Source organism: Podarcis raffonei, chromosome 8 (genome assembly GCF_027172205.1).
Source record: "Podarcis raffonei isolate rPodRaf1 chromosome 8, rPodRaf1.pri, whole genome shotgun sequence".
NCBI classification, from domain to species: domain Eukaryota; kingdom Metazoa; phylum Chordata; class Lepidosauria; order Squamata; family Lacertidae; genus Podarcis; species Podarcis raffonei.
This window is the reverse complement of record NC_070609.1, coordinates 92,361,151-92,432,800: the sequence shown is the minus strand read 5'-3', so window position 1 is coordinate 92,432,800 and position 71,650 is coordinate 92,361,151. Positions and strand designations below refer to the sequence as shown.

At 48.4% G+C, this 71,650-nt stretch overlaps 1 protein-coding gene across 1 annotated transcript; it reads right to left on the bottom strand.

Moving 5' to 3' along the window:
• Nucleotides 1–17,246: 17,246 nt before the first annotated feature.
• On the bottom strand, nucleotides 17,247–59,733 carry SFRP1 (secreted frizzled related protein 1). Its single transcript, XM_053401619.1, has 3 exons — nucleotides 58,884–59,733; nucleotides 48,821–48,898; nucleotides 17,247–19,916 (listed from the first exon to the last, which is right to left on the bottom strand). Exons 1-3 carry the CDS (start codon nucleotides 59,572–59,574, stop codon nucleotides 19,594–19,596), a joined length of 1,092 nt encoding a protein of 363 aa, XP_053257594.1. The 5' UTR covers nucleotides 59,575–59,733; the 3' UTR covers nucleotides 17,247–19,593.
• Nucleotides 59,734–71,650: the final 11,917 nt, after the last annotated feature.

Here is a 71,650-nt window from a genome sequence, read left to right as displayed (position 1 = left end):
TCTCTATTTGCTTTCTTTCTCTCTCTCTCTTTTAAAAAATAAAAATTTGTGTACCATACTCCAGGTATAATTCAGGCAGATCCAATAAATAAACGCTTCCTGGAGAGCAAAGTTAAATGGAAGTTGTCCACTTCAGCTAAATTTTCTAAATGCTCTGGACTTCCGGGTCAGCGCCATCGACGAATGGCGGAGTTCCTCCGACCGGAGGAACGGGCTCCGTGGAAATTGGGTCTTCCCGCCGCAGCGAAGGCAGGGACCCGCTAGAAATCCCAGGCGGAGGAGCCTGGGAACGTGGGGTTCGGCAGAGCACCAAGAGCGCCTCCCCTACTCGCAGGGAAACTCCCTCTTTGGGGCTCCGGAGCGAAGTGGGGTGAGCAGCGCGGTGCAGCGAACCGATTGCTACTTTCACGGAGGGAAGCCGCACAGCCATCGCCGGAGAGCGCTGACTTTTTCCTGATGACAATTGGACTCTAAACAAAGTACCCGTGAGTAAAAACGGAAAATTGGATTAAGAAATTTGTGAATTAGGCTCCGAAGCGGGAAGGTTTAAACAGGAAGTCCGCCTTCCGCTTTTTGTAAACAGACTGAAGCAAAAACCTTGCAATCTAATAGCCTGGAAAGTTGTTTTAAAGATTGAAATTTCCTGCATCTACTACCAATAAAACCCCCTTGGAAGCAGGAGAAAGGGGGGGAATTTGACTGTTTAAGCCTGCAGGAGAGAGAGTAAAGGAATATAAGTTTCCATCGTCCCAAACCTGGGAATGGGGTGTCAGGACAGAAATCGTTGGAGACGTCCATTGATTAAAAGTGGAGCACTTTGACAGATAGTCAAAAAAAGGAGAAACAAACTAACTTCAACGCTGCTTTCTGCATTTCAAAGAAACAAAGTATTTGAAAATCGAAAGTAATTTTCCTTTGTTGGATACGTTTTTAAAGATGGATACAAATAGAAATTGTGTCCCCTAGAGGGAGCCTGTCAGTTTGCTGTTGCAGTTTATTCGGAGACTTCACAGCTGCGAGATTGAGATCGTGGGACCAGTCGTTTGACCTTGAACAGAAATGTGCTGGGAGGAAGTTTTGGTGTCTGCCCTTGGCAGGACAAATTCATTGCTGGAGCAGTTGCATGAGAAGATGAACTTGATGAATGAAAAGTTGGACTTGATGACTGCTGTAGCCAGTGAATATGATTTAACAGGAAACAAGGATAAAGAAACTATACAGAGACCAATTCAGGAAACTGGTTCGACAGGGCAAGTCCAAGGGCAGATGAAGACGGAAGAGGTTGCGACTGCACCCCAAGCAACACAAATGGTGAGACCCAAAGTCCTGCAGGAGCAAAAGCCGCTGCTTTGGAAGATTGAACTTGGAGTGTGGCTGGAAGCGTCTGGAGTCAAGAAAGCTCTTAATTCTGGTGGGACTATGAAACAGGTTGACAATTATCTTTTGGATAACTACTTTTTGGATTACAATGACGATGACGGGGAGTGGGACTGCGGGGAATGGGCTAGCTTGATGAAGGAAAATGGAGATTATTACCGGCTGGAATTCCCCAGAGACCCACTCCCCAAGGAGAAAGGAAAGAAACTACGAAAGAAACCAACAAAAGACAAAGAAGAGCGTAAGCACAAACAAGAACAAAAAAATTTGCAGAAGGGGCCATAGAAGAGACTTAAGGGCCTCGGACATAAGATCACCAGATTGATGGACTGGATGCAATGGTTAGAAAGGACTGACATAACCCGAGACCAGGAAGAAGGGACGTTGGATAAAAACTAGAGAAAAAGAAAAAGTCTATAAAAAGAAAAATTTCTTTCTATTTTTGGAATTAGTGTAACACTAATGAAATATCAGGGATTATGCTGGAATGGAACCAATTGGCTTTAGTAAAAAGGATTTAAGGAGTTATGTAGAAATATGGTTTAAAATCTGAATTTTAAGATTTTTAAGGCAAGATAAGGTTAAAGAAGGGACGCGGGTGGCGCTGTGGGTAAAAGCCTCAGCGCCTAGGGCTTGCCGATCGAAAGGTCGGCGGTTCGAATCCTCGCGGCGGGGTGCACTCCTGTTGTTTGGTCCCAGCGCCTGCCAACCTAGCAGTTCAAAAGCACTCCCGGGTGCAAGTAGATAAATAGGGACCGCTTACTAGCGGGAAGGTAAACGGCGTTTCCATGTGCTGCGCTGGCTCACCAGATGCAGCTTTGTCACGCTGGCCACGTGACCTGGAAGTGTCTCCGGACAGCGCTGGCCCCCGGCCTCTTAAGTGAGATGGGCGCACAACCCTAGAGTCTGTCAAGACTGGCCCGTACGGGCAGGGGTACCTTTACCTTTACCTTTAAGGTTAAAGAAGTTAATGCAAATTGAACAATAGAATATAGCAAAAGATGGAAAGGATATGTTGAGTTAATAAATAAGATAGACTGTTAAGATAAATTATTTAAACAAAAATTAAGAAATATGGGAAGAATTTGCTGAAACAACGAATTAAGCTAGAATACAAAAAGGGAGGTGTGAGGAGGTCCAAGAAACAAGCAAATGAAAAGATGCAATATGGGATTTGTATTCTTTTTTCTTGTTTTTTCTTTTTGTACTTTCTTTTTGATATATTTTTCTGTTGTGTTTTTCTGTTCCTTTTTTTATACTTATGTATTTTTGAAACTCTGAATAAATATCATATAAAAAAATAATAATAAATTTTTTAAATGCTCCCACCCTAACTCTGCTGCCATTGTGGAATATGAAAGCTGGACATTTTGTCCTGGAAGGAAAAAGCAGGCTGGGGGAACCTTTCTCCCCACAGGGCCACGTTTCCCGAAACTTTGATCAGACAGCCTTTCAAATTGATACAGAAGGAGGGGGGGTACCTTTCTCGGTCCCTCCACCCACCACCAGTGGACCCGAGGCGATGACCTCGACGGTTCCCTAACCCCTCAAACCCCCACACTGTTGCACAAGCACCACACTACACCCTAGTCCTGTAAATAAAGGACTTTTCCCCTTTCCTATACGGGCGAAATAAGCCCACCATCTTTCTTAAGCTTCCCTCTCGCTCCATTTCTAACGTGGGTAGACCGTGTCAAATTGTATCTCCCATTGACTATAATGGCCGCGCTTTGGCCAATCAGAACCGTGCATTCGCCGTGCAGAGGTAGCTCAGCTAGCTCTGCACGCCTCATTTAACCTCTTGACAAGTTACTGACAGCTCCCCGCTGGGGGAACAATGGAACTGAAACCCCTGAACCCTTGAAAGTATCAAAGCTGCAACAATGTATCCATCCAACAATGGAACTGAAACTCCTGGACCCTTGAAAGTATCAAGAGCTGCAACAATGTATCCATTCACTTCCGACTTTGATTAATAATATGAGAGTGAACTTGAAATAAGCTAAAACTTCTAAAATTCATATAAAATCAACCATAGTACCGATTTCCTTCGTTCTGGTGTCAATCGACTCAGCTCTTTCAGGACTCTACGACACCCTACTTGCTTCCATAATCTCCTAAGCGGCAAGTCACGTACTCAGGAAGACCCTAATCCTGTCAGATCGTTCTGCCAAGCCCTTCCTCCGGGCAATGCCAGGTGGCAGACGGTGCATATCTGGACTATTGTTTTATCATCACCGGTACTCAGGAAGTGCTTATCTATGCATATCTCCTACTCTGCACACTACCCCCTCCCTTCCCTGAAATGCTAATGCGTGTAACCCCACCTTTTCTGTAACATATTCATGATGTAAGCTGTGAAACCCAACCTTCCCATAATGTATTCATGACGTTTCTTGCACTGTATTCTGGGACTTGGAGGGAACTTTTAAAAGTTGGTGTCACCCCTTTCTCGGGGTTCAATCTCGCCTTGAACCTGTTGCGCAATAAACCTTGGATCTCCGCATCTTGCTCCTGTGTCCGGCTGAGCTCATTTTTCCGCTAGGACCCGCGGACTTAGTCCGACGAGCCGGGAGGCTGAGCAGACTCGCACCCGGAATTTTTCCGTAACATAATAGAGGACTGCTCATGCCATTGCCAGTTTATTTATATGCTGAATTTTCCACAAGCACATTTGTGCTCAAAGTGGTTCACAGAAAAATCAAGTTCTGACTATGGTAATACAATAAAAATCTATACAATATCACTGCAACATAGCACTAAAAGAATGAATACTTAATAGCCCACAATCGACAGTTCCTGCATTGCAGGAAGCTGAACTATATGACCCTTGGGATCCCTTCCAACTCTACAATTCAATGATTCTATGAAATAAACATTTAACCAGCCATACAGTTACAGATAGGTACATGGGATATTAGGGAAGGGGTAGTACATCTAGGGAAGGTAGCACCTCTAGGGAAGGGGTAGTACCAGGGGTAGTACCTGGTGGGGGACATGTCCTGCTCCTTCTGGGGTAGTTTGTGGCTCCTAGAAGCTGCCAGCAGGCGACAGTGGCCACAATCCCTGGAAGCAGCTGGCTAAACCAAGTGAGGGGAGCTGATGGGTCTCAAACCCTCTATGAGTGAGGGACTTCCCCTGCATGTAAAGACAGGCTCTGGCATAGACAGGACCAATCGTGGGTCCAGTGGGCAAGAAGGCGGTTGGAGCTTTTAAGCTGCAGCCTTTCAGGGGTTAATTTTATGTAGTAGATGAAGATCCTTACATCATACATGGGGCTGCTGCTCACAATCCCATTGGTCGCCAACCCTGCCTACCCCTGGCTTCCGGCAAAGCCATTATCCCCTCATGGGGGCTGAGTTGCAAATCCAGGACCCTAATGGGGAACTACAAGCTTATGCATTTGGGAAGATAATGGAATGTGAGCTTACTTTTTAACTGCAAGAGATAAGATAAGTCACATGGCCTTATGTTATCAAGACACGAGGTCAGTCGTGGCTAATTACCAAATGCCATGGTCAGCTCTTCAAGACCACGGCCATCATTTAGAACATGTCAAAATATTTGAAAGCATTCACATTCCCTCACAATTATTTATTTCATGGTTGTCTTGGCTGGTATCTATCAGCCATCAAACGCCTGGGCAAACAGGAATGTTTTAAAGTTTCTCCTTCTGAAAATCAATAATGAGGGAGACAGATGCACCTCACCAGGGAGAGCATTCCACAGATGGGGTACCACCACCAAGAAGGCCTTGGCACGAGGCAACGCCAACTGGGCGGCACCATTATTCTTTAGGAATATGCCATCAGCTGGCTAACATGAGACACAGCTGCTGCATAGTGTGAACTGTCAGGCTGTACATTTCATAAAAGGTAAAGGTACCCCTGCCCGTACGGGCCAGTCTTGACAGGGTTGTGCGCTCATCTCACTCTAGAGGCCGGGAGCCAGCGCTGTCCGCAGACACTTCCGGGTCACGTGGCCAGCGTGACAAAGCTGCTCCGGCAAACTGGCACCAGAGCAGCACATGGAACGCTGTTTACCTTCCCGCTAGAAAGCGGTACCTATTTATCTACTTGCACTTAATTGTGCTTTCGAACTGCTAGGTGGGCAGGAGCTGGGACCGAACGACGGGAGCTCACCCCGCCGCGGGGATTCGAACCGCCGACCATGCAATCGGCAAGTCCTAGGCACTGAGGCTTTTACCCACAGCGCCACCCGCGCCACATTTCATAGTGTCTGACATAACATTTATATCCTACCTTCCCTTCCTGAAGCTCAAGGAAGGGGGGGGGTAGAGAAATAAGTTCAGCTTCCATGTTAATGAGAACCAGCTAAGTCACACTTTCTGAACCAAAGCGTGAGCTGAAACAACTATCCTTTGAAAGTAACAGTTCTTCAAATTTTACGAAATCCATATTTAAAGTGTATGTTAGGGAAATGTGTGCAAATCTGTGTGTATGAGTGAAAATAAAGTATGAAATCCACTTTATTAGACAATATTGAGAACGCAAGTGCATGCATTAAAAGAAATGTGCACCCAATATATGCAAATGTTTGACCATCCTAGCTCAAGGTAATGTGGCCTCTTGGGGGACCTCCATCTCCTCCCACCTGCCTGACCTGTGGCCTCTCAGAGGACTTCCAGGCCAGGACCTGCCTGCAGCTGAGCAAGTAGGGAAGGGACCAGGACCCCAGGCAGGCAAGCAGGCAGGCAGCCCTGGAAACACTGGCTGCACCAGCTCAGCAGGCCCCCGTGGCTGGGGCAGCGCTATCAAGCCTGCCTGCTCTGGGGACGCCCCTCCCCCGGGGGCAACACCAAAGGGGCTTTCCCCCCTGGGGTGGCACTCTAGAGGTGGAACGAGGGCCTGGGCCAGCTCTCTTGTGATGAAATTATGGTTTTAATGGAGATAGAGTTTTAACTTCGGTGGGTGTGGTTTTATTGGGAGTGGAGCTGTTTTAAATTGTTTTAAAATGTTATATGTGTATTTGTATTTTGTATTTGAATTTGTGAGCTAGGATATTATTTAGGGGATTATGCTGAGGAATGTATTTTTTATTAGTTTGTATACATCAGTATTGCTAACTGCTTTAATTATTGTTATTGTGCACTTGTATTGTATTGTATTGTATTGTATTGTATTGTATTGTATTGTAACTTTAAGTTGTCAACTGCCCTGAGACCTATGGGTATAGGGCGGTCTACAAATTTAATAAAGTCCAACTACCTAGGTGGTCTCCTATCCCTTTTTTGCATCCCATGTGCAAAATGGCCACCCTAGCCCCATGTCCGTTCTAGGGCCATAGGGTCTGCCCAGAACAGAGGCTGATTCTGTCTGCATGCAGAGACATGTCAGGACCTCTTCCAGAAAAAGAAAGAAAAAGGACAATGCATGGAAAATGTTCCTCCTATCAAAAAACAAGGCCAACTTCGAAAAGTTGAAAGCAGACCACAGTTATAGGGGCGTATCCTCTGTAATGAAAGAAAGCTTTTTTCCTATTAATTTCCTTTCTTTCAATTTCCCATGTTACTGCTCCTGCCTAATGGAATTAATTTGTCATTGCAGCATGTTCTGGCAGTATGTTGTTAGTCTGATAGCAACTGTGACTCAAATGACCTGATTATTTTCTTGAGCCATGGAGCAAGCTTTTTGGCAGAGTTCCATAAAGTGTTGTCCAGAACATACAGTATCTGGATGGCAAAACCAATAACAGTGATGTGGCCTTTTCAATGCCTTCTGAATGCCTACATTTTGTGCAGTCAGAAACTGTGTGGGCTGAAGCAGGACTTCACCCAGCATCCATGCGATTTACCTCCAAACTTTCCCTTGTTTCTTGTGCACCAAGCAAATGAACATGTGGAGGTGAAGAACGGGGCAGTGGGGGCAATACCACTCTCACCCATACATCCAGGCAATGCCTGCTCTAGGTTTCAGAGTACCTTTGGGGGAAACCTCCTCCAGGGGCCCTAGGGTTGCCACACCTTCAGTGCCAGGTAGGTGTGAGTGTCTTTTTTTTAAAAAAAAAAAGGTCCGTGCAGCTTGCAAGATTCAGGATTAGGCAAATCCATGGAGCAGGCTGCAAATTATTGTATAGACTTTTTGGCAAGCTTCCCCTTATATATTCTACCCTCCCGGACACAGGGCTACAGTTAGAGATTAGGATCCTGGCACAGCTACCTCTTTGCTCATCCATTACAGAAAATGACTGTTCTCCTGCACTGTCAAACCATGATTTAGCATTATGAGGATTAGTTTATCTTTGGCTCTCATGTTCCCCCCCCCCTACTCTAGCATGGCCACATGAAGCAAATCAGAAGCTTCCACTTACAAGCCAGCTACATAAACCACACCTTGTTTTAGTCAACCAAAGTTAAGACTAACCACAGTTCATCCAGGTTTGGATGTCACAAGATACAAGGGTGAGCCTAATATGGAAAGGAAAGTGTCAGGGGCTCAGGAGCAGAAGCACAGGGGAGAGAGGAAATGGAGAGCGAAGGGGAGGGATCCGAGGGGAGCGTAGGGGAGTATGACAGTGACCCGAGAGATTCCATGAGCTTCTCCAGCGAATCAGAAGATTCCCAGAAGGGGGCGCCGATGGTGAGGGCAAGGGGGGTCCCAGGGGGGACGCACCAGAAGCGGGGGGCCAGCGGGGACTCCCAAGGCAGCAGCGGGGGATCAGGACCAGCTCCCCCACCAGAGCGCAGTGGGGGGGAAGAGTCACATGTGTCAGGGCCAGCCTCTCCTCCAGCAGGGAGAGAAGATGAGTCAGGGCTGACCACGCCCCAATCGGAAAGTGGGGAAACGGAGGGGAGGTCAGTTCCAGCTAGCCTCCCCGAAGGAGGGAGTAGTGACAGCAGTGTAACGGTCAGAAGGAAAGTGGGAGGCTCGGCGCGCGCGCCAAGTTCAAATGTACAGGCGCGCGGGACAGCAGGAAACCCGGATTGGGAGCCAGGTCCTAAAGCCCGACGGAGGGAGGGGGAAGAGTCAGGGGACTCAGCGTCAGAGGAGTCTAGGAAGGGAGAGACCCCGACAGGCAGGCGGACCCAGAGGAGAAAAGAACAAAGGAGGAGGTGGAGCAAGGCTAGAATCTTAAACTGGTGTCAGGGGGGAGGAGATTCAGATGGAGCTTCGGCGGTCTAAGGTTAGAGACGTAGCGTTGCACGCTGCGCCTGCGGAAGTGAAACTGAACTTCAATAAAGACTTTTATACTAAACAACGAAGCAGCGTTGGTCTTCTGTGAGCTGGGACCTCGGGCAGCGCTGACAGAAAGCTTTTGAACTCTGCCAGAAGAGCTGGAAGGAAGGGCACACCAGCCTGAGGCTTGCACAGACTCAGCCCCATGAAGCCCATAATGCCAAGCCATGCTTTCATAATACATGGACATGCAAGGCTCGCTGTTCAGGAGCAAAATGGCTAACCTTGCAGTAACAAGGCCTCTGCAGCAAACTCTTTGTGGCACATTCAGCTGAGATGGATGTCTGCAGCCAGCCGAGGGGTTATCTGTCCAGTTCATCTTGTTTGTGGCCCCCTCCTCTTCCCCAGAGGAGCTGTGGGGCGAATTGTCCCCATCATAAGAGAAAGCCAGATTCTTTTCAATAGTTTTTATTTTATTTCTCTCTCTCTCCCTCTCTTTCTCTCTCTCTCTCTCTCTGTGTGTGTGTGTGTGTGTGACTTAAGGAGTTGTGAATTGATAAAGGCTTCCTACCAGTCTATAAAATCTGCTGATACTTTAGCTTGGCCATAAACTCATAATCGCATGCAGACTATGCTGTGCCTGTAAGTGCAAGCAGATGTATCTCATTGCTGAAATGCTAAATCAAAGCACAAAGGCCCTCGCTGTTATCTCCAATCATCAATTTACATGAAAAGCAAAGGACAGATTTTCAAATTTTATCTTTTGCAGAGCAGAACTGAGAGATTACATTCCTGAAGAAGCAGGACATTGCAAGAAAAACAAAACAGCTCAAAGAAAAATAAAGTTTTGTTACTTGGGGTTTGTTTACTTGGAAGGTTTTTGTCTCTTTTTTTTTAAAAAAAAACAACCACCACCACCCACCCACTCTGAATCCCATACCAAAAGGAATCCCTTCCCACCAATGAATTGTCTCTGTATTGTAGAAGAAAGTACTGACTCCTATGGAAAACTGCCACTGATCCAGGGTGTAAGGATGGAGGGAAACATGCTTTGTTCAGCCTTTTTCCTTTCAGTGTCTGATAGGGAATTTCTGCAGTGGGAAATTCTGCTTTTAAAAAATGCTGCCTTCCCAGGCCTGTGGCAGGTCTTCTGGGGCTGAAGTAATGCTCAGCAAAGGTTAAGTTATCAAGCTGACATCTTTTTAGCATTAGCTTTCTTGCCCTACACAATGTCTAAGCAGTGTTGGCTTTCAGATGTCTATATTAGCATGTTCCAAGCAGAAGGCTACCTCCCAATGTGCTGCATGTGGGAGTTGGGCAACCCCCAGCGCCAGGGAGCTTGCAGGCCTCTTGTTCTGTCTCCCCCAGGGCCCTCCTGCCTTTCAGCAAGGCTCTCAAAAGCCCCGGGCTTCCCTTGGGACAAAGGCGGCTGAAGAGCCTTCCAGCAAGCAGGAAGCAGGGAGCACTCGTGCCATTCAGGGGCAGTCACCCAGCAAAAAAGCAGGAGCAGAACCTAATCTCCTCACAGTTACCCAGGGAGATTAACCATTCTGTGCAGTTTATTGTGACAGAAATTGTCTGTGTTAGTGACAAGGCAAATTGAACCCAGAAGGCTTGGGGGCTGCCAAGGTCCAGGGCATTTTCTCCATCCGAGAGAGAGAGAGAGAGAGAGAGAAGCTGCCCCCTTTTCAGCTTGCAGCCTGGCAGATTCTGGAGATGGATGCTCTTCTGCTATTCACACATTTTGGGCATCTGGGGCTCCAGGCAAAGAGTCTGGCCCAATGGCCAGTTGCATTCTGCTCCCATGGTCAGACAGGTGAGACTGCATTCTTGGTTCTTGAGGGAGGCTTCCAAAAGTGTTTTAGTTTAGAAAAAAGCAAATAAGCAAATAACACTGGAATTCATGGACATCCAATGAAGTTGAATGCTGGAAGATGGAGGACAGATAAGAGAAAGTCCTTCCTCCTCCCCCAGGAGGCAGTGATGGCCACCAACCTGGATGGCTTTCAAAGAGATTAGGACAAATTCATGGAGCCTAGGGCTATGGATGCTCACTGGCGATGAGGGCTTTCCTCTGCCTCTCTTCCTCCTTGTATGTCCCTTTGGCCCTGATCTGCTTTCTGTGGCTTCAGCCTTGGCTGTTTGGCCAACACCCTTATCTCAGCATCTGACCACCTAGAGCAGATTCCTGCTGAGACCAGACACAACTATACCTCTCAGATCTGATCGCTTCCATAATCAAATTCAGTTGATCCTGGCAGAGATAAGTTCCATAGGTTAACTCTGTGCAGCATGAAAAGGGACTTCCTAAAATCTCCCTTGTATCTTCCAACATTTGGCTTCATTGGATTTCTACAAGTTCTAAAGTTATGAGAGAGGGATGAAAACTCTTCTCTGTCCACTTTCTCCAGGCCAGGCATAATTTTCCTTGCTCTTCCTTGCCTTTTCCCTCCACTAAGAAGCCCCAATGCTGCAACATTTCCTCATAGAAAAGTCACTCTGCCCCCTGGATCATTGCAGTTGCCCTTTTCTGACCCTTTTCTGACTCTACAATGTCCTTTTTGAAGTGAGGTGACCAGAACCCTTCACAGAATTCCAAGGGTGGTTGCACCATAGATTTGAATAAAGAAAGGTGAGTGAGTGGAATGTCCTTTGTCAACCTTGGGCACAACAGCAAATGACCAATATCACTGCCGTCTAGAGATGGTCCTAAATTATCACCATGCCAAAGAATGGAAAGCAGTTCCATAAATGATGTTACCGGCCACCTGAATCCCTGCCGAGCCATTCACAGGATTCCAGGGGTTCTGGCCTTCGGTCAGTGTCTGTGCTCCTTTGCAGAAATGAAAACATGGCTGAGGCTGTAGTAGCTTTAAGAAATATGATGTATTAACCTATTTACTCCTGAATTTAGATGGAGGGAATCTAGATCTTACAGCATGGTCATCTCATCTCTAGGGGGGCCTGTTCCCCACAGCAGTGCAGCGCTGGAGTCCAAGGCATCTCTCCCAGCCAGCCTTCAGCCAGCCTGCCCAAGATGGATCTCTGTCTTTGTTCACCCCTTTTCTTACCAGTACACCTTGCTAAAGACTCTCTTTTCCTGTCACCTCACACCCAGTTATACTGACAACCTTCCAAATCTGCTGTCTCTGTTCATACCTCGGAGCAAGTGAGAAGGATGGTTCTCTTGCCTTGCCAATGGCCCTCAATGCTTTCTTAATGGTCCTAAGCTTGGCCAGGTCATCCTGCATAGGCTAGCTCAGGAATTCCTCTGCAGCTGGTATTTTCCCCTTTTGATCCCAAATAATCAGAATCCTACCATTTATTAATTTCTAGGGTTTAGTGGTGCCCCTTCTAAGCCTATAACATCAGTCTAAGAGAATGCCTTTTCCCATGGCATTGAGGTCAGAGAAGGAGGCCTGGCTGGCAGTCGTTACACAGAATGACTCATGCAGCGCCTGGTTCCATAGAAGGGCCTTTTCAGTGGTGGCTTCACATCTGTAGAGCACTCTCCCTACTTCAGGTGCATCGAGCTACACCATGGTTTTCTTTTAGGAAACTGGTGAAGGCGTCACCTTCTAGCCAGCTTTTGGGTGAGATCATCAGTGACTGAACAATTCATGAATAATTTGGCACTGCTGATTATTATGAATTGTAGTGTTTCAACTATCATCATCATTATCATCATCATCACTTCATGGGAACTGTGTTACATATCCACGCTATGTTGCTTTTTGTGTTACTCTGTTGTAAACTACCCTGCACAGAGACCCTTGCACCGTGAAAGCCAGCAGATGACCCTTGCTGCTTGACTAGAGACAGATCTGCCCAGGCCAAATCCCTCCATTGCCCATTCATTCTATTTGAGGAGCTCACAGAGTCCCAGGCTGTGGGGCTCCTGGACCCACATTTGGGGAGGGGTGCATGTTGGGGGCAGGTCTGCCAAGGAACAAGCAGATTTCTTATCATTCCCTAAAGAACCCAAGGCTTGGACTGTCTCCCCACAGCCCAGGTCGTCTCAAGCGAAGTCGAGCTGACAGGGTGTTTAGCAAACATTTAAACCCAGGAAGCTTAATAGCTCTTTCAGGATTATTAAATAAACATTGAGAATGAGTGAGGAGGCAGGCAAAGGAAATGGTGGTGGGATTGGGGGTGGGTGGGGGCTAACATAAACTTTCCAAGGCTTGAGGCCAGGGGAGGTGGAGCAGGGCAGAATCCTGCCAAGTCACGACGGCCCTCTCATAATTTGAGAAGTGCCACAAATTCGTGAAACTTTGCACTGCTGTGTCGTGTTAATTTTGGGAGGGAGAGCCATGCAAATGTTTAGTCAGGTGTTAATATTTCGTTCCAGTCAAGGCCACCTTCAGGTGGGAGGCCAAGGCATCTGTTCCCAGTCCTGTTGAGGGGGCTGCGTTAAATTCAGTGACACAGCATTTTACACACAGGTGTCACGAGATCTGTGATGGCGGATGGTGACCTGGACATATCGGGATATAATGAACCTTTCAATCAGCAGCTGGGTGGGTGTGCTAGAAGAGATTTGGGGGGCAGCACACACACACACCCATGTTCAAAGGCAGCCAAGGAGGCTGAGCGCAGAGCCAAGTGCAGTGTGGCTTCAGTGGCTGGCTCCTTCTGCTCTTCCTGCCATGGAAGGGAAAGAGCGGGGGAAGCAGTCCCCGATCAGTGGTGGCGGCAAGAGCAGCAGCAGGAGGAGCCATGGCCACTGAAATTACATGGCCACCACATCCAGCTCCACCTACAGCTCTTTCCGTGTCGTGATATTGCACACGCAACACCCCCACAATTCTCCTTCGGAAGCTGGCGCCTCTGGACCAGAGAGAGATGGGACACTTTCCTCCAAAGGTTTTCATTCTCCTTTCCATGGTGACCCACAGAGGCATAAATAAAATAATGCAGCATTTTTAACAGTCAGAAGTATGGACACATACAATTTTTTTGTTTTGTCCTCCTGTCACTCCTGATCAGGTTTTGCACCATTATCAAACCATGCAAAGAAAACCCGTACAAAAACTTTTAACCAGAGATAGAAATGTGCTAAGAGCAGTCATCCCTCTTGAAAACTGTTTTCCAATTGGGGTGGGAGGGGGGAACTATTATCTGTCTCAAGCCCCAGAAAAGGCCCTTAAGTTAAAGGAAGGGTGAAAACTTAGATACAGATACAAAACCTAAATATGGATTTATCTACAGGTGATCACTCAGGTCGCTTGAAACACAACAAACTAGGGTTAGAAAACAACATTTCTTCATAAAAACACTCATAAAAACTTTAGTTAAATGAACGTGAATAGACACAGGGAAAGCACTTGAGAGGGAAACAGAAGAAGTATGAGCCTGCGCATAGAAGTGAAGTGGTTCCATCAAACAGTGTGTCCAATTCTGGGCACCAGCTCCGGCCACTGATGTGCTGGAGTCTCTTCTTCCTTGAAAGCCAGATCCTCAGAAATTGGCCTGGGCCCTAAAGTTGCAAGCCTGTGCCTGCTTCCTTGGCAGTGAGACCCAATCAACTCTCTTCTGCGCAGGGTCAGGCTGCATGTTTTGCAAACACCCGAGGTGGCCTCATCCTCATCCTCTCTCGACTCCATTGGTTCCACTCAACAGCAGACCTCCAAGGAAGCAGGCAAGGGGCATTCCCAGTCCTGCTAGATGATATCCTCTTAGCTGGAGATGCTGGGGATTAGACTTCGGACCTTCTGCCACTGACCTAGGAAAAGGGGGAGCTGCCGTCTGCCTTGCCAGATCATGGGCCCATCTTTCTCCATATCATCAACACTGACTGACAGTGGCAGACCAGGATTTCAGGGAGAAGTCCTTCCCTTGTGCAATGACCTGCACACAGATAATCACTGGCCCCAATATGTTGCTGATAGTGCTGATATGGGCGGGGGGGGGGGGGAGGAGGCCTAGTGATGGCTCCCAAGAGAATGTGCTGGAGCTTCCAGAACATCCCTGCACATTTATTCATTTATTGATTACTTTGCTGATCCAATGACCTCTACTGACACTCCTTAAGAGACCCAGAGCCACTACATCGCAGGACTGAGGGAGGCAGCGTGTTAACCAAATGCAGGTGGTTTGTTTTCCCCACTCAAACAGGTGCTTCCCTTCAGAGCCAAAGCTAGCTCATTGCCACATACATCGCTCTGCACTTCTGCCTTGGACAAGATCCATCATTCCCCTTCGCGGGGGAGGTGGGGCAGAAAATGAAACTTGCCACTTGAAAAGATAGCACAGAAAAATGTTGTGTGTGCGGAAACCAATAGGTTGCCTTCAGTATTCCGACAAACGAAGGTCACCCCAAGAACTCAGTGCAGGACAGCCTGATCCCATGCATGCTTACTCCAAAGTAAGTCCCACTGAGTTAAGCAGGGCTTACACCCAAAAGGTGTGCATAGGACTGCAGCCATTGGCAGAAAATCCAAACGTTTTATTCAACACCCTTATCAGTATTGAGCACAATCTATGTGAACAATTCTCCTGCTCAAGCCCCATTGGAAATGGGCAAGACCACAGCAAAAATAAGCATCTGAGTTGGGCCTGACTACATGGAACAAATCCGATTCTTCTGCCCAGTAGTCCCACAAATGGAACTGGAAAAGCTTGATTCTGTGATTGGGAGGGAAATAGGAAGAGACCAGGCAAATTTGCCTCGAGCATGTCTTACCTCTCTACTCCCCGAGAGGAAATGCATTTATAGTATCCCTGCTCTTCATATTCTTGCTCTCTCCACCCCACCCCACCCCGCATTTCCCAGAATTGCCACTGGCAAAAAGCTCCCCTCATTTTGGGCTTGCCAGTTTTATGTTGGGGGGATCTTATACACAATTTCCGTTTTTCTTTATAAAGCCACAATAAAAATGCACAACTTTTAGATGTGAATCCAATATGCAAAGTGGAAATATTTGCATATATTTAGCCAATTTGTAAATGTCTCATATTGCCTCATATAACAATGAAGAAGAAGAAGAGTTTGGATTTGATATCCCGCTTTATCACTACCCAAAGGAGTCTCAAAGCGGCTCACATTCTCCTTTCCCTTCCTCCCCCACAACAAACACTCTGTGAGATGAGTGAGGCTGAGAGGCTTCAGAGAAGTGTGAACAGCCCAAGGTCACCCAGCAGCTGCATGTGGAGGAGTGGAGACGCGAACCCGGTTCCCCAGATTACGAGTCCACTGCTCTTAACCACTACACCACACTGGCTCTCACAATGGATATTATGCCTGTTTCCAACCTGATGTCCCGTCCCCCCACATGCTGTTTGACTACAACTCCTATCATCCCTGACTACTGGCCATGCTAGCTGGGGCTGATGGGAGTTAGAGTTCAAGAACACCTGGAGGACACCAGGTTGGGGAAGTCTGGGATATTGTGGCAGCTCTGGTTTGGGGCGGGTGGTGAGTCAAGGTACCTAGGAGCCATGGTTGGGCAGAATTTGGCTGCGCTGAGTGCAGAGGCCCCAACCAGGCCACCTGCTTTCTCAGCTTTGAACAATGGATGTGTCTTCTGTCCCTTCCCAGCATCCATGAGGAACTGATACCTGATCCCATTTTAAATGGTATTGGAAAGAGAAGTCTGTGTTTTGTGTCAGAGACCTTGCACAGAGAATCATGGGGCTGCTGGGGTTGGGCAAATGTTGAGACTGCTTCTCTCCATAGAGCCTTTGCTGGAGTGGGGGACCTGCAGCTCCCCCAATGTTACTGGACTCCAACTCCCACCAGCTCCAGCCAGCCTGACTAATGGCCAGGGATGCCCCACATCTCTGTTTTTCAGAGTAATACAAAGATTTACAAGTAGCCTAAAAAGATTGCCATATGGCATTGGATGTATTTTTCTGCTTCTTGGGTTCTGTTATTTTTATGAAAATCAATATTAATAGAATAATGAAGAAAAAAGCACAAACTCCATTCTTAAACCTCAACATATCTCACATTTAACAACAAAATAACTGAATTTAAGAGGGGGTGGGGTTCAGGAAACAAGAAAATAGCATACTTTAAAACTAGAAAAAGCTACCAAAAACAAAATCCAAGGAAAGGGAACAGGGTTATAAACAATCATGTAACTTGTCCCTCCTGGGAAATAAAAAGGAACCCAGCAAGGTCCAAGCACAGTTAAAATAACTTGACACATTAATTAGCAACAGTTCATTAGATTACACTTTTCAGTAAATAACTAGAACAGGGATGGGCCACTATCAGCCCCCAGAGCAATGTTCATCTAGCCTCTGGTGATGCTGTCAAAACTGAAGTCAGTATGCAGTAAAAAGCTTCATTCATAAGGACGATAAAAATGTTTTCAAGTTGCAATACATATTCCATACTTTAATGCTACACATCTCTTTTGCTTTCCCTAAGCAATTTGTAAATGTAAAAATTATATTGGTATGTAATATGCTGTTCCTGAGTGCATGGTGTGCTCCATAATTGTGAGGCTGTTAATGCTGGATGGCACCTGGGACAGCTCAGTGGATAGCGCCAGTGGCGGAGGAAGGGGGCAGGGGACAGTCCACACTGGGTGCCATCTCTGAGGGGGGTGACAAGAAGGTACCCCGCGGGGTGCTCGTCCCGCCGCCGTGAGCAGAAGATCTCACTGCCATCCGTACGGCATGCACTGCCGGGCGGTTTGCCCCGCCCCTCGACACCCCACACTGGGTGCCGGAGAGCCTTCCTTTGCCCCTGGATAGAGCATGAGACTTAACCTCAGGTTTCGGGGGGTTCAAGCCCCACATTGGGCAATGTTGGAAAAGATTCCCACACTGGAGGGGGTTCGTCCCTTCCAACCCTACAATTCTATGAACATTCCAGAAGGATCTGTTTCTGCAGCAAAATGCACTTCTTTCTCCGAGCCCTCAGACCATTGTGTACAGCAGCCTCCCCAACCTAGGTGGCAAATCCAATGGTCAGAAATTAGGGGAGCTGTAGTGTAAAACAAATGGTTGGGGGAAGGCTGATTTAAAGAATGCCCCCCCCCAAAATACAGACACCAGTCATTTCTGAACTATGGCATTATTAAACTTACTCTACCCCCATTCTGCCAATTTAACAATTAACTCTTTATCTGCTTAATCCTGTGCCTTGGCAACACACAGGACAAATGGAGTGGAACCCAGGGGTTCTCGAACTGTTTTGACCATGGTTCTCCCCTCCCTTCGTCTGCCTTGAGGAGGCAACTGGAACCCAAGTGCTTCCATTTATTCCACAGGAAAGTGTGAGGGTTGCACACAACCTTCTGCTGGTTCATGTGATGATATGTGGGCTGAAATACTAGCCGAGCTGTGGAAGCAGAAGAGGAGCCAGATGGGGCATTGAACTCCATCTTTCAACAACCACCTATGTGGAAATTTTGTCAGAAGAAAGAAGCTCTTCTGAGCTTCCTTCTTTCAAAACTGAATTGATGAGCCAAAGGGGAGAGATTTCTACCAATCTAATGTGAACTAATGAGGGTCCTCCGGCAGGGGACACTGAACTATGATTAGGGGAGAAATTCAATTCAGTTCCCATTTAAAGATGAATCTATCATATCCACACTTTCCAAAACAAAACACAATCAGACCCCTCGTTAGGAAGGACTTCCTGATGTTACAAGCTGTGGAACAGACTTGGAAGGGGGTGGACACCCCTTTGTGAGGGGTTTCTTAAGCAGAGGCTGGACGGCCTTTCAGGGAGGGACTGAACTAGGTAGTCTTCTAAGTTCACTTCCAACTCTATGATCCAATGAAATGATTTAAAACACATCAAGTAAGCATGACATATGTGGGTGGTCTTAGGGTCCTCATTACTTCCTGTTGCACCTGCAGACACTCAGACTAAAGCTGAGTTTTTGTTTTTTTACAGACTAAAGCTGAGTTGAAATACCTCACAGTTTTTGTCGATGTTTTTGCCTTGCCAAAAGGAAAGAAAGAAAGAAAGAAAGAAAGAAAGAAAGAAAGAAAGAAAGAGATGTATTTCAGTTATATATTCCATTATACTGCCCTCAGTTACCTACAGTGGCATCATCACACAGCAAAATCTAACTGGCCACCTCTTGCTATGACACTATCCCATTCACCACAGGATTCCTTACTGGGTGGGATCATCCACATGGATGGTCACTGAAGAAATAGCCAGGAGAAATGACAGAATCAGAAAAAGGAGGTTATTCAGAAATCTTACTTTTTTAATGAAAACTTACACCCCAGTGACATTGAAGATTTCTCCCTGAAAACTGGAGAGCAGCCAGCACAGCTCTGCTGAAAGTGCTTCCTTTCAAAATCACCTCAGTCAGGGGCTTATAGAATCATAGAATTATATATAAAGTTGGAAGGAATCGAGAGGGTCATCGACTCCAACCTCCTGCATTGCAGAAAGCTCAGCTAGATCATGCGTGACAGATGGCCATCCAACCTCTGCTTAAAAATTTCCAAAGAAGGAGAGTCCACGCAACACCAGATTTAGGGCAGTGTCCAGCACAGGGCACTGAGCTAAGGGGGCACAACATTGAGAAGATCCATCACTGAGAAGATTCATTTGGGGTGCCAAATTTTAGCCTGGCTCAAAGATTACCCAAATCTGCCCCCATCCACCACCTCTCATGGGAGTCTGTTCCCCTGTTGAACAGCTCTTACTGTCAGAAAGTTATTCCTGTTTAGTCAGAATCTCCTTTCTTGTAACTCGAATCCACTGGTTTGAGCCCTACCCTCCAGAGCTCCCTCTTCCATGTGACAGCCCTTGAGATATTTGAAGACGGCTCTCATATCCCCTCAGTCTCCTCGTTTCCAGGCTGAACATACCCAGGAGGATAGCCTGGGCAGGGGTGCGTGGCTGAGGAGATGTGTCCCCAATGACAGATAGAGAGGCTTGGAGGGCTGCATTTGGACCTGGGCCTGAGGTTGCCCACCCCTGCTCTAAAGGAACAAACAGAAAGAAACGACAAGGGATCAAAGTTCAGTGTCCACCAGGGCAGAAGGAGCCAAAATGTATGAGCCACCAAGTCCAAAAGAAAGTCTGTGCAAGTTCAGGGCCAGCAACAAAACAAAACAAAGAGAAGAGAAGAAATGTTCCAATCCTGGCACCATCTGATCATTTGAAGACGGAGTGAAATGTGGGACACTCGGGACTTTTCATTTTCTTCATGAACTTTTTGAACTCTTTGTTTTTCTTATCCCACTTGTGGATGGCCGTCAGAAGGTACTGGGTCTTCACTTTTCGCCCCATGATGAGAAACTGGTGACTGAGGTTGTCCAGTTGGTGGCAAGGACAGTCTGCCCCGTTCTTCAAATAGAGCACCAGCTTCTTGAGATCTTTCTTCTTGATGGTGCCCAATTTCAAGGGCTTCTTCTTCTTGGGGATGATCTTCTTGTCTCCATTTTCTTTTTTTACCTCTTTTATTTTCATCTTTAAAGCTGGAAGTCAAAAGAAATGGGAAAAGGAATTTTTAAAACTCTTACCCATCAGGCACATGTGATCATAGGGCAGATGAAAGCAGGATCCCATTTCACTGCATGGAATGACTTCATTTCTTATACCACAAAATTAATAAGACATGAACACTGATGCAGCACGCATCAACTTGAAAAAAATAACAGTGGGAAAGGTCAAGAGATAAATTATTAATAGGGGTTAATAGGTAGGTTGGCATTATGATTTGCAGGTCTTGGTGTCAGCAATCAGGGAGTGGAAAGGGGTCATCTGCTCTCTTCGTAACAAAAGTGGGAGGAAAGATAAAATGTTATTTTCCTGTTGCAACTTCCTGTTGCAGATAGTTTTCTATTGCAAAGCTTTATAATAAAAAGAAATAATTGAGAAATAAATGAGTGCTAGCCTCTTACATAAAACAACAATAGCTAAGTGTCCTGTGGCCAAAGATGGAGGGATATTGCATATCCCTATATGTGTGTACATACTGTATGTGTGTACATACATTTCACCCAACGGCATCTGAATTTAGCACAAACAAGCTTGTTCAAGTCTACACTCACGGTCTCTTAAGTTGTGATCTTCTGTCAATTGCATTGAGGCAGCAATCAAAAAACCAAGGTTTACCTTGATCACCCTGACTTTTGAGCAGGCCTGCATAGGATTGCACTGTGAGCGATCCTAGATATAGGAGCTTTAGTAGCACCCAATCCTTGCAGTTTTGCTTGCAACTTGAAACAGAAGAGCAATGCCACTTCCAAAACTCTGGAACCCAAGTGAACTTTTGCAGCCAGACAGGCAGGACTGCCCCTCTCCCTAGAGCCAAGCACTGTGTGGGTTGTTTGTGCACATTTGTGTGGTGGGGCCAAAAGGTCAAATGTTCCTCTCCATCTCACTGCAGATCTCTCATTTCCAACTGTGGCTGCAATTTAGTGAAATTTTAAAGAAACAGATAGTGGCCAACCAAATGCCTGTGGGAAACCAATGAGCAGGACATGAGCACAGGATCACTCTCTCCTCTCTCCACCTGCAGCTGTCAGCAATCCAGAAGCACAAAGCAGAGCAGTTGCAGATATAGTCACCCCACTCTGGCTTTTGCAGGTCTGGAAGGTACACATAAAGTTAAGAAGAGTCACACTGCCTGCTCCACTCATTTTTGCCTCCGGCACCCCCCACCCCACCCCCCCGCGCGCAATGCAAGTGGTTCTTGGAAGGTTGTCTTTGAGGTCATGTGGCCCTCTGGCTGATAAGGCTTGTGCCCCACTCCTGACCTACACAGGGCCACACCTCCCCCACCAACACCAACACTTTAAATACCGGTCAAAATCCACCATTTCTGTGAAGCCCTCAGATTAACTCCTTTGTCCCTCACTCCTTTCAGAAACTAAACCTAAGTATGTGGAACTGGATGTGTCTCATGTTGGAAATGCAACAGCAGAGATCATTCGGTGTATAACTCAGGGGTTAATTCTGTTGGTGTTAAAGTCGACTAGCTAAGAAGGGGAATGATGGAGATGTTGCTTAGCAACCAGACAGAATGGCTTAATCTTTGCTGAAGTACTGATTGACTGTACAGTTCTGCAAAAGCTTTTCTTCTGTATGTCTGGTTATATGTCTGCCTGCTATAAACAAGGTCTGCTCCTTTCTTCTCAAATTATACACTGTTTTTGCTCAGTTTGCTCAGTAAAGTGTTTATCGGGGCTTTTCTCTCTGGACTCTGCCTGTATTATTTAAGTGACTTTGCTAAACTCCAACCCAGTTGCCTGTTACTCCTACCTCTGTCTCTTCCCACCCATCTCTGCTGTTCCTTTCTTCTGTCATCTTCCTTGCTTTGAAATTTACACTGTGAACTCTTCTCAGGGCAGGTCTTTCCCTTTGCTTCCTTTACTCTGCAAAGCACCATGTACAACCAAGAAGGTAGCACAACAAGAAAAGGGCACACGGATGATGCACCATGTTTCAAGCGTGGTGCAATCTGCAGACTGACTAGTCCTGCTGAAGGGCCATATGTGCTTGAGCAACAAACCGAGCCAAGCGGGAGAGAGAAAGGGCATGTTTAATGCACAACACATTGACGTCCTGTTTGCCCTATTAAACTGAATTCCGTCACACCGTCACCCGCAAAGGAACATTCACTGTGGGCTGAAGCTGCAATCAATAACTCAGAGAAAGCTCTGTGCCCAGCTGAGAATATTTTCCATTTAAGTCACAGCAAATTAGCTTCTCCCCCCCCCCCTCAACACACACGTCTGGGGCTGTGCCTGCAGTGGCAAGCTGTCCCGAGCACCTTCACTCTTGAGGTGCAGAGCGGAAAGGCAGAAACTGCATCTTCCCAAGAGAGCAGCACCACGGCATGCCTGGCTGTCATCCACACAGCTTTGCTGCTGACTTGTCAACAAAGCCCAGGCAAAATGGGACCCAAGAGTTGCAGCACCTTAAGCACAAACAACATTTATGGTTGCACAAGCTTTTATGGGCCAAAGCCCCCTCCATCATATGCCTGGAGAACATCAGCCACAGATTGGATCCTCCAGGGCCACATGCAACTAAAGCAACGGAAAAAGCTTAAGCGGTCAAACATCTTGTTCAGTTCATGGTACAATCGGTGCTCCCAGCTGTACATATTTCTCTTGCCTTGACCTGGTCCTGGCTTGGTCCCTCAGGGGGAAGGCAGATGCCCAGGGCAGGGTTAAGATAGCAAAAGGCCCGTCAGGGTAGGGAGCCAAAGCAGGAAGCCAAGGAGCCAAGGAGCTGGGCTCTTCCAATAACTAACAACTGGCCATGGGGAGCTTATGTACCTTCATAAGCCAGACTCTGTCAAGTTAAAACGGGTTAGCCCAGCCCTCTTGGCCTTTGCAGAGGGTGAATGGCAAGGCCTGGCCAGGCACAGCGGGCTCCAGCGCCCTCTGCACCCTGCCCTGGGGGCCATGGGAGCATGCTCCACCACTGCCCCTACCTGAAAGCCGCTGCCAGTCAGCGTAGAACAGGGACAGCCACATGGTGTCCTCAAGATGTTGGTGAACTCCAGCTCCCATCAGCCCCAGCCGGCAGGTCAGGGATGATGGAAGTTGTAGTCCAAAAACATTGGCTTTCCCTGGCACAGGCAATGCTGAGGTGGGTAGGCCCATCGTCTGACTCAATATCAGGCAGCTTCCTATGCTCCTATTGGTGGGATTTCTGCCAGATTTCAGGGGAGGAACTTACATTTTTATTTTTATTTTTACTGAATTTATAGACCGCCCTATACCCGGAGGGACGCAGGTGGTGCTGTGGTCTAAACCACAGAGCCTAGGACTTGCCGATCAGAAGGTTGGCGGTTCAAATCCCCGTGACGGGGTGAGCTCCTGTTGCTCGGTCCCTGCTCCTGCCAACCTAGCAGTTCGAAAGCACGTCAATGTGCGAGTAGATAAATAGGTACCGCTCTGGCGGGTAGGTAAACAGTGCTTCTGTGAGCTGCTCTGGTTTCGCCAGAAGCAGCTTAGTCATGCTGGCCACATGACCTGGAAAAACTGTCTGCGGACAAATGGTGGCTCCCTTGGCCTATAGAGTGAGATGAGCGCCACAACCCCAGAGTCGTCTGCGACTGGAATTAACTGTCAGGGGTCCTTTACCTTTACCTTTATACCCGGAGGTGTCAGGGCAGTTCACAGAATAATTTCTTTTTTAAAAGAACTGCTTGCTGCCACCCCTGCAGTGGAGGAAGGAGAGCTCCAGGCCCTTCCCAACATTTGCCCACCTAGCTTTTCTGTATTTCCAAATTTAGTTGTTTTCCACCCATTCCTGAGGCAAGTCCACTGTCCTGCATAGCCCTCATCCCGCCTGGAGGTTGGTCCGGCTACTGCAAGGACTCCCTTTATCGTTTTCGCCTGCAGAAGTCATTGGGCAAACAGCCAGAGGAAAAGACTGGCTTGGAAGTCTTTACTCTCCTCTGAAAAAAAAGCCTTCACTCCCTAACCCTCCTCTGCAAGCACTGCCAGGGAAAGAGTAGAGTTTAAATACAGCCACTTATCATCACAGATCTTGGCTTTTGGCCTTCAGTGGAGCTGCCAAAGCAAATATCCCTTTGCTGGTTCCCCAGCTTTCCCATCAGCTCAACACACGCTTGAGCATCCTGTCCCAGGTGGGATCCCTGAGGTGCAAATTACTGAGAAACTGGAATCCCGTCCAGATTGATGGGCGTTCAGCCACTCCACTGAACCCTGCACCATTCGGTCATCCTTCATCACAGCCATTATTCACCCAGAAAAGAGCTCAGCAAGAACTTAATTTTAGCATCAGCATGTACAGGAAACACCCAGATGGATGCAGCTAGACAAAAGAAAAGAAGAATGTACGAATGCAGTGAGTTGTAGTAGGCTATGGGCATCAGAGGACCAGGTAAGAAAGGGATGCTCAACTGTAAGCAGGACTGACTCTAGACATTTTGCTGCCTGAGGCAAAGGCGAAGGTGACCCCCACACCCTCCCCATTCCACATACAGAAGCAGATCAAACTAATGGCTGAATCAGGATAGGGTCCTCTTCTGCACCTCAGGGCGCCAGGCTTCTGAAGGGGTGCAGGGTGGTCCCCACGGGACACACAGCTCTGACCTCCGGCATTTCATCTCACTCCCTCTTCCACCTGATGCCTGCTTGCCACTCACTCAAGCATATGCCACAATGTGGCAGTGGCACCGGCCTGCACCCTGTGGGCAAAGCAGCACACACAGGTGGGCGCAAGGCCTGCTGTGATGCACAGCCCACTCATGCAGCCTGGGGGCTTTCCTGGCAGTGCTGTCTCTGGTTACCATCCACAGCAGGTAACCCAGGAGCGGGGGTGGGGGGTGGCATCATCATGTGAGCTTCATGTGAGCAGCTCTTTCTACAAGAAGGGATGGGGGTGAACAGCAGCCTCGTGAGCCCCCATCAAGCCTATCCCTCTGCAGTTCACCACCCTGCCGAAAGAATCCTTAAGAGGCTGACCTCCAGGCTGAAGCTGAGCCCTTTCTGTGGCCTCCTGCCTGGCAAACTCTTTGGGGTGACACAGTAGGAGCAGTAGGAAGGGCAATCCGGCTTGGAGGAAGCTGCCTCCGTCCTCCCTTCCTCCTCTAACGGGGCACTGGGCAGTGGAGGTATGGCTGAGTCCTGTGAGCAGTGGCAGGAGCAGCCCTAGCTTCTCTTCCTCGCCTCCAGGGCTGCATAGGAGCTGTGCCCCGGCACTAAGGCGGAACAGAGCTACCTCAGGTGCCTCACCTGGCAGGAGCCAATGCTCCAGAGGGTGGCTCCCCGTAGCCACTGCTTGCACGAGAGGCCACTATTGATGTGAGCCAGAGCTGGCGGTGGCCCAGAGCAGCTCAGGGGAGAGGCTGTTCCATGAATGCCCTCGACTCTGGGGAGGTCAGTGCCTGGGGAGGCCAGCAACACCCTGGGGCTCCTTGTTTGCATGCACAGTGCCATGCAGTGCCCCGGCTGATGCACTCTGCCCTGGGCAGCGACGCTCACCTGGCCTTGCCATACAGTGGCAGAACCTGCGCAAGGCGTCCCCAATCATCTGTGGGGCTGGCTACGGAGGGCTGGCTGGCTACTCCACCAGTTCAAACCGGTGTGAAGTCCACATCCAGGAATCAACCGTCGCCTGCTTCTTCCGCCCCACCTTATTTTCTCCTTCCTTCTTATTTTCAGGCATCGTGATATATCATTATATCACAATGTTTAGCTGGTGATATATGACAATATATTGCCCAGCCCTACCAGGAACTCAATCTTCTTTCCCTGGACTCATTAAACTCCTCCTTCCCTGACTTACAAGCCAAAGCATCATCACTAAGGATGGGGGCAGGTAATCCCACAAGTCCTGGTGCTAAGTGGAAGCACTAGCCCTTCCTGCCCAGATTCCCTATGCAGGGAACAGGACGGGGCTTCATTCTCCATTGCCAGATGACCACTCTGCTGTGGATTTTCATTCAAGTGGTCTGAGGGAAACCTGCTTGTCTTCTGTCATTTTGCTTTTTTAAAGCAATTTTGCTGCCGGCTAATGATAATAATAATAATAATAATAATAATAATAATAATAATAATAATAATAATATTTATACCCCGCCCATCTGGCTGGGCTTCCCCAGCCACTCTGGGCGGCTTCCAAAAAAATATTAAAATACTGTAATACATCAAACATTAAAAGCTTCCCTAAACAGGGCTGCCTTCAGATGTCTTCTAAAAGTCTGGTAGTTGTTGTTCTCTTTGACATCTGGTGGGAAGGCGTTCCACAGGGAGGGCGCCACTACCGAGAAGGCCCTCTGCCTGGTTCCCTGTAACTTGGCTTCTTGCAGTGAGGGAACCGCCAGAAGGCCCTCAGTGCTGGACCTCAGTGTCCGGGTAGAACAATGGGGGTGGAGACGCTCCTTCAGATATACTGGACCGAGGCTGTTTAGGGCTTTAAAGGTCACCACCAACACTTTGAATTGTGCTCAGAAACGTACTGGGAGCCAATGTAGGTCTTTCAAGACCGGTGTTACATGGTCTCGGCAGCCACTCCCAGTCACCAGTCTGGCTGCCACGTTCTGGATTAGTTGTAGTTTCCGGGTCACCTTCAAAGGTAGCCCTACGTAGAGCGCATTGCAGTAGTCTAAGTGGGAGATAACCAGAGCATGCACCACTCTGGCGAGACAGTCTGCGGACAGATGGGGTCTCAGCCTGCGTACCAGATGGAGCTGGTAGACAGCTGCCCTGGACACAGAATTGACCTGCGCCTCCATGGACAGCTGTGAGTCCAAAATGACTCCCAGGCTGCACACCTCGTCCTTCAGGGGCACAGTTACCCCATTCAGGACCAGGGAGTCCTCCACACCTGCCCACCTCCTGTCCCCGCAAAACAGTACTTCTGTCTTCTCAGGATTCAATCTCAATCTGTTAGCCGCCATCCATCCTCCAACCGCCTCCAGACACTCACACAGGACCTTCACCGCCTTCACTGGTTCTGATTTTATAGTTATATAAACTATATATATAAACTATAGTGATAGAGCCTGCTGGATCAGGCCAAAGGGGGTCCATCTAGTCCAGCCTCCTGTTCTCACAGTGGTCACCCAGATGCTTCAGTAGGAAACCCACAAGCCGGAGTCGAGCACAAGAGCAGCCCTCTCTCTTCCTGCACTTCTAGCAACTGGGATTCAGAAGCACTGCGGCCTCCATTCAGGCAGAGGAGAGCCTGGCTGGCAGCCACTGATAGCCCTCTCCTCCTCCTCCTCCTCCTCCTCCTCCTCCTCCTCCTCCATGAATTTGTCCAAACGTCTTCTAAAGCCCTCCAAGTCTGCAGCCATCACCTCCTCCAGTGGGAGGGTGTTCCATAGACTGACTGTGTGAAGAAGTCCTTTCTTTTTTCTGTCCTGCATCTCCCAACATTCAGCTTCATTGTGTGCCTACAAATTCTAGTGTTAAGAGGGAGAAAATCCTCTCCACTTACTCTGGGCAGCTTATAGCACATACAAAATTGTAAAACATAAGACATAAAAATTTCCCAATATAGGGCTGCTTCTTCTAAAAGTCAAATACCATAGTTGTTTATCTCAATGACATCTGATGGGAGGGTGTTCCACAGGGTGGGCACCACCACCAAGAAGGCCCTCTTCCTGGTTCTCTGTAACCTCACTTCTTGGAGCTGGACCTCAGTGTCTGGGCTGAACGATGGGGGTGAAGACGCTCCTTCAGGTATACTGGGCCGAGGCTGTTTAGGTATCTTCTATCGTGAGTACACGGGTGGCGCTGTGAGTAAAACCTCAGTGCCTAGGACTTGCCGATCGTATGGCCGGTGGTTCGAATCCCCGCAGCGGGGTGAGCTCCCGTCGTTCGGTCCCAGCTCCTGCCCACCTAGCAGTTCAAAAGCACCCCTAAGTGCAAGTAGATAAATAGGTACCGCTTTATAGCGGGAAGGTAAACGGCATTTCCATGTGCTGCCCTGGTGCTGGCTCGCCAGAGCAGCTTCGTCACGCTGGCCACGTGACCCAGAAGTGTCTTCGGATGGCGCCGGCTCACGGCCTCTAGAGTGAGATGAGCACGCAACCCTAGAGTCGGACACGACTGGCCCGTATGGGCAGGGGTACCTTTACCTTTTATCGTGAGTATGTACTCAGTCGATAATAGCAAGTAATAAAAGCAATTTAGCCACTAGCTAGAGATGGAGCTGCCAGCCAGGAGATGGGGCTGTTACAGCCACACAAATGGAAATGAAGCAATTCCCCTGGTGACAGGATGCTGCTCTTGGGGGAATTTTCTCCAAAGAAGACTTCCCCTCAAGTGTGGCCAAGTCATTTTTTTGGAATAATTGTAGAATTTATTGCCTTCCGGTGAATGAGTTTCTCATCTTTGTATTTTATATTGTATTTTATATCCACTTTGGTAACTTTTGGTTGTGAAGTGGTTTATAAATCCACAAACTGAAGAAATTAAATAAAACTTCACATGCAATGTGTGTTAAAGATGTAAAATTTGGTTTGAGACCAATGACAGGTCACCAAGACCCCTCACCCCCAGGGGGAATTGCTACATGGACTTCAAGATGTGCAGCCGCCGCCTCACACAGTCACTGGTTGCTTTGAAGCAGCTGAAATTGCCTGGTAAAAACAAGAAAATATGGAGATAGAAAGGCAGCCCTTGGACTTCCTTGTAAGAACTCACGAGGCAGACCACTCTGTAGCATTGCTTTCCTTCATTTTTACATTAAAAACTTATGTGCAACTTATGGAGAAGTTGGCGCACAAGGTCAGAGCCAGACTTTCACAGATGACTTCAGTGCTGGTTGGAAAAGCTTCATCAATTATATTGCAACAACTGAACATGACTGTAACCCCACCCCCGACCCCAACACAGGGAGGTCTGTGGAAAGATGAACTTGGATGGCTAAAAGTCACGCTCATATTTCCTCTTGAACAATGATGTCCAGACTTTGGCCTCATTGAACTTGCTTATGCGTTTGTGACTCTCTTGATGGTTGTTACTGTTTTCTATTTAAATTTACCAAAACAACAGCAACACACAAACATACAACATAACCTGTGCAGATTTTAAGGATTTATACAGAGTCATCCTCAAGAACTTGCACAGTAATGGGATGGAACTGACTTTAGTCTCATTCCATGAGGATGGGCCCAGCACAGATTTTGCCCAGGAGAAGCCACCACTCCTGGAGCACCAGCTCAGAAGAATGGGAACAGCTGGAGGATTCAGGAGAAATGACCTGGGACATCTCAGGAGGAGCAGCCAGGGCAGCAAAGGGGCCTCCACTGGAGTCCCCAAAATCTCCTGCCTCGGGTGACTCCTTGGCGGGCAGCATTTTGCAAAGTTTTAAAGAAAAGAAAATTGACAATAGCCACAGCCAGGACTGTGAAAAGTAACCCCCTGCTTGCAGGGCAGCAGCTGAAGAAGGAGCAAAAAGGGTTTTCTCGTGTGTGTGTTTCTTTGTGGCTGATTAGCTGCTCTCCCTGTACAAAGGTCAGAGGGGGCAAGGTTTCATAGAATCATAGAATCATAGAGTTGGAGACCCCAAGGGCCATCGAGTCCAACCCCCTGCCAAGCAGGAAACACCATCACCTTCTGTTGAGGCAGGTGATTAGCTGTGGGAGGAGCTTATCAGAGCTTGCAGGGCAGCGGCGCGCGCAGTTTGATCCATCTTTTAGATTTAGGGGAGCTAGTCTCAAACGTTTGTTGGGGGAGACCTAGGTTTTTTTGGGGGGCAGTTATTTGTCCTGTCTTCATGCTTTTTATGATGGAGGACCGCTGTAGCCACCCCCAACGACACGTTCTCAAGATGGAGGGTGAGGGAACAGCTGCAGTCGCCTGCGGTTCCTGCGCAATGTTTGCCATCTTGCCAAAGGTTGCAGGCAGCTTTACCTGCAGCAATTGCATGTTGATTGCCCTCTTAGAAGACAAAGTCCAGCAACTGGAGGAACGTGTAGCTACGCTCCAAAGAATTAGAGAGCTGGAGCTCTTCTTGGAAGCAACAGAGCACACCGTCTCCACCAAGGAGGAGACAGGGGACTCCCCTGAGAAGGAGGCTAGTTCACCAACACAGGAGCCAGATATATGGAGAAACGTGACTCAAAGAAGTAGGAGGCCCAGGGTTCGCTCTGATTGTTTAGAAATACACAATCGCTTTGAGGTCCTCTCCCCTAGCATGGAAGACGAAGAGCAAACTCCATTTGAGGAGTCATTACAGTCGATCAGGTACATGAAGACGAGCAGCAAAGTCAGTCCTCAGGGAATGTGCAGGCGACCTTGGAACGGACAGCTCACGGAAGAACCCCGACCAAACCTAAGAGGAGGCGTGTAGTGGTGATAGGGGATTCCCTACTGAGGGGAACAGAAGCAGTGATCTGTGGGCCTGACAAGATGTCTCGGGAAGTGTGCTGTCTCCCCGGGGCTAAGATCCAAGATGTAACTGAACGATGCAAGGAATCATAAAACCCACTGACAAATACCCCTTCCTCTTGGTTTATGTGGGAACCAATGACAATGCAAGCAATAGCCTCCAGAAGATCAAAAGAGACTACGAGGCTCTGGGCAGGAAATTGAAGCAATTAAATGCACAAATTGTCATCTCATCTGTCCTCCCAGTTGAACAACGTGGCCCAGGGAGAGAGGGAAAAATAGTGGAAGTGAACAGCTGGCTTCACAAATGGTGTAAACAGGAACGGTTTGGATTCTTAGATCACGGACTGCAGTTTCTTGAAGATGGACTTCTGGCAAGCGATGGGCTGCACCTCACAACAGTTGGGAGGAATGTTTTTGCCAAAAAACTCAGAAACCTCATCAGGAGGGCTTTAAACTGACTAATGTGGGGGAGGGAGACAGTGCTCCTGAAGGTAGGAGTCTATCAATTGATGAAGATGATCATCCAAATGTCATAGACCAAATGGAGCAAACATCATGCAGACCTAGTGGTGGGAGGAAAAAATCCTTAAATAAGAGACACGGGGGAATGATTAATGGACTTCAATGTCTGTACACTAATGCGCAAAGCATGGGAAATAAACAAGATGAGCTTGAGCTCTTGGTACAGCAAACTAAATATGACATAATAGGCATCACTGAAACCTGATGGGATAAGTCACATGATTGGAATGTAATAATGGAGGGATACAATCTATTTCAGAGAAACAGACCAGACAAGAAAGAAGGAGGAGTGGCGTTATATGTCAGGGATGTGTATACCTGTGAAGAGATCCAAGATTTAGAACCTCAAAGCCAAAGTGAGAGCATTTGGGTCAAAATTAAGGGAGAGAAGAATAACAGTGACCTCATTGTGGGAGTTTACTATAGATCCCCAAGCCAAACGGAGGACACAGATGATGCCTTCCTGGAACAGATGGCCAATCATGCAAAAGGAAGGGAGATAGTAGTAATGGGGGACTTCAATTACCCGGATATTTGTTGGATGTCAAACTCAGCCAAGAGCATAAGGTCAAACAGATTCCTCACTGGCCTTGCAGACAACTTCATTGTCCAGAAAGTGGGAGAAGCAACAAGAGGAACAGCCATTTTAGATCTGGTCCTAACCAATGTTGATGACCTGGTTAGTGGGGTAGAAGTGGAAGGATCATTAGGTGCGAGTGATCATGCTCTTCTGAAGTTTACTATACAGCGGAAAGGAGCAGCCAAGCATACTAGGACTCAATTTCTCGACTTTAAGAAAGCCGACTTCATAAAACTTAGGGAAGTGCTGGGTGAGATCCCATGGACAGTAATACTAAAAGGAAAGGGAGTTCATGATGGCTGGGAGTTTGTTAAGAGGGAGATAGTAAAAGCACAACTTCAGGCAATACCAATGAGACAGAAACATGAAAGGTGCCTAAAGAAGCCAGGGTGGCTATCTAAAGAACTTTTAACTGAGTTAAGATTAAAAAAGGATGTGTACAAAAAATGGAAAAGGGGGGAAACCACCAAAGAGGAATTCAAACAAATAGCCAGCACGTGTAGACACAAAGTCAGAAAAGCTAAAGCACAGAATGAACTCAGGCTTGCTAGAGAGGTTAAAAGCAACAAAAAAGGCTTTTATGGGTATGTTCGTAGCAAAAGGAAGAACAAAGAAACAGTGGGGTCACTCAGAGGAGAAGATGGTGAAATGCAAACAGGGGACACAGAAAGGGCTGAACTCCTCAATGCCTTCTTTGCCTCAGTCTTCTCCGATAAAGAAAACAATGCCCGACCTGAAGAATTTGGAGCAAATGATTCAGCAGAGGAAACACAGCCCAGAATAACTAAGGAGATAGTACAAGAATACTTGGCTAGTTTAGATGTATTCAAGTCTCCAGGGCCAGATGAACTGCATCCAAGAGTATTAAAAGAACTGGCAGATGTGATCTCAGAACCACTGGCAGTGATCTTTGAGAATTCCTGGAGAACAGGCGAAGTCCCGGCAGACTGGAGGAGGGCAAATGTTGTCCCTATTTTCAAAAAGGGGAAAAGAGAGGACCCAAATCAGAGAGGGCCCAGTCAGTCTGACATCAATACCAGGGAAGATTCTGAAGCAGATCATTAAGCAAACAGTCTGTGAGCACCTAGAAAGGAATGCTGTGATCACCAATAGTCAGCATGGATTTCTGAAAAATAAGTCATGTCAGACTAACCTGATCTCGTTTTTTGACAGAATTACAAGCCTGGTAGATGAAGGGAACGCAGTGGATGTAGCCTACCTTGATTTCAGCAAGGCATTTGACAAGGTGCCCCATGATATTCTTGTAAAGAAGCTGGTAAAATGTGGTCTTGACTATGCTACCACTCAGTGGATTTGTAACTGGCTGACTGACCGAACCCAAAGGGTGCTCATCAATGGTTCCTCTTCATCCTGGAGAAGAGTGACTAGTGGGGTGCCACAGGGTTCTGTCTTGGGCCCAGTCTTATTCAACATCTTTATCAACGACTTGGATGATGGACTCAAGGGCATCCTGATCAAATTTGCAGATGACACCAAACTGGGAGGGGTGGCTAACACCCCAGAGGACAGGATCACACTTCCAAATGACCTTGACAGATTAGAGAACTGGGCCAAAACAAACAAGATGAATTTTAACAGGGAGAAATGTAAAGTATTGCACTTGGGCAAAAAAAATGAGAGGCAGAAATACAAGATGGGTGACACCTGGCTTGAGAGCAGTACATGTGAAAAGGATCTAGGAATCTTGGTTGACCACAAACTTAACACGAGCCAACAGTGTGACGCGGCAGCTAAAAAAGCCAATGCAATTCTGGGCTGCATCAATAGGAGTATAGCATCTAGATCAAGGGAAGTAATAGTGCCACTGTATTCTGCTCTGGTCAGACCTCACCTGGAGTACTGTCCAGTTCTGGGCACCACAGTTCAAGAAGGACACTGACAAACTGGAACGTGTCCAGAGGAGGGCAACCAAAATGGTCAAAGGCCTGGAAACAATGCCTTATGAGGAACGGCTGAGGGAGGTGGGCATGTTTAGCCTGGAGAAGAGGAGGTTAAGGGGTGATATGATAGCCATGTTCAAATATATAAAAGGATGTCACATAGAGGAGGGAGAAAGGTTGTTTTCTGCTGCTCCAGAGAAGCGGACACAGAGCAATGGATCCAAACTACAAGAAAGAAGATTCCACCTAAACATTAGGAAGAACTTCCTGACAGTAAGAGCTGTTTGACAGTGGAATTTGCTGCCAAGGAGTGTGGTGGAGTCTCCTTCTTTGGAGGTCTTTAAGCAGAGGCTTGACAACCATATGTCAGGAGTGCTCTGATGGTGTTTCCTGCTTGGCAGGGGGTTGGACTCGATGGCCCTTGTGGTCTCTTCCAACTCTATGATTCTATGATTTTATGCTCCTGGAACAAAATTCACCATGGTTCAGTGCACCTCAACTATGCACACACTTGTCATTCAGGCCTCTGTTGCCTTTGGTCAAACAGAGTTTGTTGCTTTTTGGAACAATGCAAAAACCTAGCAAATAGTTTGGCCAGAGACAAAAGTGGGATGAGTGAACTGAGCAAACTTCCACTGTGCAAACTATCATCAACTCTTTGATAAATATATATCACCACAAATGAAATCTCCCCTCCACCCCAACAAATGGAAAGTCATTAACTCCCTGTAATGACCTGACACAACAGGAACAGGATGTAATTGCTCCCCATTTTTCATGGGCTGCTCCAAAAGCATTCATTCTTCAATGCTGTCCATCTCACTGCTGCTCTTGCCACCCGTTATAGATTTTCATTGCTTTAGAGGACTGCTCTCAAAATGCCTCCCGAGGAGAAAGGACAACAGATCCCACACTCCTCTGCATTGCAAGCAATGACCAGCTTGCTATGCACAGGGGCTCTGGATGCTGCAGAAATCTCAAGCTCCATCGAGTGAAGTTTCCAAAAAGCAAGATTGCTGGACCACATTCCTTCCCAAGTGAAACCTGGAGGTCTGCTTCATTCTCACATGGAAAAAGGTTTACTTCTGTAGTGTGTGAGAAAAAAAGAATGATCCATCTTCAGCGAAGTCCATCCAGTTCCTTTGTTTCTACATGGCTCTGGATGTGCCTTATGACTGGGAAGATACAACCCCAGCACAGGGACTCATTCATAGATGCAATGGGCAAGCTCTCTGGTGGCAGGTGATTTTGCAGAAACATCTCCACAGCCCCCTCCAAGAGATGTGGGTGGTCCAACTCTACCTGATGGAGATATGCAGCAAAACTGGACACCCAGGAAGAGGTAAGGCTGGAGGCGTGAGTCATGCAGAGACACTGTGGGGACCCCCTTCAGTAAGTGGGTAGTTTGGGGCTCACAGGGGAATGAATTCATGTATTCATTTGTCAGGGCACACCAGCCATTGCAGCACAGGAGTGTGCTTTACCACACACTTGGAAATTTCTGGTTGGGGATGACCATAAGCCAGACCATCACAAAGCCCCTGCCAGGAACAGCCAAGAGCTTACCTTGGTGCATAGGCAAACATCGCCTACCACAGTGGCTTGCCAGCTCTACAGCAAAACATCGCAGGGTGGAGTTTTCTGCAAATGTGCTCAGGCAAGATTGACTTGTTGCTGTTTAGCATCCCAGCATCCACTTCACACACATCCTCCCATTTTCCATTTTTTTCTCCCCCAAAGTCAGTAAGCATCCCATGGCCTCTGAGCATGTGCAGTCCTCACTGGGCTATTGTTTGCCCCCTTATGTAGCTTTCTGACATAAATTGAAATTGCAGGTTATTGCAAAAGTGTGATGCAGCAGACATACAAATGAACACATGCAAAACTGACATGGGTCAGAAACAGGCTGACCCCTTTGAACTCTCTGGTTTAGATTCCTGTTTGGACGAATGAACTGCCTAAACTCATCTGTACATTTAAATTAGGAATGATCTAACACCGTGGTTCCCAAAGTGGGTGGTACCACCCCTGGGAAGGGTGGGATTACCTGGGGGGGCTAAGAGTCAAGGGGGCAGCTGGCAGGTGCTGGAGGCGCAAATGACCATCAGACTTTGAAAAGCTGGTATAACTGGATCAAGTTCATCAATTCTGTTTGTTGAATGAATGAATGAATGAATAAATGGAACTAAATAGTTTTCACTGGATTCTGAATAAATGTGCAATTAATGGTTATGATTTTAAATTTAAATGTGTTATTTTCTCCCTTGGTGGGTTGTGCAAACTGCTTCTCTGAATAATGTTCTTTACAGGGTAGGGTAGGGGGCACTAGGGATGAGTTTATGGAACCAAGGGGACCGTGACCTGAAAAAGTTTGGGAACCCTTGAACTAACACAATCTGGGTGCAACCTCCTACCCTACTATAACTGACGGAGCCCTCCAGTCCAACAGAGCAGCGAACTTTCTGCACTCATCTCAGAGCATTCACACTGGTGTGCCTGAAGCCGTTCTGGACATGATCCCCTGCCATGGGCCCAAGTGGCCCGTGTCCTCCTGCTTTGCTCTTTTTAGTGAAATCTATGCAAAATCTTTATCAATCAGATTTATTAAATCTGCAAATGATCATCGGATGAATTTTACGACCTTGTACTGTTCTCAGCTCAAAATGCATCTATCGCTCTTGGAGGAGCCAAGCACTACAGCAAGCAAAACCCTTCTAATATTTTTTTCCTTTTCCCAGTTTGTAGCATGACTATCACTTTTTAAAAGCTGGTGTCCATTTTATTTCATGTTCTGCTACTTTTATTTATTGCTATTATACACATCTGTAAAATATGTGCTATGGGCCTCTTGTTTTGCTTCTTTGATGCTGGTCATTAGCCGTAACTTTAAATATTTGATTTGATTCATCCATATTGTTAATATGATGGCTGGCAATGTTTTTATCTCCCCCCCTTTCCTTGTCTTATATTTGAAAAATGAATCTTTAATTTAAAACAAAACAAAACCAGAAATAGGCTGATCTGCCCATCCCCCAGCTACCACCAAGAAATGGGCTCCTTTCATTGGAATCCCTTTCCTCTCAAAAGACTGTGGGGTGGAGGCATCAAGGGGAGGAAACAAGAAAGCCCACTTCACTCTTCCATCTCGAGAGAAGGAAAGCTGCCAAGACATCCATTAGATCTGTAAGACAAGAAGGCTTTAGGCAACGACCCGCCAGTCAGAGGGGTAAGAAAACAAAACGGGGTATTGATTTAATTTTAGTTTCCACTGCATTTCATAAGGACAGTGCTTTTTTCTGGGTGGACACAGGAATATGCATACCACTAAACATTTAGTGAATCTTTGTACAGTGGTACCTCAGGTTACATACGCTTCAGGTTACGTACACTTCAGGTTACAGACTCCGCTAACCCAGAAATAGTGCTTCAGGTTAAGAACTTTGCTTCAGGATGAGAACAGAAATCGTGCTCTGGGGGCGCAGTGGCAGCAGGAAGCCCCATTAGCTAAAGTGGTCTTCAGGTTAAGAACAGTTTCAGGTTAAGTACAGACCCCTGGAACGAATTAAGTACTTAACCTGAGATACCACTGTACTTTTGTCCATTTACTGTATTTATTTCTCCCAATTTGAACTATAAAATGGTGATTTTCTTGAGTCAAAATGAGAGTACCCCTAAACATTTTTTTAGGGGAAAAAACACTGCATAAGGACATAAGATCAGGCCAAAGGTCCATCAAGTCCAACCTTCTCTTCTGACAGTGACCAAGCAGATAGTTGCCTGTGGGAAGCTTTCAAACAGAAAAGTGGACAGAGAGATACACTTTCCGTCAGCATCTCCCTCTCCCGTTCTCTCTCTCCCTGCCTTCTTAATGACATGAGTGCAGTTGCACTCTTGTGAAACCCAGCAACTGTGTGTAGCCATATAGATGTCTAATCTGCTCTTAAAGCTGTCCAAGTTGGCAATCATTATCATTACATCTTGTGGGAGTGAGTTCCACAATTTAACTATGTGTTGTGTGAAGAAGTACTTCGAGAATGACTTGCAGCTAATAGGGTAGCATCAAAATGAAAAGGTAGGTAAAAGGTAATGGTAAATGATGCCCTGGACCGTTAAGTCCAGTCAAAGGTGACTATTGGGCTATGGTGCTCATCTCGCTTTCAGGCCGAGGGAACCGGCGTTTGTCCACAGACAGCTTTCTGGGTCATGTGGCCAGCAGGACTAAACCGTTTCTGGCACAATGGGACACTGCGACAGAAACCAGAGCGCATGGAAATGCCGTTTACCTTCCCGTCGCAGTGGTACCTATTTATCTACTTGCACTGGCGTGATTTCAAATTGCTAGGTTGGCAGGAGCAGGGACAGAGCAACGGGAGCTCACCCCATCACGCAGATTCAAACCACCGACCTTCTGAGGTAAAAGCAGAAGGAGTGAATTCTGAAAGTTGTAGAAATGGACTGAATATGTGAGAAAGTGTTTAGTAGGTTTCTTGATATTCTGAAGGAGAACCAAGATGCAGAAAAGATGAAGGTGGCAGACCTGGGGCAGTGCTTGTGGCAGCAGAATAACAGGCAAATGAAATACAACCCCCATTGAAACAAGCAGGGCCCCTAGCACCACCCCTGCCGGGACCTTATCATGTCAATTTAGTAGTTTTTTTGCCACTAGAACAAAATATCTCAAGCTGGTTCTGACAGATGAGCTGCTGCAGAATATCTCCTTTCATTTCTTCCCATGGGTTGCGCAGTCCAGCACCACAGAGCCCAGAGCAGCAAGGACCCTCAGTCTGTGTCCACACTGAATACACAAGGGCAGACTAGTGAATCGGGGGAAAGTTGTGGATGGAGTGTATCTTGGTTTCAGTAAGGCTTTTGACAAGGTTCCCCACAATATTATCGCAAAGAAGCTGGTAAAATGTAGGTTGAACAAGGTAACTGTTAGGTGGTTGACTGACCGAACCCAAAGAGTACTCATTAATGGTTCCTCGTCATCCTGGGGAAAAGTGACAAGTGGGGTGCTGCAGGGTTTTGTCCTGGGCCTGTTGCTGTTCAACATCTTTATAAATGACTTGGATGGAGGAATTGGGGTGCCCAGGCCCCCAGGAGTTGGTGCCAGTGCTCAGAGTTCTTCCAGCTTTACACTTCTATGGTTCTATGATTAGCTGACTTGGCAAACAAACATCTTCTGCTTGGGACTTCCGGGTTAGAGCCATCGACTAATGGCGGATTCCCTCTGAGCTCCGGAGGGAATTGGCTCTGTAGAATCAGGTCTTGCCGCTGCGGTGACGCGGGGACCCTTAAAAATCACAGGCGGTGAAGCCTGTGAACCTGGTGACTCAGCGGGCACCATTAGCGCCCCCCGACCCGCGAAGGAGCCTTTTTAAAGGCTTCGGAACGGGGGACGGGGTGAGCGGCCGGTGCTGAGAGTCGACTGCTTCTCCTGCAGAGTGAGGCCGCATTGCCATGGTCGGAGAGCGCTGACTTCTTCTTTGGAACAATTGGACTCTAAAAGTAACAACCCGTGAGTACTACGGAAACTGGTATCGTAAAGGGAAAAAAAAATTCTTTTAAAGAATTAGGCACGATCGGGGAAGGTGTAAAAAGGAAGTCTGCCTCCCCGTCTTGTAAACAAGTTAAAGCAAAGACCTGCTAACTAAGGTCGAGAGAACCTCTTTTTTCCTTCTTTTGTAAAAGACTTTAATTTCACGGTTTGGCAGTATAAGAAATCTTGCTGGAGGATAAAAGAGCTAATTTTGGGAGCTGAAGTGTCACCCTCCCGGACCCGGGAGTGTTCCGCGAGAGAGCCTGTTGATGAGGTACTAAAGAGCTTGACAGCTGTCAAATTAGCTGTCAAGACAGAAAAAGAGAACTTTGTTTCTGCTGCTTCTGCTGGTTATATTTATTACAATTTTTGTTACAATTTGTTGAAAATAAGGAAGAACCGATACAAACTAAGTGGATTTTTGGATTTGAATTGGAATGAACATTAAGAAACCAAAATCCCTCTAGAGGGGGTTTTGAGACATTACAAGAATGGCTGAAGGAGGGAGAGTTCAGGCTGAATTGGACAGAGTCTTTGTTCTCTTGGGAAAGTTACAAGGCCAAATTGATGTTTTGGCTATAAATGTTACAACTCTGGACTCAACTGTAAACAATATCATGGAACCTGATAAGGATTTGAATCAGGAAGTTTATCCAACTGAACAGAAAGAGAAACTTGACAACATTGAGAACTTGGAGAAGGAGACATATGTTGTCCCTGAAGAAAAGGAAGGAGGAACTGTAATTCTGCAGATGATGAAAGAGGACTTGAGGTTTGACATGATGGCAATGAAGGAAAATAAGAACTTGATGTGGAAAATCTGGCCTGAATTGGAGATGGAAAAAAGGAGAGATCTCCTTATGTGGAGATCTGAAGACCTAAGGATTACAAATTGGCTTAAGGTGGAGGTTGGAGCACTGGGGACATTTGGTTTTGAAAGGAGTAAGAAACAAGATTTGGGCCCCACCTTTAAGTATGGAGGACTGGTTGGAAGAAATATGGATCCTGAAGGGCCAGAGCTTCTCCGAGATTTGGTGTTTAATTTTAAGGACTATCAGAAAAACCAGCAGAGAGGAATTGAGAGAGAATTAAGAGCCTCGGATGTGAGGTCTCCAGGCTAATACTAGATTAAGACTGGTGGATATTTGTGGGGGACTGAAACCGGGAAAGGGGGGTGTGGGGCTTGGGAATCCAAAGGGTACATAATTATAATGTGTTTTTGCTTTCATTTTGTTTTGGTAATGTGTATGAAATTTGGGAAATTCATGGAAGGGAATCTGGGTCGACTTTAGAAAGAATGTTTTAAGAATGTGTATTGAGGTACAAGTGTTGATGTTGAAGTTTGGATAAGGTAAAAATGGTTTGTTTTAAAACGGACTAAATTAAAGGAAAATAAGGTTAGCAAAAATAAATTGAGGAAATGAATGAAAGAGAAAAAGTAAAATAATAATATGTTAAATTAAGCATAGAATTAGGTTAAAAATTATGGATGAGGATTTGCTGAATTAACAATTTGAATTGGAATACAAGAAAGGGGGGTATGAGGAAGTCAGGGAAATATGTTATTGAAAAATTAGATTTTGTGAACTTTATGTGTTTTTAAATTTTTTTGCTTTTTGTTTTTCTTTTTTTTCTTATTGACTTTTTGGTTTTTTTCTTATTGTATTAAATTTGAAAATCTTAATAAATATATTTTTTAAAAAAAACAAACATCTTCTGCTTGCACTGCTTGGCTGCCATTTCCCCTTGAGTCTTTATTAGATCAGCAGCCTGAGTCACTGCACCTCCTCCCTGGTGCCCAGAGTATTATAGGCACCAGGAACCCTGGGGCATGTAGTTTCCAGGGCCTGCAACATCCATACTAAGGACTTAGTTGTCCTGGAAATGTCCTGCTTGCCCTTCTCCACTCGAGACAAGGCAAAGGCACTGCAACATTTAGTCTGGAAGATGCCTCTGGACAATCAACAAACACCCAGGGCACCACCCAGTGCAAACCTTGGTGGAAGGCAGAGCTCAAATGGAAGGGTTCAGAGGATGCCAAGCCCATCTCCTCCCCCTGCTGAGGTCATATTCCAAAGTGTGTGTGTGTGTGTGTGTGTGTGTGTGTGTGTGTGTGTGTGTGTGTAAGACAAACTGAACACCCCCCCTCAATTCACATATCATAACAATGCAAGCTTTCATTGTATAGACCTGGCATTCTCCCCAGAAACTGTTACCTGCCAGTTAACAGTGTTTACCTTGGTGGAAATTCATGAGAATTTTGAGTCTGACTAGATTAGGGTTTGTGTTAAGTGCCAGGCATATGGTTTTGCCTGATAAGACACCCACTGGGGAACGCTTTCCTTCCAAAGAGCTAGCCAGGCTTCTCCAAGCGCTTTCCAAATGTGGAGCCTGTCCTGGGAGATAGTATTCTTCATGTCCCTTTCTTGGCAATCTGCAAGTTGACAGGTGCTGAGGGTTTCATTGGTATATGTTTAATACCTTCTCCTTGTCTATTCTATTTTCCTTTCTCTGTCTCACACTCAGAGGCCCACTATTTGCCATTTGCTATAAGGTGGTGCCACACTTCCAAATAATCTTTTTTTGGCATTTGAGAGGCAGTGGGGATGAAGTGAGCCTGCACCTATGTCTGCACTCTGAGCAGAAGCAAGGGTGTCATGGGACTGGGCCTTCTCTGTGGCAGCCCCCAAGGGGTGGACTCCCCTCCTCACACAGCTGCATCTGCTAGGCAGCTCTGCGCAGAAGAAACCTCTCTTAACCCTGGCCTGCAACACTGAAGCTGTGCGCTTTCAGAGCCCACCATATTGTGAATGTAATATGTTTTAACTGCTCTTAATTGTGAATTTTACGTTGTTGTAACCTGCCCCAGGGCCTGCTGGTAATGAAGAGCAGGTAATGTATTCAAATTATTGTTATTATTATTAATGTTTCTAGTAACGTTGTGTAAATCTGTCAATTTCTGTTTCCCTCATTTTCTCATTTTTCCAATCTTTAGCTCAATGCTCCACATTGCCACAGCTTGGGATCATTATTTTTTTAAAGTCCTCATAAAAATTCACCAGCATTCCAGTGTGATTTTCTTCTAAGATGCACATGTATCTATGCAATTTCCCCTAAAAGAATGCATTTTGTATATCATCCTTACAAATATATGAATTTTTAAGCAGGCATGTGTCTTTTAGCTCACATTACCTGGCTGGAGAACTGCATTGCGGGATTTTGAAAAGTGTGAACTACGAAGGACGGCTGTGTTTTGGTTCTTGCATGGTTCCATAATGTGTGTGTTAGGTAGGTTCACCTTTAAATGCTACCTAAATCAAAATTCTCCCCTGCCTCTATCTACACCACCTGCAGATGAGCTGCCTATACTTTACAAGGGTGGATCTGGTGACATAATCCCAGGATTACAAACTAGCCACAATTAAAAACGCATTTCCAGAGTTGTAGTCAGGTTGGTGTGCCTGAGGCAAGATATGACTCCTGGCCAACAGCTAAGGGAGGAAAGTCCGTTGACTGAGGCCTGACTTGGCAGGGGTCTTTTGATTCCCCCTTCCAAAAATCAATAGAAGCTATCAAAAGAAAAACAATACGCATAATTGCCAAATAATTCCTAACAGCCCTGTCTGGAAGAGGCCTGAGCCAAGTGCAATTAGGAACGGAAGACAGGAAAAGCAGCAGCAGCAGACTCTGCCAAGCAAAGGGACTCATAATTTGGTTGCAAACACCCCTGGCTGCTCACCCTAAAGTCATCCCACTGCAGCAGGACTACTCTAGAGGAGCTGCTCTCCCGACCATGGCATTCAAAGCAGCTGTTCTAAAACATTGCCTTTGGGCCAAACAAGACATGATATGGGACATTTCTCGAGAAACAGCCAGAGTGTGTATGTGTGTGGGGGGGTTATCTGGTTCACGCAGCAGCACTGGGGGAGGGGGGGACTAACCTGGATCCCCCACATTGATTCTCCCACGGAAAATTTCTCTTCTATTAGCCCCAGAGGGGAAAACACACAGGCACCATTTCCTCCCTAAGGCTTCCTCAGGTGTAATAGCAGCTTCAGGAAGGAGTGACTTGGATCAGGGCTGAAACCAGGTGGGGGGGTTACACCCCTCGAGCCATGAGGCCACTCAAATTGACTCTCCCCCCAGTTTTTTTGTTTGGGGGTTTTAAAGCGAGAAAAATCATAAATGTGGGAACATTGGAAGCTGCCTTAGACAGAGACTGAAGGTGGCTCCAGCTAGCTCAGCATTGTCTACACTGACTGGCAGCAACTCTCTGGAGTTTTCAGCCAGGAGTCTCTCCCAGCCTGACCTAGAGATGCTGTGGGTGGAAACTGGGACCTTCTGCATGGAGAGCAGGTGCTCTAATACTGAGCTATGGCCCTCTGCATTGCAGGGGGTTGGACTAAGTGACCCTTAGGGTCCCTTCCCACTTCACAATTCCATGATAAAGCACCTTTTTCTTTTTTTTCTTTTTGCATGAAGAAGGTTCCAGGAGCAATCCAGCAGGGCTCTCCTTATTGTTCTTAAAAAGCAGAGCATGTGCCTGTTTCATATCTTTTTGAATATGCATTTATTTTATTTTTATTTGCATTACTTTTTATCACACCAGTGTTTGCCACCCTGGGTTCCTTTGGGCAGAAGTATGGGAGATAAATTTAAATAAATAAAATCTGTGCCATCTCCAGCAATTTTTTTAAAAAAGGATTTGGAAATAAGTGATATGAAAGCCCTTTCTTGGGATCTGTGAAGTGCTGCCCCAGGTGGCAAGCTACTGAACTGCAGGGGGCAGACTCTCAGGGAAGGGCCTTCAGGCGCTGGACTGGCTCTGGACTTGGCCCCACCTTTGCAGTGTGGTTCCGCATTTGCCCTGCCGCTTTCCCCCAGAAAACCCGCTCTTTAGTGCTAAACCAGACCAAACAGCAGTCTGTGGAAAACCCGGTTGCTGTTTGTTCCAGCCCAACATTGAAGATTGGGTTTCCCTGGGGGCAAATGGAGGTGTGGAAAAGCCCTCTCTCTGCCGATCCAGAGTGGGAAGGAGACTGAGAGGGCTTCCTTCCCCAGCTGACTCCTGAGGTGCACCTGTATCCTTGCGTCTTCCCAAGGTGCTGGCCTCCCAAGGCTTTGTCTTGGTTTGTTCTCTCAGCCCCACTCACCCCTTTGGTTCTGGCTCCTGGCTTTGGACACATGTGTGCCACACAACAAAAGTGCTATAATCACACCTTAACCAGCCACGGCTTCCCCCCTCAAAAACTTCTGGGAGCTGCAGTTTGTTCAGGATGCTGAGAGTTGTTAGGAGGCCCTCATCCCCCCCCCCCATATACACACTGTGCTACAGTTCCCAGAGTGGTTTAACAGTCCATCCCTCTTCATGGCAAGCTCTGGACACTGTAGCTTTGGGAGGAGAGCACCAATTCCTCCTTGCAAATGCGCTTCCCCTGCCCGCCCGCCCCCACTCCCAGTCAGACTTATGTCTAGTCTCTAGAAAAGTTTTCCCCAACCAGGTGCCCTCTAGATGTTTTGGACTACAACCCCCACCAGCTGGGGTTGGTGGGAGTCCTAGTCCAAAACACTTGCATTCAACTGGCAGAAGAGGGCGCTCTTCACTGGTGGATGCTGGCAGGGCTGTCCCCACCACCCTGGCTTGGAGCAAAGGGAGCTTGCTTTGCACATTTAGCCTCCTCAGCGCACTCTTAAAGGGGAGGATGACAAGATGTTGGCAAGGATTCAAAGACTTGAGCCATGAAATCTCAAGGTCTGAGGTTGGTTACCCAGAGCTATGGGTTCAAGAAAATCCATAGAACATTGGAAGGGCTGTTCTGGATCAGGTCAAAGGCCCCACTTGTCCAGCATCTTCCTGTTTAGCACAGTGGCCGACCGGGACAGGAGAGCAGCAGCACTCTCTCATTCATGCTGCCTCTAGTAGGAAGTCATGCACAAACAGCATGACTAGGTGTCAGGGGCTGGGCAAAGGAGGAGGAATGGTGGAGACTGCCTCCCCACCTGACCCTTCCAGGGAGGAGGAAGAGCAAGACAATATACAGGGGTCTGCAGGAGGTCGCAGCTCAGAGGCAGATGAGGGGGAAAGTTGGGAAATCATGGGAGAGCCAGAGCATCACCCTGCTGACACATTGTCATTGGAAAGTATTCCAGACCCTCCATCTCCCAAAACCCGGCAAGCCTTCAAAGTAGGAGAGCAAAGAGTTCAAAGACATGGCAACACCTGTAGAGGAGGTGATGAAGATGACGAATGAGGAAGTGGGAGAGATTCACTTGGGACAACGCCACTATCCAAGAGGCTGGGTTCTATAGCCTCTCTCTGTAAAGACTGAAATAAAAAAGGATTTAAGAAACTTTTCCTTGTCTTTATACTTTCCTGGGCAACCAGCCGGGAGCCGCTGACAGCATCCTGACACTAGTAGCCATTGATGAATCCATCATGAATGTTTATCGTCTCTTTTTAAAGCCATTTAAGGGGCTGACCATCCCTACCTCTTATACTTCTGCTTTATACTGTGTGAAGAACCTGGCTGCTGGATGCCTCTGATCCAGCATCTCTTCTCCTGGTGGCAGAATATGAACCCAGCAGCAACACTCTCCCCACTTGGGCTCCCTAGCAACTGCTGTACAATAAATGCACCTTTAAAAAAGAAACAAAACCCAACAACACTTGAAGAACTCAACAAAACTAGTTCAGCAAAGCCAGGGAACCAGTCACAGCAATATTCAGGGATTTATTTTAGCCCTTCTTTAAGTAAGTGCATTGTGAGCCTTGGGAAATCCTCAGAAATCAATCACAGAGCCACCACTGAGAAGATTCTTCTCCTTGTCATTGCTCATCTCATTGCTTGAGCAAGGTTTTAAACTGCGGCTGCAGCAACCTTCTGCAGGAATCTTATTGCCCTGTTTAAAGACGTGTATTTCTGGAGCAGGAGCTCTGCCCACCAGTGACAGCTCAGCCATGTTCCAATGATCGTAAAGACTTCTTAAGCCCCAAGTACAGCAAACACACATGGAGAGGAGAGCATTCAAAGATAGTGGTTCCTGGGCGTCATGGTCTCTTTAGAATGCAAGTACTGGGGGCCTACAATAGCCCCAAGTGTCCTGGTCCTTTCTTGCTCCTCTCTTCACATACAGACAGCAGCCATTTTGTGCAGGGGCTCCATTTCCAGACCTTGCACGCATCAATGGAATGTATAAAAGCACAGCCCACCCCGTACCTCATTCTGCCCCTGCTCAGCCTCTTTCCGGTCCAAAAGGACCCGTGTGTCAACAGACACACCTAAAACAGTTGCTGCCTGTACTTAGTTACTCAGAAGTGTGTGTGGGGGGGTTCCTCTCAGTTCCCACTGGCCGAGGGAACTCATCACAAGAATTGTTGCTTTTCTCCCAAAAAGCACATCCTGTGCCAAAGACCTCCAACGCTTTCAAATCGGGGACAGGAAAACACACAGATAGATATTTGCAGCATCCTTATTCTACAACTAGAAGCCAGACTCCAGGCCAAGGATCGCCAGCATTTTGGGGCCGCCCATGGGCACATTTGCAAACCGAGAAAACTTGTTGGCACCACACAGACGTCCCAGCTAAACTCACCTCTCCAACAACAGCTATAAGACAGTGCTTCTTTCAAGCCTGATTTCAGTGGTGGAAGGGCAGAGAAATGGCACCCTGGGGTGCACCCACTGGAGCCATGTTGGTGACCCAGGCTCTGAGTTAAGAGATTTACAAAGCTCTAACCTTTTTCCAAGAGAGCTAAAGCTCTTCCACAATGACAGACAGGCTTGTAAGTGGATATTGGCCTTGTCACTGGAGGTGAACAAGCATTGCTTCCAGCCAACTGGAAAGTTGGGAAGAACAAGGTTTCCAAGGTCCAGCCTGTGTGGTGCCGTGGTTCACATGTCAAGCACTCCAATCTCCACTCAGCCCTAAAGCTCACTGGGTGCCCTTGAGCCAGACATTCACTCTCATGGCCTGGTTGCTGTGAGGAGAAGGGGGCTCCTTGAAGGAAAGGTGGGGTATTAGTATAATAAATAGGATGGGATAGGATGGGATGGGATGATCTACTTCTTCTGGGCACCATTATGTGAGACTACGGTTGCATCAATGGGTTCTTAGTCTAGCATGTACCACTTAAAAGCCAACATCTCATACGACAAACTTGGAAAGGCAAGAACCTCTGAAATGTTAACCATTTTACTTTCGTGTATACCCCACCATTCTTCCTTCCATGGAGATCAGTGCAATAGACCCAAGGGAGCCCCAGCAATCTCCCATCCAGGAACGGACCAGACCTGGACCTGCTTAGTTTCAACAAGGCTCTTGCCTCACGTGCCTTCAGTCTGTGGAAATAAGAACCTGCATGGTCAGGATGAGGAATTTGGCTAAGGATCAGAATGTTTACAAAGGAGTCAACCTTGACAAACATTTTTTAGTGGAAGTGAGGAATCTGGAATATATATTTTCTCTACTGATGAACCTGACTATGTATTTCTTTTAGTCTCTCTGGTTCTCACTTTCCCATGTATATATTTGCTTATGTCTCAATGATCCCAATTAGAAAACTACCACCTTGTGCACGGGGTGGGGGGAATGACCTCAGGCCTGGGAGCCATGTGGCCCTCCAGTCCTCTCTCCTTGGGACTCTCCCCAGGCCATACCTCCTCTCCTCAGGCGACATCCCAATTTCTGCTTGTCTTCTGCTCTATCAGTCCCAATGGGCACCAGCCACCAGTGCCAGCAACTAGAGGGAACCATCTTGGCAATCCCTAGGATAAAGGAATCCACTGAAAGTGCTGCCCTGAGGGGCTTGGAGAGAGATATACTTCACAACTGGGGATAACTTTTCATGCATCTGATGAAGAGGACTTGAGTTCACAAAAGCACCGGCCACATTGAATCTCCTTGTTTCTGCACCAAGACTTTATTATTCATACTGCAGCAAACTATCAGTGAGGGGACAATATTTATAACATCCCTCCCGACCTGTTGCACCTCAGATGTTTTGGACTGTAACTCCCAATGACTTGAATTTTGAATATTTGCAAATGTGTGCTTCTATCCTAGCCTGCACTCAGATGTTGGAAGCTGGGCTGCCATTTTGAACAAAAAGTTGGATGTTCGCCTCCACATCTGTTTTGCCATCCAGGCTGAACCAGGAATGCCCTGGCCAAGCCAGGACTCAGGAGTGGCTGTTGATATTATTTTCCTGGTATAAAAATGTTCCCAATAACCACTCTGGACTTGGAAAGATTTGGCAAAGCAGCTGCCCTGGAGAGTCAAGAATTTGTTAAAAAGAGAGTTCCACTCCCTGCTTTGACAAAACGTGGCACACCCAAGCACTAATCCCAAAGGAATGCCCACCTTCTTCAATAGGCCTTTCATTTCCTTCCTGGAAAATTAACCTTTGCCAAAAAGGCATAAACATCACTCGTTTGAACTGAACTTGTGCTGGCCAAATACCAGAGCCGGTCTTGGCTCCAGGGGCATCCTGGCTGGATACTCCCTGCCACAGCCTGCCATACAGATATAGCGCTTACAGACTGCTTTTATTCCAGCATGCAACTCAAGGCACTGTCTATGGCCTCTGCATCATAAGAAGATGAGAGCAGTGGAAACACACCACCGGGGGGGGGGCAGATTAGGTCAGCTACTGTCTTGACACCTCACTGACCTTGCCACTTCTCCCCTGCAGCATTGACTCACCTGCTGGGAAGTCAGGTAACTGTCTGCCCTCCACCCCACTGTTTCCAAGTGCTGGTAGTTCCAAATGTAGCGGGCAGGGAGGGAGCCATCAAAGACTGCAAAATCTTCCACACCAAACTATGGATTACTTCCTACCAGCCCAGCCCACCCATTCCATAGGTGAGAAGCCCCTTCCTGTAAGCCAATGTCGCCGTCATTTTTGAGCTGGAAGAGGAGGGTTGGGTTGTTCTGGTTCCTGAGAAAACAAGTGTCTTCCATCCCTGGCCTAGGGCAGTTAAGCTCAGAAAAAGGAGGATCTCCTTACCAAATTCACTCGCACACAGGTGCTCCAGGATGGCGTCTGACTTCATCTCATTGTCGCAAGGAGGACATACTGCAGTGCCTGTCAAGAAAGGGGACAGCAGAGGATTAGTATGAAGGGCAAAATAATTACTTGGGGAGACTACCACTATAAGGGCCGCAATGCTGCCCCTGGGATGCTAGAGGGTTCTGTGGTGGAGCATCAGCTTTGAATGCAGAAGGTCCCAGGTGCTAGGAGATTTAGACTACCTGACCCCTGGAGGGGTCAATGCTGGGTGTGCTCCTTCAGCACAGCCAGAATTTTTTTCAGGCTCGTTGGCAAACCTGGAGAAAGCATGATGGCTATATTCTGCCTCTCTGGTTGGAGGCTGTGATGCTTCTGAATGCCAGTTGCTGGAAACCACAGGAGAGGCTTGTGCTCTTGCACTCAAGTCCTGCTTGCAGGTTTCCCATGGGCATCTGGTTGGCCCCTGTGAGAACAGGATGCTACACTAAAGGGTCATTGGCCTGATTCTGCAGGCACATCTTATGTTCCTATGAGAAACAAAAGCCCTGACCGAGACCTTTGCTTAATGGGCTTCAGACCTAAAACCAGAGAGCCCTTTCCCATCTAAACATGCTGTCAGTATCAGCAATCAGAGCCTCCAAAGCTGAACCTGTCTTGTTATTCCCTGTCATTATCTTTACAATGGAATTGCTTTCTCTTCTCTCCCCCCCCCTTCACATTTCACTTGCCTCTTCGCTCATTTCTCCTAAGATGTCTACGCAGGCCCTGAAGTCAGCCATGAAAAATGTGGAGGAGAGCTACAAGATTTCCAGAGCAATATGTATCCAAAGAAAACTCCAGCTAGGATGACAGAAGTTCCCAGAACGCAGCCATACCCGAATCCCTCTGTGTGTGTAGGTCTGCAGGTGTCTATGCAACAAATGAAATCAGATTCCATTTTGTTTCTCTACCATGGACCTCAGCCAAGTGAAGACTGAGCTGATGGTCCCCAACAGAGGATTCACAGTCTCTTCACAAAAGAACAGTTACAGACAGGGATGGGGGAGGAATTTGTTTTAATTCACATTTGAAAACTAATCTATGTGACCGACACTTTACAAAAGCAAAATGCAGCCATTCAAATTTATCTGAAATTTGCAATGCATTTCTCCAACCAAGGAATGGGTACAGAAGACGGTGGGAAAGAAAGGCATAATTGGTAGAAATAACATACAAAAAGGCATCATATTCGAGGAAATGTGACTATAAGGCATACAAAAATGAGCATATTATAACAAATTAGCACTATAAAATGCTGATGAATTTTCAGGAGGACTTAAAAAATAAAAATAAATTACCAAACGTGGAAATGTAGAGAATGGAAGGCTAGGGGGGAAATGAGAAACAGAAAAATGGTAATTGTCAACTCAGAGATGGTTGGGAGGACCAAGCCTGAGTTTAGAGTGTTAGAGTTGAAAGTGATGTGACCTAGAGGTAAAGCAGCAAGTGGAGAGAGAGGCAAAGCCATCTCTGCTGTCTGTTTGAATTCAAGGCTACGGCTGTGGGAGATACAAGACCCTTGGCGAGGGGTTAATACTCTGAACTCCACCATCGCAGGCTCAGGTGGTATAGATGTGTCAATGAACCATATCTCATAAAGGCACCTCAGTCTCCACTGTGCCTTATTTCCAAAAGGAAACACAAACCCTTGGTAAGGAATCCCTGGAATCTGGCCCCCAGCGGAGACTGGGGTGGGGGGCAACAGTTGTAACTATTAATACAAGGTGTGCCGGAAGTGGATATTGCTCGCCGTACCAAAACTTGGGGTCATCCATTGAACCTGAATGGAGATTCAGGACAGACTGGAGAAATCACTTTTCACACAGCACACAAGGGATTTGCCACCAGAAGACAAGCTGATGGCAGAATTTTTTGGCCCTGCTTTTTTCAGCGAGGAGAATGAGGGGAAGGGAAATAAATTAGGTTCAAAAATCACACAAAGCTCACTGTGTGATCTTGGGCCAGCCAGTATCTGTCAGCCTAGTCTGCCTCACAGAGTTGTTGTGAGGATAAAATGGGGTGGGCAGAAAAAAACATGAAGAGCACCCTGACCTCTTTGGAGAAACATAAATGTAATAACAAGTGAATGCATAATATGAAGCCAATCCAAAGCTGCAGTGTAGAGATGTTCTTGGACTTGCCCAGCTAAGCCTGTGTTTCATAAGGTTTTCTTCCCATCTCTTTGCAGCCGCAGCATCCCTCCTCTGACCCTTTGCGCAGCACAGTGCTGCTCAAAGCAAAACCTTACTCCAGGGCGAGGGAGAGGAATGTGCAACGCTCTACTAATCGGCAGCTCCCACCCAGTGCATCCAGCAGGTCTGCAGGCTTTGCCATCGCCGTGCCTAAAGCAAAAGGAATTCAGGCAAGTCAGCATTTCAGAGGCAGGGACAAATCCCACTTCTCAGGCGTTAATAGAGGAAAAACTGGAAATGATTTTGAATGTCTATATAGGATCTTCTGGAGGAACACCAAGAAACTTACACAAACACAAGTCACCTTTGTGGGTTTGATATACAGTCATACCTCGGGTTAAATTTGCTTCAAGTTGAGCGCGTTCGAGTTGTGCTCCGCAGCAACCCGGAAGTAACGGAGGGCGTTACTTCCGGGTTTCACTGCTTTCGCATGCGCAGACGCTCAAAATGACGTCACTCACATGCGCAGAAGCGGCGAAAAGCGGCGTGCGCGTGCACAGACGTGCCGTCACTAGATACATTTACCTCTAGATGCGAACAGGGCTCCGGAACGGATCCCGTTCGTATCTAGAGGTACCACTGTATTACAATACTTTTAAATGTGTTAGAACAGCGGTGGGGAATCTCAGCTCCGGGGACTTAATACAGCCCTCTAGGCCTCCGTACACACCCCTCACAACTTTTCCCAGACCACCCCCTCTCTGTATAGGTCATACCACTCCACACAGTTTGCACCCACCTCAGGCCAGAATGGAAGAGGGGCACCCAGGCTCAGCTGACAGCTGAGGAGAAGGAGAGGAGCAACAAAAGGCAGGTGATGTCTGGACTGGGGAAGGGCGGGGCACTCTGCAAGCATAAGCCGATCCAAGGCTGATAAATTTCCGCTGCCAGGAAACACAAAATCCCAGCTATTCTGCGAGATCCAAGAGGTACAACAGACCATGTAGGATGGACCTCCCAAAGAACCCTTGCGCTCCAAACCCACCTTGGCCTTGCTCTTCAAAATGGGACCAAAGGGGGCAGTCAGGTGTGGACACATCCTAGCTTGTGCCCAGTCATGTATATCTTAAAGTCCTGCTTCAGGTTCTGTATCTTGGTCTGTGTTTAAGTGGTGTCCTAACTTTTGGAATAAAGCTTTTGGGGATTCTCTAGCCAGGAGTCCATGTACTTTGTCTGAGAAGTGAGAGCCAGGACACTCACAGGCCAACCAGGGACAGAGAATAAATTCAGTTCAGTTCACATTTAAAGGCAAACTTACTGAATTCACTCTTTCCAAAATAATGCATACCCTTCAACTGTCTTGGGAAAACCGGAATACCCCATTTTCTCACGTGAGAGTATGGCAGCCATTTTGGACACCACAACCTTGCCCCCCAAAAGTGCTTTTGTCGTACAGCACCACAAAATGCATGTTTTTGAGCACCATGCTCTCATGGTAGAGCACACCCCCGGAAAAAAGTGTATTTTGGGGGCCGCACTCTCATGTTGGTCATGTGACTTGCCTGGGAGATGCATGTCCCAGTTTTTGGCCTGGACATGTTGAAGGGCATAATAATATGCAAACTGAAGTACAAGCCCTCCTTTAAAATTGCAGTTCTATCGCTATGTAACATTTACCAAAAAAAAGCATATAATAGGGTACAGTGTCCATCTAAATGTATATGTTGATGAAAATAACATACAAAAGCACATTACAGTGGTACCTCGGGTTACATACGCTTCAGGTTACATACGCTTCAGGTTACAGACTCTGCTAACCCAGAAAGTGTTTCAGGTTAAGAACTTTGCTTCAGGATGAGAACAGAAATCGTGCTCCGGCGGCACGGCAGCAGCAGGAGGTCCCATTAGCTAAAGTGGTGCTTCAGGTTAAGAACAGTTTCAGGTTAAGAACGGACCTCCGGAACGAATTAAGTACTTAACCCGAGGTACCACTGTATATTAGAGGAAATTCCTTTCAGAAGTGTCTATATTGGGAGAAATTTGCACTAAGATGTTGATAAAATTTCAAGACAGCTTTTTACAAAAAGAATTGCTAATCATTGTAAAAATGTGGAGAACAAAACTTAATATCAGAAAAATGAGAAACACCCGTTTCAAAAGCCAACGAAGTGAGGCCACGCACTATAGCTTCAGTCCAGCTTCCATTCTGGTCATGGGACCGAGATGGCTCTGGTCGCCCTAACAGATGATTTCCGTAGGCAGCTGGATCGAGGTGGGTCGGGGCTGTTAATTCTCTTAGATCTGCCAGCAGCCTTTAACATGGTCGATCACGAACTTTTAGACCACCGCCTCACCGACGTGGGGATTCAGGGCACAGTCCTATAATGGCTGCGCTCGTTCCTTTCTGGTTGGGGACAGAGGGTGGTGCTGTGGGGGGGGGGCTAGCGTCACGCTACTCCTTGGTGTGTGGAGTACCGCGGGGCGCAATTCTCTCCCTTATGCTTTTCAACATCTTTATGCGCCCCCTCGCCCAGCTTGTCCGGAGTTTTGGGTTGGGCTGCCATCAGTATGCTGATGACACCCAGCTTTATCTGTTGATGGACGGCCATCCTGACTCGGCCCGAGACACACTGATCAAATGTCTGGAAGCTGTGGCTGGATAGCTATGTGGGAGCTGGTTGAAGTTAAATCCTTCAAAGACAGGGGTCCTTTGGCTGGGTCGGGACGATATAGGGTTGGGGGGGCGAACTCCCATCCCTTGCAGGGGCACAATTAGTGCCAGCGCCTTCTGTCTAGAGTTTGGGTGTAATCTTCAACGCCTCGCTTTCTATGGAGACACAGGTTACAGCTATAACAAAGGTGGCATTTTTTCATCTCCGCCAAGCTAAGCAGTTGCTCCCTGACCTCTCTCGCCCTGACCTCGCCACTGTGATCCATGTGACAGTCACCTCCAGACTTGATTATTGTAACTCACTGTACGAAGGGCTGCCCTTGAAACTGACCCAGAAACTCCAGCGGATGTAGAATGCCGCAGCGAGGCTCCTTACGGGCTCCTTGCCACGGGGCCACATTCATCCAGTGCTTTACCAGCTGCGCTGGCTCCTGGTGGAGTACAGGGTCAGGTTTAAGGTGCTGGTTTTAACCTTTAAAGCCCTGTGTGGCCTAGGACTCTCGTACCTATGGGACCGCCTCTTCTGGTATGCCCCATGAAGGACCTTACGGTCTGCTAATAACAACACCTTGAAGATCCCGGGCCCCAGGGAAATTAGACTGGCCTTGACTTGAGCCAGGGACTTTTCGGCCGTGGCCCCGGCCTGGTGGAGTGCTCTCCCACAACAGACCAGGGCCCTGCGGGATTTGACATCTTTCCGCAGGGTCTACAAGACGGAGCTGTTCCACCAGGCCTTTGGGCAGGATGCAGTTTGACTTACTTTCCTTTGTATAAAACAAGCCCAAAGGAGGTCCCCAACCCGCTCACAGGTCCTTGTATGATCAATGGAAACAATTCCACCCTGATAATTGCCACCTGCCCAGATTTTAACTTGTCTGAATTAATTTTAAGATTTTAAGATATATTTTAATGAATTGATGTCTATTTTTATGCATATTGTGTTGTTCTTATGATGTTAGCTGCTCTGAGCCTGGCCTTGGCCGGCGAGATACAAATAAAAATTATTATTATTATTATTATTATTATTATTATTATTATTATTATTATCTGAGAAAGTAGCCCAGCCTTCTCCACATTTACTCAGAGGTAAGATCCATTGAGTGAAATGGGACTCCCTCCCAGGAAACTGTGCAAGATTGAAAAAGTTCATGGGATGCTTTCTTTTCCCTAAATCAACAGCAATGAAGAATGTATCAGCTACCCTAGGATCCTTTGGCAAGTAGAGCAAGATATAAATAGATAAAGATTCCACTAGCACCAAAATGATTAGGAGGGTTGGCGCAACTCCTAAAACAAGGACAAGAAACTTTCAGCTCTCCAGTTGTTGTTGGACTATGATTCCCATCATCCCTGACTGTTGTCCATGCTGGCTGCGAGTGGTGGGATTTGGAGTCCAACATCTGGAGGGCCACAAATTCCCTGTCATTACCCTGCAAGGAAAGCTTACAACATTTGGGGATTTTTTAGTTCAGAGAAAAAGACGAGTAGGGAGCATGTGTAAATTATGACTGTGGTGGAGAAAATGGGTAGGCCTTTTTCACGAGACTAGAATACAGTGTGTTTGGTCACCCAGTGTAGCCGAATGTTGGGGAGATTTAGGATGGACAAGAGAGGAAGCAATTCTTCACACAGCATAGAGTTGCTAAGCCATGGATTTTGCTGTTCATGATAGCCAGGCTACAAAAGGCCCCTTGTGATAATGGCCACCTTACCTCCAGAAAGGGTGCCTCAGAATACCAGTGGCAAAGAAGCATCACCTGGAGACGGTCATTGCCCTCCTGTCCCGATGGCAGGCTTCCCAGAGGCATTGGGTTGGCCAGGTAGGAAACCGGATGTTGGAGAAGCTCAGTGGCGTAGCGTGGGGGGTGCAGGGGGGGCCAGCCACACCAGGCGCAACATCTGGGGGTTAGGGTTAGGGGGCGCAAATCCACGGGTTAGGGGGCGCAAATTACTTGCCTTGCCCCGGGTGCTGACAACCCACGCTACGCCACTGGAGAAGCTTTCTTTGCCTCACGGAAGAGCTTCCATTGTTGAGTTTGGGACGGGAGCCAAGACAGGCAGGGTGACCCCTGGATTGGATGTAAGTGCAAAGGCAGGCAGGTGGAGGTTGGCTGAGAGCAGAGAGAGGTTGGTGGGGCAGAGCAGCGTCTGCTGTGCCAATCCCAGGAGAACATCAGAACCGTCATAACAGTTTGACTGTCCAGAGGTCCAGTGGGAAGAGAAAGGTGCACATGGCTGGCTAGCACAGATTGCCTCTCTCACACACATGGATTGCTATGTGAATCAACCCAAAAGATGTCCCTGATTACTCAGGCAGCTTCTTTGAGGCATACATATATATCCCTCAAATATCATGCCTGTTATGACATATGCATGCCCACGATCTGCAGCAGGGATGAGAGTCATGAAGACTTCCAGATGTTGTTGGACTCTCACCAGCCCCAGTCAGCAAGGCTAATGGCCAGCTGTGGGGACAGAGGATAAATTCAATTCAGCTCACATTTAAAGGCAAATATACCAAATTTGTACTTTCTGAAGTAATACATGAAACACCTTTTGAAATTCGCACGCATAGAGCAGAGTGCATTTACTAGTGAAAATAACATACAAAAATTGAATTGAGGAAATTGCTTTGCAGAAATGTGTGCATTGAGCCAAAATGCATATAAAATTTGTATATTACAAGAAATTTGCACTAAAATGCTGGTGAATGTCATCATTGCATGCGGTCTCCACACTTATTTCTTTTGTCCTATTGTATTATTGAAGCGCTTAAGAAACTCTGTCAAACCAGCGTTTGACCAGGGATGGGAGTAGTGGTGGGGAATGAATTGGAAGGAAACATTTCCTATGCAAATCCCACCCCCCACCCCATCCCCCGCGATCGCCAGCAACTGGTTCTGAGGCAAACTTCCCAGGCCTACTGGAACCTGAACCGTAGGCCTTCTGCATTCAGCACACACTCTAACATTGATCTCCTCTGACCATGTCCTCATGAGCCAGCCTGCTCCCTCCATTGCTCTGGGAAAGGCCTTGTGTCCGTTCCCCGTAATCTGATCCAGGTGCAAGGAATCTTTTTCAGCTGAAGGGACACATTCCCTTCTGAGCAACTTTCTAGGGACCCCGTGCCAGTGCTGGCTGAGGCCAGAGGCAAAAGTGGGCTGAGCAAGGACTGACACTTTTGCACAGAAGTCTCATTTCTACACACACTCCCACCTCCCTCTCTATCCCCTGTGAAGTGAAGCCAGAACCATGGACGCCAAAAACACTCAAAGAGGTGTGAATTGGAGCAGCGAGAAGGCTACTCTGGGAAGGGGAGGTGTGGCCTGGGCAGAGTCCAGGGGCCAGACAGCGAGGACAAAAGGGTCAAGCTCAACTGCTGGGCCTGAGGTTCCCCAACCACAACCTGAGGTAAGGTGGGCCATCTCAGTGGAATAATCTCCCAAGGGAGCTTCTCTAGGCTTCCTGTAGGTGGGTTTCAGAACAGACCTGTGAAGTCTGTTAAAACCTTCCTTTGTGATAGGTTTTTTGGAGAGGCACACCTCTTACAGATGTTGTTCTTGCATTTTCTTACTCAAGTTAATGTTTTGTCCCTATTCTGTGCCATCACATGACTGTGCTGGGTTTTGATGCAGCTGTTTTTATTTCAATGCGAGTTCCTTTTGACTGGGAAAACAGAACGCACAGCAAAGCCCCAAACGGCTCAACCACACTGGCTCCAGGGCCAGATCAAGGTAGCTTGAGGAGGAAAAACCAAATGGTTTTGCAAGTTCTGCAGTCTCTCTGCATTGGAAGAGGCCTGAGCAGAAGCAATCAAGGCCTTTTCCAAGGGGCTTGCACAAGAGAACGAGGCACTCCTTGGCAGTTCCAAAGTGCTCCAGGTGCTTCAAACACACTACCCTGGCAAACTTCACAACAACCCTGCATGGTGGCTTCTTCTTCTTCTTATTATTATTATTATTAGTATCCCTAACATGTAGGGATTAAAGACAGCAGCTTGCTTAAGTCTGAGTACTTACCATACATTTAAAGCACAGGTCTTCCCACAAAGAATCCTCAGAACTGTAGTTTGCCCCCTCACAGAGCTACAGTCCCCAGCAGCCTTAAACTACAGTTCCCAGGGTTCTCTAGGAGAAGTTCTATGCTTTAAATGTATGGTGTGGATCTGCCTTCAGTGTGTCTTAAGGGTCACACCCCTACATTCCTCATGGCAGAGACGAGATTTGGACCAGGATGCCCTCCTCTGTGTACCAGCTCTTGATAGACCTGCCCACCCAACCTGCTAAGGCCTGCTGGCTTTACTTTATGAAGGGGGATTGGGCAAGCTCAATGGGGAGGAGAGGGTTCTCACCAGCAACAATTATTGGTGGGTTTCCCAGAAGCATCTGGCTGGCCACTGTGGGAAACAGGATGTTGAGATACCTCAGCCTTCGCCAACCCAACATCAGTCCCAGTCAGCAGCCTATCAAGTTGGCAAAGTCTGGTCTAGATGAATCTTGGATTTGATCCCCCACAGCTCTTAGCAAGCCACATTATACCATGTTAAACCACTGATCCATGTATTTTAATTTTCTCCCATGATTGGTAGCTGCTCTCCAGGATCTTTCCCACCCCAACCTAGATGCCAGGGATTGAACCTGGGATCCTTTGCCTACAAGGCAGGTGCCTCTGCCATGGAGCTGGAGCCCTTCCCTCTTATGTCCTCCTTAACGTCACACAGGAGCCTGCCTTCTACAGGTTCCTCTATCCCAGGATCGTCTGTTCTGGGGGGGGGGGGCCAACATGATGCTCTACAGGATCAAGGATGATGGGAACTGGTGTCCAACAACATCTTCAGGGCAGCCCATTGCCAGCCCCAGATCTGCTCCAACTGGAAGAAGCTTTCCACCATAAAGGGTTCTTTCTCAGCCCAACTACCAGAGATCCTTAACAGAAAAAGGAGGGGGATTAGGCTGGGACCTTCTGTGTGGAAGCTAAGGACCCTCTCCCTGAACATCCACAAGACCTTCCCAAGAGAACATGCCCCAAGCAGGCCTGAAGTGCCTGTGTCCCCACCGTGCCATCCCTAATCTGCCACCTGAAGCAACCATCTCACCTGGCTTCACAGCAGGGCCATCACAGACTGGCTTGACCCTAAGGTGGTCATAGGCACCTCTCCCAACTTTGCCTGCCTGCTTATCACCAAAAGAGAAGGGTGCTACTCATGGCAGACCCTTACCTTGAGGTTTGGACGCCTCCGTGGCATTTGGGGCGGTCATAGCAATGCACACGTCATCCTGCGGGAACTGGTCACACTTGAGCATCTCGGGCCAGTAGAAGCCAAAGAACTGCATGACGGGCTCACAGGAGTCGCGGACGGCCTCGCAGAGCCAGCGGCAGGGGTAAATGGGCCTGTCCAGGCAGACCGGGGCAAAGAGGGAGCAGAGGAAGACCTGGGTGCCCATGTGGCAGTTCTTGTTGAGCAGAGGCACCCAGCTGCTGGCTTGCTGCTTCACCTCCGCCATGGTCTCGTGGTCCAGGAGGTTGGGCAAGACCATCTTGTCGTAGCCCACGCTGTGGCACAGGCGGAGGTCAGCCGGGATGGCCACGCACTGAGGGGGCTTGGTGTAGAAGCGGCCGCTCTGGTAGGCACTGATGTCGGACTGGAAGCTGACGTAGTCATACTCGTTGCCCTTGGCCAGGCCGGGCAGGAGAAGAAGCCCAAAGGCCACCAGGATCAGCACCCGGGGCCCCTTCCGCGAGGGGCCTCTGGAGCACCAGCCTGCGCCCATTCTGGCAAGGAAGCCCGCGCCTTGCGAACGGCTGGGCATCAGCCGCCTGCTCTTTGCCCCGAGCTCTGGAGGTTGGCAAATAAGGACGGGCGGAGCCCGAAGGTGGTCGCGACTCCCTCCCCCGGGCGAGACCCCCATCAGCTCCTGCCCCGGCTGCGGCTGCTGCGCAGCTCTTCCCCCGCTTGCTCCACGGGGTCGGGACGCTTCTCTGCTGCGCGGATCCCCTTCCCGATCTCCGTCAGCAGCGGGACCCGAGGGAACCACCGAAGAGCACTTTCTTGCCGAGAGTTGCTTAGCCCCTTTCCCCCCGCAGCCAATCAGTGCCGGCCTGCGCCCCTCCCCTTTCCTCTGCCCCCTCCCTCCCTCCCCTAGCTGTCGCTCAGGGGCTGCCTTGGCCAATGGCGTCGCGGGCCGGGGCTGATTTCCAGGCTGCGCGGGTCGCCTCTCCTCTCCGCGCGGCGGGGAAGGTGAGCCGCGGAGGGGCTCGCTTGGCGCCCGGAGGTAGGCGCGGGCGCGGATCTCGGGCGCCTTTCCTGGCGCGCATCCCCCGCGGGGGCGCATCTGGCTCGCTCGCTCGCGCCGGCAGCCGGCTAGCGCCATCCTGGGCACGGTTTCGAAAGGGGTTTCGTTTCGCTTGGTGGGGTTTCGCACAGAATCGCAGCTGGAAGTTGCGCGCGCTTCTTGGCAAGGATGGGCAGCGCCTCAGCCCAACGGGATTTTCCTCCAGACCCCGTAATGGGCGCAAAAGGTGCGCAACGCGGCTTCAGTAAGCGCTCTCTCGCGGAAGTAAAGCCCCGCTGGTTTTCCACATGGCTTACTTCCAAGTAAGTACTGTCGAGGTGGGGGGTGTATTTGTGCAGCCCGGGATTGTGTAGGTTTACCCCAAAGTTAATTAACAGCGCAAGCCTAGCCCCGTCTACTCAGAAGTAAGTCCTGTTGAATTCAAGGGGGCTTGCTCCAAGGTAAGTGGGGTTAGGATTGCAGCCTACGTTCCGCGGTGTTCAAGAGAACATCGGGTTTTCTGGATAAGACACCCCACTCCGGACCCCTTTGTGCGTGGCCCCTCTTGGAGTCCTCGATGTCTTTAGGGATGCATCCTTCAAGCCCAGCTGACCCGCAGTCTTACTCTGCAGGTCTGCAAGAGAGCAAGCGCTGCTTTTGCCTTTTACCAGGGTCACAGCGTGGCCTCCCCAATAAAGCAAGGAAACCTAGTTAGCTGGTAGTTGCCAAGAGCCAGACTGCGGGGCCACCTCCTAGACCACGAGACTAGAGTGTGGCGCTGAGAACGCCAAGGTTGCAGGTTTGATCCCCATATGGGTCAGCTACATATGCCTGCATTGCAGGGGGTTGGACTAGATGATCCTCAGGGTCCCTTCCAGCTCTATGATTCTATATGTAAGAGACTCATTTATAATTATATTTTGGGAATGATGCATGCTCTTATGTATCTTCATTGCATTATACTTCCTGCATGTCCCATGATTGTATTATAAAGTAATTGTGCTCTGTGTCATAAATAAAGAACAGCTATGAGTTGTTTATTTTCGTTTTCCAATGTATTTCTTATCAAGAAAAAAAAATGATGTGGCGTGAGCAAATTTTTATTCTGAAAGTGTGGCCCAGGCCCCAGAGAAGAAAGTATAAGACCCACTGGCTTATAGGATTGCAGCCTAAAAGGAATTAAGAGATATCAGTCAATCTTTCCATTTTTCAGAATAGGCACAGCAGGGTTGGTTTTTTGGGGGGGGGGATACCAGTCCAATAAAAATGATGCTAAGAGGGCCACTGGATTCAGAAACCATTTTATAATCACAGCATTTGTAGTCTGCGCAGATGCGGACTGAACCATTAGGCTTGACGGGTGTGACGATTGGGGTTTCCCAGGGGACATTAGGCACCGGCTCCAGCACTCCTTGCTCCACGAGTCGGTCCAATTCCTCGTCTATACGGGGTTTCAGGGCGAACGGGACCTGGCGGGCCTTGAGCCTGACCGGTCGAACTGCGGGGTCAAGCTGTAGAGCAATGGGGGGGCCCCATATACTGTCCCAATTTCCCATCAAAAACCCCTGGAAATTCCTTGCATATGGCGTCCACGTCCACTTGTAAGGTAGTGTGGTTCACCCCGGTGACGGCTAGCCCCAGTGGTCCAAACCATGCCAATCCCAGTAAGCTAATGTAGGGGCCCTTGATCACAAGCAAGTCCAGTTGCCGCGTCCACCCTCGATATTGCACCCTGAAGGTCCCCACCCCATTGTGGGGACCTTACGTTTCTGGAAGTTACGGAGGGTGAATGGGGCCGGCCTGAGTTTGGGACCCCCAGTAGGACACAGTTTCCTTAAGGTCCTTGCCGAGATTATGGATAGAGTTGAACCCGTGTCAAGCTCCATGCGGCATGGGGCCCCCTCTATCTGTACCTCTACATAAATTTTCTCTACGTTGGGGTGGGGCAACTGGTATACCTGGAAATCCGTGAGCTCCGTCGAGTTGCCTTGGTGCGTTGGGCCCCGGGACCTGGGGCTCTTGGATTGGTCATCTGATGCCTGGCGTCGGGTGGGCCGAGCTCGACACACCCGGGCGATGTGTCCCAATTTTCTGCACTGCCTGCACTCTGCGTTGCGGAAACGGCAGGTCCTCCTCTCGTGACTTTCTCCACAGCTTGCGCAGTTCCCTCCTTCTCGTCGAGGCAGCTGTGGTATGTGGGCTGCTTGAGTGCGCTGCTGTACTCGGTGCACCTCCTCCCTGTTGGATCCTGAGTCGTCGGTGAGGTCTTCGTGGTGGACCCTCGGTTGGGACAGCTGGCTCGGCCGTGCCTCTTGCGTCGACCTCTCGGCAGCTTCCGTTGCCAGGGCCTCCTCCAGAGCGACCTGGAACGTTAGGTCCTTCTTAGCGTAGAGGCGTCGTTGCAGCTTCTCATCCTTCAGGCCACCGACGAGGCGGTCACGAAGCATGTTCTCTAGCTCTGAGAAGTTGCAGAACCGGGCAGCTTGGCGGAGAGAGGTCACAAACCCAGTTATGGTTTCCCCAGGGGCTTGCCGCTTTGCATAGAAGGCATTTCGACGAGCCACCACTGAGGGCTGTGGCGAAAAGTGCCCCTTCAGCTGTTCCATTATTGTTTTGTATGGAACAGTAGCAACGTCTTCAGGCGCAAGGAGAGCCTGGGCGTTTTCAAACATTTCCTCTCCGCAGACGCTGAAGAATATTGCCCTCTTCTTGGCGTCTTCTTCATCGGTGACCCCTTTGGCTTCTAGGAGGAATGTGAAACGGGAGGCATACGCTTCCCAGTCTCCGGATGCTGGGTTGAACTGCGAGAAGCTGCTGTTGGTTGCCATTCTGAGTTCCTTGTGTCCCGGAGCTAAAGCCTGGATACACGGTGCGAGGCAGCGGTGCGGCAGGTGGCAGTACTGCGGTGCTGTGTGTGGCAGTCAGCTCAGCGGGGTCCCACCTTCGTCGCCAGTGAAATATACTCAGAGTCACAAAGTGATTTCATGCTCTTTATTCAGCTCATAGTGGTGAGGAGGAATGAATGAAACTCCCCTCAAGGTATCTGCTTTATATACATTATTTACACAATGGGCTGCACATGATTGGCTAATTCCGGAATTCTACTGTAAGCCAATCAGGTTGTGGATTCACTTCTATCTGGAGCATGATTGGGTGGTTCCTGCAAACCAATCATACTGCTGCATTGTTCTAGGACCAATCAGACTGCTGCATTCTGAATCCTATTGTTCTAGAACCAATCAGACTGCTGCCTTTTGGATCCTATTGTTCTAGAACCAATCAGACTGCTGCAGTTTGGATCCTATTCAACTCAGTACATAACAGAAAGGATCCAAATGGTCCGCATCTTCCAGGCGTGCTTGGAGTTGTTCAGCAACCACCCACTCAATCACCTTGCCCAAGAATAGAAGATTTGAGACTGGGTGATAGTTGGCCAAATTGGCCAGGTCTAAAGATGTTTTTTTAAGAAGCGGTTTAATGACCACTTCTTTCAGCAGGTCTGGGAAAGCTCCCTCGCAGAGGGAAGCATTCACCACCCTGCAGAGCCCATCGCCCAGCCCTTGCCGGCTCGCTTTTATCAGCCAGGATGGACATGGATCAAGGAGACAGGTGGCTGGTTTCATTCATCCAAGCAGCCTGTCACATCCTCGGAGGTAACAGATTGGAATTGATCCCATATAGCACGACTAGACAGGAGTCCAGCACTCTCCCGCCCTGGCCCTGCTCCCATGGTGGAGTCTACCTCCTTCCGAATCGGAGCGACTTTATCTGAAAAAATACTTTGCAAAATCATTGCAGGAGATCTTGGGGTCCCTACCAGGCCCCAGTGACGAAAGTGGTTCTGATAGATTGCGAACCACCTGAAAGAGTCTCCTGCTGCTGTTTTCTGCAGATGCAATAGAGGCAGTGAAGAACATCCTTTTTGTCGTCGCTATCGCCACTTGGTAGGCTCGACATTGAGCTCTAACCAGTGTCCGGTCCGATTCAGAATGAGTTTTCCACCACTGGCACTCTAGCTGTCTCAGCAATTGTTTCATTGCCCTCAGCTCCAAGGGAAACCACGGGGCTGTCTGGGCTCCATGTAATTGGAGAGGGCGCTTCGGAGCCACACAGTCAATAGCCCTGGTTAACTCCGCATTCCAGCAGGTCACCAGGGAATCGGGACTGCTGGGTACCTCCTTAGGAAATCCACCTGTCTCACCAAGGTTTGTTTGTGCTAGTTAGCTGGATCCCCTCTCTCTCTCTCCATCTGTGATAAATGTTTTGTTGGTTTGCTTGGAGAAAAAGAAGATCCATTTCCAGCTCTGCCTGCACCACCTTCCCAAAACCCTCTGTGAGGTCCTGAATCTCAGCCAGGCTATGGAACATTATGAAGAGGCTCTTGTTAAGCCTACCGGGAGGTCCTTCCCCCCCAGCCCCCGCCACTCAGCATTTCTGCTCTGCTCCTACACTGAGCACTGATATAGAACACAGCTGGGAAAGTTGGCTTCTGTGGACATGCATTCAAAATCTGAGCATTGGCTGGGTCTACAGAGCACACCGGCTGTTGTTCATAAGACAGAAGCAGAATCCCAAGTGAGATGGCAGAAAGGGAACTCTCCACAGTTCAGGAAGGACACTGACAAACTGGAACGTGTCCAGAGGAGGGCAACCAAAATGGTCAAAGGCCTGGAAACGATGCCTTATGAGGAACGGCTAAGGGAGCTGGGCATGTTTAGCCTGGAGAAGAGGAGGTTAAGGGGTGATATGATAGCCATGTTCAAATATATAAAAGGATGTCACATAGAGGAGGGAGAAAGGTTGTTTTCTGCTGCTCCAGAGAAGCGGACACGGAGCAATGGATCCAAACTACAAGAAAGAAGATTCTACCTAAACATTAGGAAGAACTTCCTGACAGTAAGAGCTGTTCGACAGTGTAATTTGCTGCCAAGGAGTGTGGTGGAGTCTCCTTCTTTGGAGGTCTTTAAGCAGAGGCTTGACAACCATATGTCAGGAGTGCTCTGATGGTGTTTCCTGATTGGCAGGGGGTTGGACTCGATGGCCCTTGTGGTCTCTTCCAACTCTATGATTCTATGATTCTATGATTCCATCCCCAGTTAGACCTTGAAGTGCCCTCTGCAGAAATTCAGTCCAGGGCAGGGGCTGTTCATCGGCATGCGCTATCTGCAGGCAACGTCTAGAACAGGGGAGGACAACCTGGTGCCCTCTAGATGTTGAGAGCTATGGCTCCCATTGTCTCTGACCATTGGCCATGCTGGTTGGGGCTCCTGGGCATGTGGCCCATGACATCTTGGTCCAGAGCACACACATGCTGTTTGACTGTGGAACAGTCTCCCTCGGGAGGTGATGGACTCTCCTTCTTTAGAGGTTTTTAAGTAGAGGCTAGATGGCCATCTGTCATGGATGCTTTGGCTGAGATTCCTGCATTGCAGAAGGTTGGACTAGATGAGCCTCTGGATCTCCTCCAACTCTACAGTTCTGTGATACTATGCCCTGGGTCCTGCTGCAGCTGAGTCAGAGCTGCCATTTTTATTTCCCACAATGTCCCTCATATAAGTTGCTCTGGGGCATTGTGGGAAACTTCAATGTAAATGGGGGCCACTAGTGGGGACTTGGCAGCTGCCATTTTAATTTCCCTTGATGCCTTGGAGCTGCACCACATCAGGGGGATTGTGGGAAATGAGCATGGCAGCCTCCAGACATGCCTATGTCCACACAAACACACAGTTCATGTCTGCACCATACATGCGCAGCACTCTTGTGCCACTTTCCGAGTCATGGCTTCTTTCAAGGAATCCTGGGAACTGCAGTTTGTGAAGAGTGCTAAAAGTTGTTTGGAGACCCCTAGTCCCCTCACCAGCATCCCCTGTGAAGAGAGAAACTGCAGCTCTGTGAAGGGAATGAGGCCTTCTAGCAACCCTCAGCACTTTTGATGAACTATAGTTCCTAGGATTATTGGGGGGGGGGGGAACGCGACTATGAAAATAATAGGGTTTAAGTTTAGTGTCGAAGTAGCCAAAATGAAGTCACCTGGCAAGGTGGTAAAATTCTGGACTGGACTACTGCAAGCTGGGGGGGGGGAGGATGGCTTTTTTTTTTTTTTAATGCTCACAGACACAAGCCATGCATGTAGAAAATGAGTCCAGCAAGATGTTTTTGTTTGTTGCTTTCTAACGTGGGGAAACATTATCAAAGATTGCTCACCCTCCCACCTCTGTAGGTGGTGCAGTCCACAATTCTGCCACTTCATTCTGCTTCATGAACAGCCATTAAAATAAACCCAGGATCCATATTTTCCTTGCTCCTGGCTCTCTGAATCTACACTTTGCAGAGCCTCCAACAGACCCAACCCCAAACGATGAAACCTAGTTGCACATGAAAGAGGGAGAGTGGGAAGAGAGAGGCAAAATGAATAGCTTCTCCAATACAAATGCCATTCAACCTTTGTTTACAGAGCCCTGTGTCCCCTTCCCCTCCCCACCCCAGCCTGTGCCAGAGCCCCAAGAGGAATGTGCAGGGGCTCTCTCCCAGGCCTGCTGCACAGCTCCCCCATTGAGAGCACTGTTACACCAAATATTACCCTTAATTTGAAACAGATGAGGGAAAGGCTCCAACACTATAGAGCTAGTATCGCAGAATGACCTGACCTTTCCAACTTGCTGAAAGTCCTGCTGAAATTCACAAGAACACATTGCAACTTCTGCAAAGAGTTATTTATTGCAAGCCCATAAATAATATTTGTGATGGATTTTCCCTGCTAATCTGTGGAATTGCTTGAACATCAGGCAGATGTGTTGGCTTAGACCTGTTTAGTGATTGCTCATTTCTTCTTCAGTTGGCTAGATAGATTAAGTTTCATCTGCAGGGAAGGAGAGATTTTTAATCAAACCCTTTCTAACTCTTTCTAGTTAGGGTCTGTGTGGATTGGAAAGCAAAGACCTCTCCCCTCTGCTTAAACATTCAGACTTAGATATTAAGAATGCAATACTGGTTTCTAGAAAATGCAGAATCACTAATTCCGTTTTGGCCTCTCTAAAACACACACACACACAGAGAGAGAGAGAGAGAGAGAGAGAGAGAGAGAGAGAGAGAGTTATGTACTGAGTTGAATAGGATCCAAACTGCAGCAGTCTGATTGGTCCTAGAACAATAGGATCCAAAAGGCAGCAGTCTGATTGGTCCTAGAACAATAGGATTCAGAATGCAGCAGTCTGATTGGTCCTAGAACAATGCAGCAGTATGATTGGTTGGCAGCAACTACCCAATCATGCTCCAGATAGAAGTGAATCCACAACCTGATTGGCTTACAGTAGAATTCCGGAATTAGCCAATCATGTGCAGCCCATGAGTTGAATAAAGAGCATGAAATCACTTTGCGACTCTGAGTATATTTCACTGGCGACGAGGATGGGATCCCGCTGAGCTGACTGCCACACACAGCACCGCAGCACCGCCACCTGCCGCACCGCTGCCTCACACCGTGTATCCAGGCTTCAGCTCCGGGACACAAGGAACTCAGAATGGCAACCGACAACAGCTTCTCGCCATTCAACCCAGCATCGGGAGACTGGGAAGCGTACGCCTCCCGTTTCACCTTCCTCCTAGAAGCCAAAGGGGTCACCGACGAAGAAGACGCCAAGAAGAGGGCGATATTCTTCAGCATCTGCGGAGAGGAGACGTTTGAAATTGCCCGGGCTCTCCTTACGCCTGAAGACGTCGCTACTGTTCCATACAAAACAATAATGGAACAGCTGAAGGGGCACTTTTCGCCACAGCCCTCAGTGGTGGCTCGTCGAAATGCCTTCTACGCAAAGCGGCAAGCCCCTGGGGAAACCATAACTGGGTTTGTGACCTCTCTCCACCAAGCCGCCCGGTTCTGCAACTTCTCAGAGCTGGAGAACATGCTTCGTGACCGCCTCGTCGGTGACCTGAAGGATGAGAAGCTGCAACGACGCCTATACGCTAAGAAGGACCTAACGTTCCAGGTCGCTCTGGAGGAGGCCCTGGCAACGGAAGCTGCCGAGAGGTCGACGCAAGAGGCACGGCCGAGCCAGCCATCCCAACCGAGGGTCCACCACGAAAACCTCACCGACGACTCAGGATCCAACAGGGAGGAGGTGCACCGAGTACAGCAGCGCACTCAAGCAGCCCACACACCACAGCTGCCTCGACGAGAAGGAGGGAACTGCGCAAGCTGTGGAGAAAGTCACGAGAGGAGGACCTGCCGTTTCCGCAACGCAGAGTGCAGGCAGTGCAGAAAATCGGGACACATCGCCTGGGTGTGTCGGGCTGGGCCCACCCAACGCCAGGCATCAGATGACCAATCCAAGAGCCCAAGGTTCCGGGGCCCAACGCACCAAGGCAACTCGACAGAGCTCACGGACTTCCAGGTATACCAGTTGCCCCACCCCAACGTAGAGAAAATTTATGTAGAGGTACAGATAGAGGGGGCCCCATGCCGCATGGAGCTTGACACGGGTTCAACTCTATCCATAATCTCGGCAAGGACCTTAAGGAAACTGTGTCCTACTGGGGGTCCCAAACTCAGGCCGGCCCCATTCACCCTCCGGGACTTCCAGAAACGTAAGGTCCCCACAATGGAGGTGGGGACCTTCAGGGTGCAATACCGAGGGCGGACGTGGCAACTGGACTTGCTGGTGGTCAAGGGCCCCTACATTAGCTTACTGGGATAGGCATGGTTTGGACCACTGGGGCTAGCCGTCACCGGGGTGAACCACACGAGCTTACAAGTGGACGTGGACGCCATATGCAAGGAATTTCCAGGGGTTTTCGATGGGAAATTGGGACACTATACGGGCCCCCCCATTGCTCTACAGCTTGACCCCGCAGTACGACCGGTCAGGCTCAAGGCCCGCCGGGTCCCGTTCGCCATGAAACCCCGTATAGACGAGGAATTGGACCGGCTCGTGGAGCAAGGAGTGCTGGAGCCGGTGCCTAATGCCCCCTGGGAAACCCCAATCGTCACACCCGTCAAGCCTAATGGTTCGGTCCGCATCTGCGCAGACTACAAATGTACCATAAACAAGGCCCTCACGGCCCATGCATACCCAGTGCCAGTGGTCAGCCATGTTCTTGCCACCCTGGCTGGGTCGAAAATTTTTGGCAAGCTGGACTTGGCCCAAGCATATCAACAGCTGCCAGTAGATGAGGCCACAGCAGAGGCACAGACGATTGTGACGCACAGAGGAGCGTTCAGGGTAAAGCGGCTGCAATTCGGTGTCAGCGTGGCACCAGGCATATTCCAGAATCTAATGGACTCTCTCCTTAAAGGGATTCCTGGCGTCACCCCCTTCTTCGATGATGTGTTGATTGCCGGGCCCACACCAGAGGAGTTTGAGGACCACCTCCGCACTGTTCTGCACCGTTTCCAGACGGCGGGTCTCAAGGTGAAGCGGGAAGAAATGTCTACTAGGAGTGCCTCAGGTGGACTTTCTGGGATTTATGGTGGACGCAGAAGGGGTCCACCCGACTGGGGACAAGGTACGGGCCATTTGTGATGCCCCAGCGCCCAAGAACAAGACTGAACTTCAGGCCTTCAGGTCTCCTCGCGTCCTCAGGTGGTCAATTTTCCTTGCCAGCTACCAGTATGCACTGATTCACCGTCCGGGGAAGGCGATGGGCCATGCGGACACCCTCAGCAGGCTACCACTACCGGAAACAGGCCCCGACCCAGCACCTGCACATGAGGTTATGAGCCTGGAACTGCTTCCCGACCGCCCCATTCAGGCACAAGAAGTTGCACACCATTCCAAGAAAGATAGGGTCATCTCCCGGGTCCTGGACTGGGTGTGGAGGGGATGGCCCAGCAGCAGCCCCGGACCAGAATTCGCCGGCTACACAACCCGCAAACACGAACTGTCGGCCCACAAGGGGTGCCTGTTATGGGGAAGCAGGGTCGTTGTTCCCTAAAAGGGTCCTCACAGCCCTACACGAGACACACCCAGGGGTAGTAAGAATGAAGGCCCTTGCCAGGAGTTATGTGTGGTGGCCGGGGATTGACGGAGAGATAGAGGCCTGGGTCAAACACTGCCAGGCCTGCCAAGAATCCCGCCCCGATCCCCCAAGGGCCCCAGTCCCGTCCTGGGAGTCCACCTGAGCACCATGGTCACGCCTGCATGTGGACTTCGCTGGCCCCTTTCAGGGGAAAACATTCTTCATAGTGGTGGACTCCTACACCAAATGGCTGGAAGTCGCACTGGTACCGTCCACTTCTACATCCGCAGCCATCCGGGTACTACGCAGGCTGTTTGTAACCCACAGGCTCCCTGACACTCTCGTCTCAGACAACGGGACTGCATTTACGTCAGGAGAATTTCAAACCTTCACAGCACAGAACGCCATCCGCCACATCCGTTCGGCGCCATTCTACCCTGCCACCAATGGCCAAGCAGAACGCATGGTGTGGACCACCAAGGACACCCTTCGCCGCATGACGCAAGGGGATTGGGAGTACCGCCTTGCCACATTCCTTCTAGCACAGCACAGCACCCCCAGCTCAACGACTGGCCGGAGCCCCGCTGAACTACTAATGGGTTGGCGCCTTGCAATCAGATTGGACCGCCTTCACCCCGATAGATCTCAGGATGAGGTAGTGGTGGGGGAAGGCAAGAACCCCCGGACCTTCGAGGCTCAGGACCCAGTGTACGCAAAGAATTTTGGGGCAGGCCCAGCATGGGTACCCGCCACAGTCACCAGGGTCACTGGCCCCGTGTCGTATGAGGTGCTAACGGATGGGGGACAATGCTGGCGCCGCCACTGCGACCAGATACAGCAATGATTCCCGGGAGAAAACCAGGAGGAGGAAAGGGCAGAGGCGTCCCAAGGGAACAGAGGGGCAGTGAGGCCCATAGAGCACGAAGGGCCAGCAGGAGAGGCAGAATCAGTATATACAGAGAGGACCTGCGAGGCCGAAAGGACACCGGAACCAGAACCACGACTGAGCGAGCCGGTTGCGCCAGACCAGACAGCCCCATCACAGCCAGCATCCTTGGAACACGAGCCAGAACCTGAACCCCGGACCAGGGAACACCCCAGGCCGCAAGCACACGTAGGCCGCCGGCGTACCTCGAGGACTATGAATGCGACCTCCCGGGCAGGACTGGAACTTAGAGGGGAGGGGTGTTATGTACTGAGTTGAATAGGATCCAAACTGCAGCAGTCTGATTGGTCCTAGAACAATAGGATTCAGAATGCAGCAGTCTGATTGGTCCTAGAACAATGCAGCAGTATGATTGGTTGGCAGGAACTACCCAATCATGCTCCAGATAGAAGTGAATCCACAACCTGATTGGCTTACAGTAGAATTCCGGAATTAGCCAATCATGTGCAGCCCATTGTGTAAATAATGTATATAAAGCAGATACTTTGAGGGGACTTTCATTCATTCCTCCTCACCACTATGAGCTGAATAAAGAGCATGAAATCACTTTGCGACTCTGAGTATATTTCAGAGAGAGAGAGAGAGAGAGAGAGAGAGAGCATTCTTTGGTTTGTTCAAAAGCAACTGATCTCCAAGAGGAGTCATGGAATTATGCAGTCAGTGATGAGTGGATTCCCCAAATTCACACTGGAAATAATCTGGGAAAAGCAGAATAATTTTCTGAATGCCTAGGAAATTAATCTGGACCACAGACTGAAGTCACTACCAGATGGTCTGTTCTTTAAGTATTCATTCTGATTTGCTTGTGGGGAA

Excerpts from the sequence above, each read along its gene's own strand:
- SFRP1 (XM_053401619.1), bottom strand. The coding sequence starts at position 59,574 with ATGGGGGTCTCGCCCGGGGGAGGGAGTCGCGACCACCTTCGGGCTCCG. Across the intron at positions 48,899-58,883 it reads GGAGGCGTCCAAACCTCAAG|GCACTGCAGTATGTCCTCCT; the intron begins GTAAGGGTCTGC and ends CTTTCTTGACAG. Across the intron at positions 19,917-48,820 it reads CCTGTGTGCGAGTGAATTTG|CTTTAAAGATGAAAATAAAA; the intron begins GTAAGGAGATCC and ends TTTGACTTCCAG.